Source organism: Pelophylax lessonae, assembly GCF_965119305.1.
Source record: "Pelophylax lessonae genome assembly, chromosome: 8".
In the NCBI taxonomy this organism is placed as follows: domain Eukaryota; kingdom Metazoa; phylum Chordata; class Amphibia; order Anura; family Ranidae; genus Pelophylax; species Pelophylax lessonae.
In genome coordinates this window covers 89,877,380-89,949,468 of record NC_138775.1, presented here as the reverse complement: position 1 = coordinate 89,949,468, position 72,089 = coordinate 89,877,380, and the positions used below count along the sequence as shown (strand labels likewise).

The 72,089-nt window shown below is 47.6% G+C and overlaps 1 protein-coding gene across 1 annotated transcript; it reads left to right on the top strand.

Moving 5' to 3' along the window:
* The first annotated feature begins 29,731 nt into the window (after nt 1–29,731).
* Nucleotides 29,732–64,285, top strand: MPST (mercaptopyruvate sulfurtransferase). The gene is made up of 3 exons (XM_082265491.1): nt 29,732–29,911; nt 59,601–60,211; nt 63,771–64,285. The coding sequence occupies exons 2-3, from the start codon at nt 59,611–59,613 to the stop codon at nt 64,067–64,069; spliced, it is 900 nt and encodes a 299-aa protein (XP_082121617.1). The 5' UTR covers nt 29,732–29,911; nt 59,601–59,610; the 3' UTR covers nt 64,070–64,285.
* Nucleotides 64,286–72,089: the final 7,804 nt, after the last annotated feature.

Here is a 72,089-nt window from a genome sequence, read left to right as displayed (position 1 = left end):
AAGCCCCAGCATCAGGCATGGAGGAGTCAGCTGAGTTATTTGAACACTGTGTCAGCCACTTGCTCCTTGACAATGCCCAGCCATTAATTGATTCAGATGTTGGTTCTGAGGTTGAGGAAGGTAGGAACATGAGCCTACAGAGAGTGGTGAACACTGGTACACAAATTGGCAGTCATGTTCCCCCAGCCGCAGCATATTGCCAAGTTGTCTCCAGTGGTAATGAGGATGGATGATGATGATGATGAGGTCACTGATGCAACTTGGGTGCCGAAAAGAGCAGAGGAGGAAAGTGAGTGTGAGGCACAACCCCAACAAGGCAGCCATCATGGAAGAGTAGAGAGCAGCCACCATATTGCATTACATTGTAGAGCTGTTATCTCCCGACACCCTTCCCACAGCTCAGCTGTCTAGGCATTTTTTAGCACATGTGCAGCCGATAGCACTGTTGCAATTTTCAAACTCAAGCAAATCAAGCGTGGCAAAAACACCATCTCTTTGGGTACCACATGCTTGACAAGGCATTTAACCTCCCAACACTCAGCCCATTGGCAAGAGCACCTGAAAGCCATACAAAAGGGACGCAATTCTGTTTCTCTTCCTTACCTCATTCTACCCCTGCTATACCTCATGACCTCTCAGCAGCCTCCACTGACAGGGATGATGGTAAAGCGCAGGGTGTCCCAGGTCCTTGCAGCACATCTGCCAGTAGCATACCACCAGCTGTGGACTATAGCCAGCAAATTTCTCTGCCCCATCTGCTGCAGCGGAAAAAAAAAAATACAGTCACTGCCGCCCACATGCCCATTGTTTAGATGCAAGCTTTTCAAAGCTGCTGGCTTTACAACTTCTGCCTTTCCGTCTGGTAGATTCTGCCCCCTCTGTGAATTTGCAGAATGTGCTGTACCACAATGCCAGGTTCCCAGTCGCTATTTCTTTTCACGTAAGGCCATTCTAGCTCTATACCATAATGTGGAAGGCAATGTTGTGGCATCGTTGGGCAAGGCAGTCAGCCACAAAGTCAACGTTACTGCTGACATATGGTCCAGCAAGCATGGTCAGGGGCGCTAGATGTTGTTCACAGCACACTGGGTAACTTGCAATTCTGAAGGATGCAGAATAGGGCTCAGTGCTGCAGCTTGTTGTGCAGCCACATCTCCATTAAGCTAGTGGTGATGATGTGAGATTTGTCAGCTCTACCCCCTCCTCCTCCATGCCCTCCTCTGCTGAATTGCCCTACAAACCACAAGTACCCCTTAAGCGTTCAAGGGGCTATTCAATGACTCAGGCTAAAAGGTGCCATGCAGTGCTTCAGTTGGTGTGTCTAGGGGATAGGAACCACACCGTAGCAGAGATTCTTGCAGTTCTGCAGGGGCAGGCCAAGGGGTGGTTCACGCCACGCCAGCTGGAGCCAGGAATGAGGGTGTACGATAATGGCACAAACCTCCTGTCTGCCCTTAGACAGGGACATTTTACACATGTGCCATGCTTGGCACATGTCCTCAATTTGGTTGTGCAGCATTTCCTAAATAAGTACCCAGGGTTGGAAGATCTGCTAAAGCAGGCCAGAAGAGTCTGTAGCCATTTAAGGCAGACATACATAGCCAGTGCTTGGTTGGCTGAAATTCTGTGGGAATTGCACCTGCTCATAAACCGCCTGATTTGTGACATGCCCACCAGGTGGAACTCGACTTTGGCAATGCTGCAGCAGCTGCACATGCAGCAGAGGGCATTCAATGAGCACCTGTGTGAGTATGGCACAACAACAGCCGCAGGCTGGCTTGGCTTTTTTCCCCACGCCAATGGCTACTGATAAAGAATGCCTGCACTGTACGGTCACCATTCGAGGAGGCCACAAGGATGATGAGCCGTGACAATGCATGCATCAGTGACACAATCCCTGTTGTGTTCCTGCTGGAGCAGACTCTGTGTGGCATTATAGACAGGGCACTCGAGGCAGAGCAACGGGAGGAAGAGGAGGACTTCCTTTCCTCTCAAGGCCCGCTTTATGCAGACACCATTCTTTCTATGCCACAAAACTCACAAGAGGAGAGGGAGGAGGAGGAGGATTCTGGCTGTTTTGGAGGCATTGAAGCAGAGGAAGATATACGTCAACCCTCAACAGATGGTTTTCCATCCCCAGAACCCTTGGAACCCCGAGGAGTCTGCTTCTCATGCCTCCGCAAACTTGCGGTGCATGGGCTCCCTCATACTTCAAAGCCAGCGAAAGGACCCAAGAATACATAGCATCTAGGAGAAGGATCACTATTGGTTGGCAACCCTCCTTGACCACTGTTACAAGGGTAAAGTCTCAGAACTCATCCCATCCCAACAGAGGGTGCAGAAGATAAAATCTCTAGAGGACCCTTTAAAGAGAAGTTTAATGCTTTTCTTGACTCTGGTGGGTTACAGTGTTGTGGAAAATGTAGTTTTAAGGCTTCTGTTGGTCAAGAGGGGAGCGGAGGAGAAGGGGGCCGCCTAAGTGATGCATTTCACAATTTTTTTTTTAGTTCTCATTGCCCAGGGCTCTCAGCTTCCACATCCCAAGGGCATGTGTCTGCATCATATGGTGGACGATTATCTAGGGGCGAAAACAGAAATGGAGAGCTTTCCAGTTGACAATCTACTGGGTTACTGGGTCATGAGAATAGACTACTGCAGGGCTCAAAATTTAAAGTCCTGAGCTACTAGCCAGGCCTTAAGGGTTACTCGCCACCAGTTGCCCCACCCAACTCCTACCCTGCCCCGCCCCTAATTCCACCTCTAAACACGCCCCTCATAATTTATCTCATCAAATTACACTGTTAAATGTTTTTGCATTAATGCAGAAGTTACAAAAATAAATATGAATAACAATGTTTTCAGTGCCCATCAGTGCAGCCTCATCAGTGCCCATCAAGGGTCTGGAGGGTGGGGGGCTGAAGATCACTGAGAGAGGGGATGAAGAGCACTGGGGGGGGCTGGAGGGGGGGGCTGAAGAGCAATGGGGGGGCTGGAGGGGGGGCGGAAGAGCACTAAGGGGCTGTAGGGGGGGCTGAAGAGCACTGCGGGGGGCAGGAGGGGGGCTGAAGAGCACTGAGGGGCTGGAGGGGGGGCTGAAGAGTACTGAGGGGCTAGAGGGGGGGCTGAAGAGCACTGGGGGGGGGCTGGAGGGGGGGCTGAAGAGCACTAGGGGGGCTGGAGGGGGGGCTGAAGAGCACTGGGAGGGCTGAAGAGGGGGGGGCTGAAAAGCACTAAGGGGCTGGAGAGGGGGGCTGTACAGCACTAGGAGGGCCAGCAACAAAAAGGAAGTTGGATAGGAGGGGGATGGGGCAGCTGCATATAGAGGAATTGATCTTTCCATATTCCTCCTACAAGCACTGAATGCCTGCAGAGAGGAGAATCAGGCATCCAGCGGCTGCAGGAGGAATATGGAAAGATCAATTCCTCTATATGCAGCCGCCCCTCCGCTCCTCGGATAATGTCAGAGCACGGATCATCCAACTCTAACAGCTTTAATTGTAATTGCCGGGCGCTCAGTGCCACACACAGTCCTGCCTCCTAGCCCGCCTTCTTTGATAAACGTCACACGTCCTGGTTGGCCAGGTGTTCTGTCCATCAAAGAAGCCGGGCTAGGAGGCGGGACTGTGTGTGTCAGCGAGCGCCCGGCAATTACAATTAAAGCTGTTACAGTTGGATGATCCGCGCTCTGACATTATCCAGTCCGTCAGGTGGCCGGCTTTCCTCTCCTCTCGCTCCCGGAGCTCGCCCTACATAATTTTCCACTCGCAAAATGCGAGTGGAAAATTTGAGGGCTGGACTACTGGCCAGAACTTGCCCTGTTTGCAACTGATCTGCTGGGCTATCCTGTATCCAGTGTGCTTTCTGAAAGGGCATTCAGTGCTGCTGGATGTTTTGTTACTGATAATATAACGTGTCTGTCCACAGAATTCATGGACCATCTGACAGTTATCAAAATGAATCAGTCCTGGATTACCAGCAGATATGAAGCCCCTGATGTCAATGTCCCTGATTAAGTGTTTTTGTGATGTGGGATCTCTAGTGTTGTGGGTGTTGATTTCATCTGAAAGAGTTTTATTGGTGTAGGTTTCATGGGCACAATTAACACCCAAAGACCAATTTTTCTGCACCTGTTTGACAGGTGCATATCTTTTCAATTTTTGAAAGCAAGGCCAATTCTTCCTTTCATCAAGAGTACCTCTATAAGGGTTGCGGTGTGAAGGCGCCACAGACACCCAAAGACCAATTTTTCCACTCCTGTTTGACTGGTGCATATCATTTAAATTTTTAACAGCAAGGCCAATTCTTGCTTTTTATCAAGAGTACCTCTATAATGTTAACCACTTTACCGCTGCTCACGTTGAGCCTACTGCGGCAAAGTGGCTGTTGTAGGTCTGACGACGTAGTACTACGTCGGCAGACCCTCCCCCTTCTAGGCGGCGCGGGAGGCGCGCTCCCGCTGTATTCAGTCACAGCGGGAGTCGGGCCAGGGGAGGAGCAGCGGCGATCGCCGCTGCTCTTCCCCGATCGTCGGGGAATCGAGTGTGGAGATCCGCCCGCCTGTGTAAACACAAGCGGGCGGATCTCCGAAGTGACAGACAGGGTCAGATTGCAGGGTTCAGCATAGCTGAACCCTGGATCTGTCCTTGTGTCACACAGTCACCTCCCCCCACACACGTCAGTAAGCACCAGGCATACATTAACCCCTCCCTCTCCAATAAAATTAACCCCTTCACTGCCAGTGTCATTTTTACAGTAACAGTGCATATTTATAGCACTGATTACTGCAGTAATGTCACTGGTACCCCCAAAAGTGTCAAAAATGTCAGTCAGGGGTCCGATCTGTCCGCCGCAATGTCGCAGTCCCGCAAAAAAAATCGCAGATCGCCGCCATTACTCGTTAAAAAAAAACCACCAAAAATGACATAAATCTTTCCCTTAGTTAGTAAACGCAATAACTTTTGCGCAAACCAATCAAAATACGCTTATTGTGATTTTTTTTACCAAACATAGGTAACAGAAAACAAATTAGCCAAAAATTTAAAAAAATTTTGATTTTTAAATTTTTTTGGGGGGGAATTTCATATAAAAAAATGTGAAAAATATTGTTATTTTTGCAAAATTTACACTCTCTTTTGGTTTATAGCGCAAAAAGTAAAAATCGCACAGGTGATCAAATACCACCAAAAGAAAGCTCTGTTTGTGGGAAAAAAAGTACGTCAATTTCATTTGGGTACGGCGTCGCACGACCGCGCAATTGTCAGTTAAAGTTGCACAGTGCCGAATCGCAAAAAGTGGCCCAGACGTAAGACAGCAAAATCCTCCGGTGGTAAAGTGGTTAAGGTGTGAAGGCACCTTCGACACACAAATTTTTCTGCACCTGTTACTTCTATCCAAAGTATCCAAAGACACCAGTATTTATCCCATAAAATCTCTAATCTTGTTTCCAGTGGACTACATTGTGGCTGGCCTCATCATACAGATTGGCTCCCCAAACCGTTGTTTACAAAATAAAGAAAGCTTGCAGGGAAAATTAAATTTTTTTTGGCTTTATGAATGCAATTATTTCTGCAGCAGCTTCTATACAGTACAGATATGGCACTTTACAGGTAAACTAAGAGGAACCCCCAGGCACTATATTGAAAGGAATTTTTCATTTTATTGTAACTTCTCATTTTGATGCTTTCACTTTAAGCATCAGTAAATCACTGCTCATTTAAAAATTACATTTTTTTACAATTTTATTTTCATTGATACATGTCCCTCAGGGCAGTACCCGGTCCCTAATAACCATTGTATGCCCAATAACTTGCATATAAGCCTTCAAAATGGGCACTTTTGATTTTTCCAGTTCGTGTCCCATAGACTACAATGGGGTTCATTATTCGGTTCCGAACTTTTGCGATGTTCAAAAGTTCTGGTGTGAACCGAACAGGGGGTCATTCGGTCCATCCCCTCAGGCTAGTAATCAAGTGGTTAATGTAAACATTTCCTGAGAAAAATGGGGTTCTTTTACTAAAACTGGAGTGTGCAAAATCTGGTGCAGCTCTGCAAAGAAACCAATCAGCTTCCAGGTTTTATTGTAAAAACTTAATTGAACAAGCTAACGTTAGAAGCTGATTGGTCACCATGCACAAGTTTTGCACTCTTAAGCCTCGTACACACGCACCGATTGTTGGCCGACCGAGCGGCCGTCTTTTGTCCAGTGTTGTTGTGTTGGTTGAAATGTGCTCAAGACTGCACACTAATTTTCTTGGCCAACAACAACCAACTTCAGAAGTGATGTCATGTGCTGGTTTACTTTCTGTGTGTTTTTTCTTCTCTGAGCATGCCCAGTCTTGCTCATCTGATGTTTGTCTGCCGAAATCTGTACTGACTGACGAAAAATCGGCAGTTGTGGTGACGGCCAACAAAAATTTTATAGCATGCACACCAGATTTTGTTTGGCCGAAAAAGTCACAGTCGGTTGTCGGAAGCATCATACTAACAAGCTGACAATCGGCCGATCGGACGTTGGCCGAAAATTCACGGTCAACAATCGGTGCGTGTGTACGAGGCTTTAGTTTTAGTGAATCAACCTAATATGTTGGCTGTCATTGTTGATCTCCTTTTGAAATGCTAATTGCCTTATTGTCATGTCACAGGGACAATTTTATAGCCAGTCAATTGGCATTTACAGAAGGAAAAGTCAGCAATGGCAGGCTATGTAATTATCTCAGCAGAGCTGACAACCAGCACTGTTTTAAATAGAATTTTGTGAAGTGTGAGGAATATTATATCAGTTTACCCATATATGAAAATATGTACTATGCAACCTCTAATATTCATGTATTTTATAACAGAAAGTACTGTACATTGTTTATAATATAGAAGTAGTAAATTCCATAAGAAGTCAAAATCTTTATAGATATGTCCAAACAGTTCAAGTTCCGATCTTTTGTTCTCTTGTCCTATTCTAACGGGTTTACAAATTGTACAACAGGGCAAGTACATTGTCTGTATTTGGCCACAAAGCTTGTCCTTCAGCAAACTGCTGCAAAAAGATAGTTGCATCATCTCAGTATCACCAAAGAGCTGTGTGCCATCACCTTCCCTCTGCAACAAAAGAATACCAACAGCTCTGTGAGGACCCAGGAAAATGTCACCTTTGCAGTTCTCCTATAGAGCTACAACAACAGCTCCCATCTAGAGCTACTAAGGCCTCGTGCACACTGGACGTTCTGCTAACTCTCCTAGACTCCTTTCCTCCTGGCAGCAGCTTTTTGGCTGAAAAAATGCTGGACGTTTGTAAACTCCATGTAACGTGTTTAGGCATGCCAAGCGTCTGGGCGTTATTTCATTTCATTATCCAGAACAATAATTTATTTTGGCTATTGAAAAGAATTAATGTTCAAGCGCTAAATGCACCTAGCGGTTAGATGTGTTTAGGCATGTCAAGCATTTTCTTCCTGCCAAAAGTATGCTTCTCCTGGATGCATTGGCTGTTTTTTTTTCTTCATTTTGCCTCAAACTAATTACAGTCTAACACAGAGCGGATAGCTGCGGTTATGGATGGATGAAGCCTGGACGCAGTTAGGCTGAGCAACCACAACTACAGTATTCACATGCTCGGGTCATTCCAGCTACAAGAATCCATTGATCCTTGCTGCTGGAATCCACAGGCTGCATGTAACCAGCCACAAGAAAGAGGCCTTATGAATACTAATAACAATGTGAAAACAGAAACCACATTATTCCCTTGCATCTAAGTGGTTGACAAAACAAAACATATAGTTTCTAATCTTCCGGTCTCGTAAATTATCTTTACTGTTCTTACAGTCATTTTCCTTCTATTTTCATCTAAAACCATGTGTGAGTTTTTTGCATGAACTACGTTAATCCTAATGAAATGTAAAGATGTGAAGAAATGGTCTATTATGACATGGTATCATTCCACCATGCCTTTCCGGTTGCACTGAGTCACTGCTGGGCATTGTCCTCAAACTTGTGTGCTTACACATGTGTAGCAGGTTTTCCAGGCATTGGGCCTGATGTGGGTCTGCCATTGTTACCGGTGATACCTTCAGCCCATTTAATCTGAATACCCAAGTGTGAGAGTGGAGACAATGACCATTCCGGCATCTTTGGCTTGTTTTGTTTATTTGATCATGGGGATGGGAGAAGGGAATGAGTGGGATACTCATCTGGCTCAACTAGGTACAACTGGGACACTTTGGAGAAAAAATGCCTGTTAGCGCTGTCTTGACGCCATCTGGATGCCGACCAACGTTTGCTGGCGCTTGAAAAATACTGACTTGCTGAACTGTGCTTGAACTTGACTCTTGACACTCTGGTTAGCTCAAAAGTCCTGTAAACAGCTCCCTCCAGCCCTTCACTGACTGAGGTAGCTTTCTGTAACTGCTTGTGCTGCTGCAACTCTTAACACTGTACACTGCACGCTGCATGCTGTACACTTTAACTCTTCAGGGCCCCACCGCTGGCGCCCCCTTTTACACTTCAGGGTCCTCTCACTAGGCACCCTCTCTGCTCTTCAGGGTCCTCTCACTATAGGCACCCCCTCTGCACTTCAGGGTCAACACTGGCACCCCCTTTACTGCTAGCTAGCTCCTGGATCCCTTGGACCTTCACCGGAGCGGTCCCCTCTCAACTAGGCAGACCCCCAGGGGCAGTTACAGAACTCACGAACTGGGAATGCTTTCCTGAAACTTGACCCCCTCTACTCCGCTAGTCCTCAGCACACCAGATCCTCTCTGCAGCTCAGCTCAGCTCTCTCTGTCCCATCAGGCAAGCCGCCCAGGAAACCCAATCCTTCTGACAGAAGGAGAGACAGCCATACTCTCCCTCCTGGGACTCTGCTTCCCGCCAAAGATGTTTCGTCATGCATTCCCCTCAAACTTATACCCACTGCCAGAATGCTGTGCGGCAGAATGTGCCTTTCTGGGGTAGATACAGGCCTGAGTGTACCATTGGCTGGGTTTCCTCCACTGCCCAATGAGAACCCTCTCTTGGAGCACAGTGGGGAGACTCCTCAGTTTCAACAGCTACACCTGGGAGACATAACAGCCCAGCTGAAAAATCATAGCCCTGCTGTTAGGCAGCCAAGGCCCACTATACTTTACCTAGCACCTACTTTGTAGGGTGCTACACATTGTATCCACCATGCCTTTGCGGTGCACTGGGGGGTGCTTGCACATGGTATCATCCCACCATGACTTTCCAGTGCACTGAGTTGCTTGCTGGGCATTGTCCTCCAACTTCTGTGCTAACACATGGTATCCACCACGCCTTTCCGGTACACTGAGTTTCTGGGCATTGTCCTCCTGTAGGGGGTCAGCCCCTTGAATGACTAACTCCATTACACTGTAGTTCTATTGAGAAATTCCCACAGACTGTCAAGCATCTTCCAGCCACAAGAGGTCACTGTTGTTGCTTTAGGTGAAGGGAGGAAGCAGGAAGTTCCAGGAAGTGTGTGGTGTTCGGGTCTCTATGGCTGTGCTGAGCTGAGGAAAGGTACTGCATGCTGTGGCCTTGAGAGGGATATAGACTGTATAATCCTGGGACAGAACAACAGGATCTTGCCAGAGGAGACAGAACTGAACTGTGATACAACGGACAGTAGCTGAGAACCAGAGAAGGAGAAGAGAGAACATCCCAGAGCACCTCAAGCAAATTACAGAGCAAGGGGCCAGACTGCAGTGACCTCCAAGTGACAGAACAAGATAAACTACTTGCAAAGAAACCCAGACCAGTGCATAAGAGACTGCAGCTACAGACAGCAAGGGACAGATCCAGAGACCTAACTGCATCCACCATCACAGAGACTGAGATAAAGCAGCTGTACCTACAGAACTGTGAGTTGCACCGGTGCTAACCTGTGGTAGGGCATAGAGCAGGTTTCTGTAGACAGAGCGTTGAAGCAACGTGTCCCGGTTAGCGGGAATCAGATAGGATCATATAACAGAGTAGCCTGTATCTCTGTGTGTGCGTTGGCGGGAGCGCCATTTTAAGTATCACGTTGCAGTTAACTTTGCTGTAAACCTATGTAATCTGTTTTTACTGTTAACATCATTCTCCGGCCATTATACTCTGTTGGTTAATAAAGCCGGTATCTGCTTCAGCCTCTCTGTCTGCTGTACCGTACTTGAATTCTGCATTGCGGTCCCCTACTCCTCTGACCGCTACAAGTGGCGCTGCGAGCAGGGTACGGTTACAGAGATGGAGGCGGCTGAAGGAAATGTGCATGATGCTAATGTGAGTACCTCAGGCAATGGTGGAACCCCTGCAAGGGCCCTCCCTATGGGCATGCTGTTTAACTTGCTGCCAAAATTTGATGGCAAGAACATGTCACTGTCAGACTGGGTGACAAGATTACAGAGCGCTGCAAGAATTTACAATGTCAGCCCAGAGTTACAGGTAGAAATCGCTTTGGCTGCCCTGGAGGGTGAGGCCCGAAAGAATGTGTTTCTACAATCAGAAGCCACACGCAGCACCTTGCAAGAGATTGTGCGATTTCTGGAAGAAATATACGGTGAAACAGCTAGTGCGGGCCACCTCCGGGCGAAATTCTTCTACCGGGTTCAGCAAGAAAATGAAGGGGTCTCACAATATGCGTTGGCTCTACAAGAAGTATTGGCTGAGGTACAGAAAAAGGAGGCAGACGGAGTATCTGGCATGGGATCTGCCGACCAAATATTGCGGGAACAGTTTATTCTGGGACTCTTCAGCTCTCCCCTGAGACAGGTTCTGCGGGAGCGAGTCAGGGTGGACCCTACTCTGAACTTTCGGCAAATATTGGCGGAGGCTGTGGCACGCAGTAAAGAAGAAAGTTATGCCTCCGGAGTGATACGGACCCAGACCGCCACACCCTTTGGGGTTGTGGGGAAGGAAGAGGTCCTAGTTAAAGTGGTACAAGACCTGCAAAGCTCCCTGAGTGCTATGCACGAAAAATTGACACAAATGGAAAGGCGAATGGAGTCGAGCTATTCCCCTGGGGCTGCCTATCCGGCCCAACAACCGCCCTATCAGATTGCCCCACTGGTTCCTACACCACAGCATCCTTACCCGAGTTCACCATCACACCATGTTCCTCAATATCTTCCAACAAGGCCAGCCAGGGCGCCTCCCGCGCGCAGGCGGAGAGACTATCGTCCAGGGACACAGTGCTGGCGGTGCGGAGAAGGAGGACACTTTGCCAGAGAGTGTCAGAGTGATCTATCTAGACGCTCAGAGCCGGCGTTAAACTACCGGCCCCCGCAGTAGTGGGGCGTACTGCGGGGAAGGTGGAGAGTCAAGACACCCAGCACAGCTCTGAACACCTGGTCGCAGGGTGCCCCGTCATACAAGCTGAATTTGAAGGAATTCCAGTCAACTGCTTAGTAGATACCGGATCACAGGTGATGACCATGCCTGAGTCATACTTCAATCGTTACTTCCAAGCACTGGCTAAGCCAGAACGAGAGACATTGATCCGAGTTACAGCTGCGAACCATCAGCAAATTCCGGTCACGGGAGTCGTGTGGATGAACGTACGGCTGTGTGGACAGGAAGTGGGAAGAAAAGGCATTCTGCTGGTCCCCGAGACGTTCAAGGAGGATGTACCGGTGATAATGGGCATGAATATTCTACGAGAATTGGATCAGATCATGTTCACTAAACGGGGACCTGGCTATTGGAAGCAAGCCACCCCACACAAACCCACGCAAAAAGCTTTCCAACGGTTGATCCGGTTCTGTGGGACACAGAAGAGTGTCCCAGTACACCAGTCCGTGGGAACTATCCGAGTGCCGGGAAAGGCGACCCTCAGTCTTCCTCCTGGTCGGGAGACTATATTGACACTGCCTGTGGGAACCTTCCGCAACCTTGAAGGTATGGAGGTGATCATCGAACCAGGGGGTCTAGGAGAACTAGGTCAGGATGCCCTAGTGGCCCGGACACTGGCAGTGGTCCAGAATGGACGAGTATCCATAAGAGCTGTGAATGTGGGACATCTGGAAGTCGCTTTGGCACCTGGAGTAGAACTGGCCCGTGTGTACTTACATCGGGGAGAAGTGCTAAGTCGGGAAGAAGTGATTCTAGCTCCAACAGGCAATGCTGCATGGACACTGGCAGTTACTGCCAGACCCGAAGAGGCTCCGACCCCAGAATGGAATGGGAGAACCATTGTGGACCAAATGGAGATAGATGTGAAGGATCTCGGTCCAGACCGTTTGCGGGCGGTTGAAGCCATGCTGTGGGAGAATCAGGCTGCGTTTGCCCGCCATGCCGATGACTTTGGCTGCACAGATGCTATCACACATGAGATACCGACCGGGGACGCTGCCCCAATCCGGGAGAGATATCGACAGATCCCGCCCAAGTTGTACCAGGAAGTGAAGACATTGTTGAAACAGATGATAGATTCAGGAGTGGTACGAGGTAGTCAAAGTCCTTGGGCAGCCCCAGTGGTGCTTGTCAAGAAGAAGGACGGCACTATTCGATTTTGTGTGGATTATCGGCGGTTGAATGCATGCACCACACGAAACTCATACCCTCTGCCACGCATCGAGGAGTCCCTAACAGCCCTAGGGCGGGCTAAATACTTCTCCACCCTGGATCTAGCAAGCGGGTACTGGCAAGTACCGGTGGCCGAGAAGGACCGGGCCAAGACTGCATTCATACTCCCCATGGGACTATTCGAATTTAACAGAATGCCATTCGGGCTATCCAATGCCCCGAGCACCTTCCAGCGGCTGATGGAGAAGTGTCTGGGAGACCTGAATTTTGAAGCAACCTTGATATACTTGGATGATATCATTGTATACTCCGCTACTTTTCAAGAACACCTAGACCGACTAGGACAGGTACTCAAGCGGTTGCGATCCCATGGCCTGAAGATAAAGCCAAAGAAGTGTCATCTCTTCAAGAGGAAGATAGAGTACCTAGGCCATACGGTGTCCCAAAATGGGGTGCTGCCATCTCAAGACAAAATGGCTGCGATACAACAATGGCCAGCGCCCAGAACACTGCGGGAGTTGAAGGCTTTCCTCGGTCTGACCGGATATTACCGGCGATTCATCAAAGACTACGCAAAGATAGCGGGCCCTCTGAATGAGCTGCAGAGAGGAACAGCTGGGAGGCCCAAGGGTCAAAGTGTCCCCTGGGGACAGAAGCAGGAAGAGGCATTCCAGGCCCTGAAAGAAACCCTGACATCGGCCCCCATCTTGGCTTATGCTGACTTTGACAAACCATTCCTCTTATCGACTGATGGCAGCCTCTATGGACTTGGGGCGGTACTGTCACAGGTACAAGAAGGACGTGAAAGAGTTATCGCTTATGCCAGTCGGTCGTTGCGGGATACAGAGCGAAACCCTCATAACTATAGTTCCTTCCGGCTGGAGCTCCTTGCCCTGGTGTGGGCCATGACAGAAAAATTTGCGGGCTACCTGACAGGGGCTAAGATCTTTGTACAGACCGATAACAACCCCCTGGCCCATCTGGATACTGCCAAGCTGGGAGCCCTGGAGCAGCGTTGGGCATCTCGCCTTGCCAAGTATGACTTCTCGATCCGCTACCGCTCTGCTACAGAGAACACTAATGCCGATGGTCTGTCGAGGGTTACTTTTGAGACTCCAGTAGGGGATCTGGATGAACAAAAAGAAGAGGATGAAACTCCAGACTTCCGCAGGTTCACACCTCCAGCAGTTGCAGCACAGACAAGTGGGGAGGCCCGAGTGCTACCCAAGGCATTAGGAAGGACCAATGAAGAATGGGGCCGAATACAGGATGAAGATGTCGGACTGCGGCAGATGAAAGGTTGGGTGTCCCAGCAAAGAAAACCTGACAGAGATGAAAGGACTGAGCTTGATGCCGAGATGAAGTCCATTCTACACCAATGGGATAGACTGGAAATTCATGGAGCTGTTTTGTACCGCAAATGGCAGCAGCCTGCTGATATAGAGGCAAGGTGGCAGGTAGTAATACCCAGAAGCATGGCACGAGAAGTAGCCAAGGAGGCTCATGAATTTGGAGCTCACTTCGGGCCAGTTAAAACCTTCCAGTGGCTGCAACGCTATGTATATTGTCCACGACTGGAGGCCACGGTTGAGGAAGTCTGCCGGCAGTGTCGAATGTGTGAACTCACCAAAAGCACCGAACAGAGGGCACCCATGCAGCCCATACAGACCAAAGAACCGCTGGAAGTGTTGATGATAGATTATCTTCTCGTGGGACAATCCGCCAGAGGTCCACAATACTGCCTGGTCATGATTGACCACTTCTCTAAATTTGCAGTGGTCACCCCAACTCGAGACCAGACGGCTGAGTCTGCAGCTCGGGCCATCTGTCAAGATTTCATCCGAGTCTACGGGTGTCCGAAGCGGATCCATTCAGATCAAGGAGCGTGCTTTCAAGGGAAAGTGATGGAGGAGCTACATCGACTGTATGGCATTGAAAAATCCAGGACAACTCCATATCATCCCCAAGGGAATGGGGCCTGTGAGCGCTTCAACTGGACCCTGCTTCAGATGTTGAGGACATTAGAGGAAGACAAAAGGATGCACTGGCCAGACTACCTCCATGAATTAGTCTGGGCTTACAATAATCGGGTTCACAACACAACCGGGTATACTCCGTACATGCTATTGTTCGGCAGAGCTGGCCGGGAAATTGTTGAACTGAATTTAGAACAACCACAGGACTTAATAGAACGATCGACCACCTCATGGGTGAAAGAACACCGTCAGCGGCTCCAGACCATCCGCCGGTTAGCAGGCCAGCGTTTGCAAGAGAGAACTCATACTGACCGTCCTCCCCTCCAGGAGGTTCCGCTGCAACCTGGAGACCGGGTATTGGTGCGGGAGAAACGTCCCAAAGGCAAGTTGAGTGAGCGTTGGGAGGTACAACCTTACAAAGTGATCAGGAGAGTGTACCCCAATGGCCCGGTCTACGAAGTACGGGTGGAAAATGAGGAGTTTGCCTCAAGGATCCTACATAGGAATATGTTACGGCCATGTCGGTCTGAAGATCCCAAACCTGCTGAAGAGACAACACTTTCTGTCCCATCCTCAGAACTCATTATCTCCAATGAAAACAATGATGAAGACTGGTGGATTGTTCCTGACACTACGGAAGGTCCCCAGGCCACAGGGGATGAAGCTTATGCTACAGAACCACCACTGGCTCGCAATGAGGAGGAACCCAGGTTGGCAGCTCCCAATGAGGAAAGTCAGTCCCTCACAGATAGTCAAGACCTCCGGAGATCCAAAAGGTCTACTGCAGGGGTTCCACCAAACAGGTACAATGCTGATCAGTTCGTTTGGTCCACCTGTATGTGTTGTGGACAATGTTGTGCTGCTGTTAGAGATTGTAATAATCACTTTCTTCCCCATGGACTATATAGGATGGCCGAGGACGACCATCGTTAAGTGGGGAGGCATGTAGGGGGTCAGCCCCTTGAATGACTAACTCCATTACACTGTAGTTCTATTGAGAAATTCCCACAGACTGTCAAGCATCTTCCAGCCACAAGAGGTCACTGTTGTTGCTTTAGGTGAAGGGAGGAAGCAGGAAGTTCCAGGAAGTGTGTGGTGTTTGGGTCTCTATGGCTGTGCTGAGCTGAGGAAAGGTACTGCATGCTGTGGCCTTGAGAGGGATATAGACTGTATAATCCTGGGACAGAACAACAGGATCTTGCCAGAGGAGACAGAACTGAACTGTGATACAACGGACAGTAGCTGAGAACCAGAGAAGGAGAAGAGAGAACATCCCAGAGCACCTCAAGCAAATTACAGAGCAAGGGGCCAGACTGCAGTGACCTGCAAGTGACAGAACAAGATAAACTACTTGCAAAGAAACCCAGACCAGTGCATAAGAGACTGCAGCTACAGACAGCAAGGGACAGATCCAGAGACCTGACTGCATCCACCATCACAGAGACTGAGATAAAGCAGCTGTACCTACAGAACTGTGAGTTGCACCGGTGCTAACCTGTGGTAGGGCATAGAGCAGGTTTCTGTAGACAGAGCGTTGCAGCAACGTGTCCCGGTTAGCGGGAATCAGATAGGATCATATAACAGAGTAGCCTGTATCTCTGTGTGTGCGTTGGCGGGAGCGCCATTTTAAGTATCACGTTGCAGTTAACTTTGCTGTAAACCTATGTAATCTGTTTTTACTGTTAACATCATTCTCCGGCCATTATACTCTGTTGGTTAATAAAGCCGGTATCTGCTTCAGCCTCTCTGTCTGCTGTACCGTACTTGAATTCTGCATTGCGGTCCCCTACTCCTCTGACCGCTACACTCCAACTTCTGTACATTTGAGGGGTTTTGAACTACAGCTGCCGGTAGTAAACCTAAGTGATCTTGGCAGTGTGACCCTATTATGAGATCCATCAGACAAGTGCAGTCTTTCCACTCTGGGCCAGAAAGGCCCTGTAGCCACCACTGCCAATAACATACAGTATTACACTATAAATAGAGAGACAGAGAAACATAGTTTCAATTACACTTATAAAGTCCTATTAGCAGAACTAAAATTGCTACTACCACTTAGGTCATGGTCTAGGGGTGATTGGGGTTATCAGCCATTCTACATAATATATTGCTCTTTTTTTGAATTTTGATTACCTTCCTTGCTGCAACCAAAATTAACAACAGAAAAATCAACAGAAGGGATGGAACATGCAGTCAGCAGGATGTGTCCCCTTTGCTGATGCCTCCTTTGTTAGTTGAAATTCTCCTCCATCCCTGAAGACCCCACCCTCACACCTGCCGCTGTAATTTTTTTGGTGCAGCAGGGGTTAATAGAATTAAGGGGCTGTCAGAGGCATTCATCAAGGGAGACCGACTATGCCTGCCCAGCTGCTCCATTCATGGAAGCTGTACTAAATCTTCTATGAATGAAACAGCATCTATGAATGGAGGAGCTGAACTATCAATCATCTGTCTGTCCTCCATTTATAGTTCCCATTTTATTCATACAAGCTGATTTTAACCCTTATATCTAAATCCCCGCATTTAGTAATGGCCTACTAAATCATCTTTTTTACAGGATCAACTCTCCAGCCCCCAACAAAATCAGATTTTCAGCTGTCACTAGTGTCAGTGGGATTAGAAAAGTGTGTGTTAGTAGGAGTACAAAATGGTTCCAATTGTTGGTGTCAGTGGGAACAATATAGGTGCCAAAAGTTGATATCAAGGATATTCAAATCTACAACTATCATTTCAATGAAAGCTGTATATTTTAGATGAAATGAAAAACTTTTAAAAGTTTGATGAGTTGAAAGTACACCTGGACATATTGCACGGCGGTCATACACTCTCAAGTCTCTTCTTTCAATTTTTTTTTCTAATGTTAACTTTAATGCACACAAAGCTTACCCTTTTATTTTGTAAAATATAAACGATGCATCAAGTAAATAGTTTTCATAGTCAAGCTTTAAACAAAAATGTAAAAATGACAAAATACTCCTGTGCTGCCTGTGTACTAATGCTCCCATTTATGAGCTTATAGGGAGATTGCATACCGATGTATTAGCTAGTTAGTGGCTGGCCCAGGCTGAGGAGGGAAAGAGTTAAAAGAGATGTATTGGTATATATATATATTTTTTATTCATACTTACCTAGGTAGATGCAGTATCAGTCGAATGCTGCATCTGTCCTCCGGTGCCTGAACACTGAGAGCTGAGCGATTGAACACCGCCGATCACTCGGTTTTCATGGCTCCTTGAGCAGAGAGCTGCTGGCTGTCAGTCACCGACTCCCTGCTCAGCCCTCTCCTCACTAACTGTCAGTCACTGGTTCTCTGCTCTACCCCCTCCTCGCTGACTGTCAGTCACTGGTTCTCTGCTCTGCCCCGCCCCCTTCTTGCTCGCTGGAGCGCTGGGTTGTGGAGGGGGCAAGAGTGGCCTGTTCAGGCTCTCAGCGGCTCACTGAGAGACTGAGCCGGGTGCCGGTCCATGCATGTGGGGGGGAACCCGACTCTATGGTTGTGATGACGCCTGAACCTGGACCGATCCTGTGACGTCAGCAGACAGCGGACTTCAGCCCACTTTCTGCTAAAAACAGGTCACAGGAGTGAAAAATGAACTGCACTCCTGTGATCCACAGGAAAGGTACAGCCAGATGAGCTTTGGCTGTACTTCTCTTTTTAGGCCCCATGCACACAGGGCGTTTTTGCAGCTGCTGTTAGGAGCGTCAGACATTTTTTGTTGCAGCTTAAAAACGCCCCTCCATGTTATTCTATGGCCTCAATCACACACAGGGCTTTTAGGAGCTCCAAGTGGCATAGGCGTTTTTGAGCTGCAAAAAAAAAACTCCAGTGCGTTCTGGAGCTGCAGTGTCAAGCTGTAAAAACGTCTGATGCTGCTAATGACTGATTAACGCTACTTAACGTTGCTTATGCAGCATTAAGCCACGTTATACATTTTTTTGAAAATCAATGGTTCCCTATGGGAGCCCATTGACTTGAATGGAAGTCGCATCACAAGTCGGATCAATATAATCCGACTTGTGGTGCGACTTGTGCTCTGAGAATCTTGAGCGGAAACTCCACACCAAAATGTGAAAAATAAAATGGAGTGGGGGTCCCCCCCAGGTTCCAAACCAGGCCCTTTGGGTCTGGTATGTATTTTGGGGGGACCCCACGTCGTTTTTTTTTCAGCGTGGGGCTCCCCTCAAAATCCATCATCCTGATCCGACTTGCGATGCGCCTTCCATTTAAATCAATAGGCTCCCATATGGAACCATTGATTTTGAATGGAGGCAGAAAAACAGCTGCCAAAAGCAACGTGGCCAAACGTGCAATAATGCCAATGGAAAAAGCTACTAAAAGCACATTTTACAGCTGCTTTTTCCTGGCGTTAGAAGTGGCTCTGCAGTTTGTTTTTTTCTGACGCCTTGTGTGCATGGGGCCTAAGTGTGTGTGCTCATTTCCCAGGCTTTCTTGGATCCAGCTTACTTACCAGTAATATATAAATATGAGAGAAGGCTAGTTTTGTGGCCTGTTATTTCTTACTTTTGCCCGCTCAAAGCCATATATGCTGTGAAGAAGGACTGCTGTGCCTTGCAGTCTAGTCTGTCAGAGACACAGGTGTTCCGAATGTAGCACTGTCTCCATAGGGCTTGCTGTATGATGACTTGTTGGGCCTCCTCTGATTACCCGCAGACAGTCACTTAGGGTAGATTTCACACATTCATCTTTACTCCCAATGGCTCGTCACCCAATAAACAGTCCTGGGGTATTGGTTTTTGGTGTTTATTTTGGAACTTGGATGGGAGAAGGGAATAGTGGGATACTCCAACTATAACTATTCACAATTGATAAGGACAACTCTCACTTGGCCTCACCAGGTTGCTTGTGGAAGCAGCTGCACTGCTTAATCCATACTGCAACATGTATGGAAAGGGTTAAGTCTCCTTGCTCTTTTCTCTCCAACAATAGACTTAGTGAGTATACATTATCTTCGGGACACTCACTAACATCCCCTTTACTGACACCCCTCTACTGACTCTTCTAGCTGCAGGGGTGGCCCCTCTCTGGTCAGGCCCCTTGACACAGATCTGTACTCACTATACTGCAGAATCAGATCCTCCAGTGTCTCCCCTTTCAGTCAGCTTCATTGGATCTCTGGGTTCAGGCACTTTTCCTCTGCCAAATCACCAGGGCTGTATCAAACACCTGTGCACTCACTTGTCAGGTTTCCTCCCACTGTCCAATATGCCTCCCTATTGGACCAGTGTAAAACACTCTGCACCTGAGCACAATGAGCAAACCTCACTAACAGATCCTGCTCTCTGGTAGGCAGAGAACAATATAGATTTACCTGCAGTCCTTCTGGTAAGCAAACAGGATTTAAAACTATGCTTCTCTCTAGCACCTACCTAGGAGGGTGCTACACGAAGAATATCCAAGCATGGAAAATGCCAAGATGGACTTTTACCTTGTAAAGATATGCCTGAGCAGTCATTCAGTCATACTTAGGGTTAGGATATGCACTCTGTTCAAAATTAAACTGTATTGTTAAAACACCATTTTTTTTTTTTTTTTTTAAAAAGATTTTTATTGAAGTCCAGCATAAACACACAGTCCACAACAGTACAACACAATGAAACATTACAACCATCACTCAGCATTCTCCAAGGGGCACATGGCAATACAGTCAGGAACAGTAGAAAAACAAAAGATTATCCCCTGGATTTATAAACTTCAATATCCCTTGGACCGAGCGAGTAGCCGGACCCCATTTTTATTTGAAACACACTACCTAATAAAAAACTTTCCCTTGCCCCCCAAACAGAACCAACACCCCAGTCGCCTCACTGATCCCCCCGAGGAAGAACCGGCGGGCGACCAAACGAGCAGAACTCCGCCCATCTCCCCCCCCCCTTCAGGTGACCCCCCCAGAGAACCTCTCTACAATAACATTCCCAACCTAGCCGGGCCCGCAGTCGTCTGAGAAACCCATGCCTGAAAAGTGTCCAGGGCCCCCAACCCCCCCCAAGTACAGGTCACTGTCCTCAAAGTCGGTCAGAAGGCGTAGCCACCAAAGTAGCATCGGAGTCCACCCAGCGGTACCAAACTTTCCTAAATTTCTTAGGGGACCCCCTAGCCTCATAAGTCATCTTATATAGCACAAGGTCCGCATTCACCACCCTCTTCCACATGTCTAGGGACAACACCTCAGTATAGATCCACCTCCTGGCGATTAACTTCCGCGCACAAAAGAAAAGGATGCGGATAAATAACTTAGTGGCCATATCCAGTCCCTCCACCTCTATTACCCCCAGAAGGCACACCAGGGGCGAGCAAATATTCGGGAGTCCAAAGTTCTCCTCCATAAACTTCGTAATTTGAGACCACAAGGGTCTCACCTTAGGACAATCCCACACCATGTGCAAAAGGGACCCCCTACCCCCTGAACATTTATGGCACACCGCAGAATCCCTCTTGCGCATGGAAAACAGGCGGGCCGGAGTGTAATATGTCTGATGAAGATATCGCAATTGGATCATCTTATCAGTAGACGAGATAACCGTACCAAGGTACGTCTCCAAAACCTCCTCCCAGCGTTCCTCCGTCAATTCCGGTACAAAAGCTAGCCATCTAACTCTGGCCCTATCTACCACCCCAGGACCCCCAGGACCCAGCGCCCCATAGAATCTAGAGATCCGTTTCAAAGGCTCCGGATCCAGCAGCGCAGTCTCAAGAGAGGGGTTAGCCAAGACCACCTCCCCCCCCCCGAACTGCGCCCGCACCGCATGCTGGAGTTGCAGATATCTGAAGCGCCACGTCCCGGGAATCCCAAAGCTGTCCCTCAACTGCATGAATGACACCATCTTACCCTGATAAAACAATTGATGCAAATATTTAAGGCCAAACCTGGCCCACTGTCCCCCATCTTGCAGGCTAGCTAGCTCCCGCAACGATGGGTTGAACCACAACGGAGCATTCGGAGATGACTCCAACGGAGCATCCCCCAGCTTCCGAGCACAAATCCGAAAAATCCTCCCAGGCAACCCCATCACCGACCCCAAATTCCGCCCAGGAGCCCCCCCCCTGTACAAAACATTGATCAGCGATTCAAATGAGGAGGCAAGTGCCGCCTCCACCTCTACCGTCGCGTTAGGCACCTGCGGAGAAAACCGCCAATGCAGAAAGACCAATTGTGCTGCAAAGTAATAGGACCGCAAGTCCGGCACCGCCAATCCCCCCCTCGCTACCGGGCACTTGAGCACTGACAAAGCCACCCTAGAGGGTCTACTACCCCACAGCAGGGTGGTAAGGATTGCGTCGATCCTCCTGAAAACCTTCCTCGGAACATAGACCGGAGAATTCGACAGGATGTATAAGAATTTGGGCAAAAAAATCATCTTAAAAAGATTTACTCTGCCCAGCAGCGAGAGGGGGAGGGACCGCCACCGTTCCACCCTTTCCCTAAAGGCCTTCACAATAGGAGCAAGATTGGCCTCCAAAAACCCAGATATCGGCAGCTGAAACACGATTCCCAGATATTTAAAGGAACTGGACAGGGGGATCGGGCACCCAGCCGGAGCCACAACCCCCTCGTCCAGTGGAAAGAGAGATGACTTGGCCCAATTGATACAGAACCCAGAGTACTCCCCAAACTCCCGAATCACACTGATGGCATAGGTCAAGGAAGGTCCCGGATCCTGCAAGTATAACAGCATATCGTCCGCATATAATGAGACACGTTCCTCCATAGAGCCCACCCTCAACCCTCTGAAAACCACACTCTCCCGCAATCTCATCGCCAGAGGTTCCATAGCCAGGGCGAAGAGCAGGGGTGACAAAGGACAACCCTGTCTGGTCCCCCTATGCATCCGGAAGGGCTCAGAGATCTGTCCATTAACCCTAACCCTCATCAGAGGCTCTGTATACAGCAATTGAACCCAGGAGCGAAAAACCGGGCCGAAGCCGTACGCCTCCAGCGCCCGGAATAGATACGGCCACTCCACCGAGTCGAAGGCCTTCTGAGTGTCCAAAGAGGCCACCACCCGTTCCCCGCACACGTCATGTTGAGCCTGAAGATTGACAAAAAGACGCCGCACATTCATCTGCGCACACCGCCCCGGCATAAAGCCCGTCTGATCCGCCCTAATCAATTTCAGGATAACCGTCTGCAGCCTCATAGCTAGAACTTTGGCCAAAATTTTGGTGTCAACATTAATCAACGAGATTGGTCTGTACGCCGCACAATCTCTCGGGTCCTTCCCCGGTTTCGGGATAAGCACCACCAATGCCTCTCTCATAGAAAGAGGCAGAACCCCCCCTTTCCGCGCAGAATCGTACAAGTGCAGCAAACGGGGCGACAACTCCTCCCTAAAGGTGTGATACCATTCCGACGGCATCCCATCCAGACCAGGGGACTTCCGGGGGGAGAAGGACGCAATGGCCCTTCCCACCTCCCCAACGGTAAGTCCCTTATCCAGGAAACTGACCTCCTCAGCCGACAACTGCGGGAACTCCACACCCTGCAGATAGTCATCGAGCTCCGCCCGGTCCCGGGCCAGACCCGATTTATATAGGTCCTCATAGTAGCGAGTAAATTCTCGAAGTATCCCAGCAGTGTCCCTAACTTCCCTACCCTGTTCGCCCAGCACACAGCCAACATGCACCGGCGCATGCTCCGAGCGAGCCAGAAAGGCCAACATCCGCCCGTTCTTGTCCCCAAACTCAAACACCCTCCGCCGCTGGGCCAACATAGTTTTGGTCGTCTGGTCAGTCAGGAACATCTGTAGGTCTCTGGTCGCCTGTCTCCAACTAAGCAATCCCTCCGGGTCCGGAGCACCCACATAGTCCAACTCAGTCCTAGAAACCACCAGCTCCTTTTCCGCCCTAGTAGAGGCCAGTTGTCTCCTAAAGCTTTTCAATTCGGTCATGAAAACCCCCCTCAAGGTAGCTTTAAAGGCCTCCCATTGAAGCTGAGGTTCCCCATACTCCCCGTTCTCCACCCAGTAGTTGGCTATGGCCCGTGAACAAGCAATCTTAATATATTCCTCCTGTAACCAACTGGCCTCCATCCTCCACTGACGTACCCCCTCCCTAAACCCCACCCGAAGAGTGAGAGCCAGGGGAGAGTGATCCGAGTGGACTCTCGGCAAATATTCCACCGAGTCCACCAGACCCAATCCCGCCTCTTCGGCGAGGACGGTGTCCACCCGAGACAGTGACTTATATGTCTCCGAGTAGCACGAAAACTCCCGGGCCAACGGGTGAGTGTGTCTCCAAACATCCCGAAAACCAGAAGAGGCCAACCACCTCGCCAAAGGAGCCGGAGAACCGGCCTTACCCCTCAGCCTGTCAAGCTCCGGGTCAGAGACAGCATTAAAATCCCCCATAATGTACACTTGTCCCTCCGCCACCTCCATGGTTGCCTTGAAAATCACATCCATCAGGGCCAAGGAGAATGGAGGAGGCACATAAACATTTACAACTGTCAGTATTTGTAGGCACACCTTGATGACCAGGATCACATACCTCCCAAACACATCAGTTTTAACCATTTGTATCGTGATAGGCATTGCTTTCGTTACCAAAATAGAGACCCCTCTCGCATAAGAGGAGTACGTTGAATGATACATGCTAGCAATATGCGCCCTCTTCAAGGAGAGGATCCTGGAGCCCTGTAGATGAGTTTCCTGCAACAGAATCAGATGCGGCTTATGCGCCTTAAGATAATCAAAAATCAATGAACGTTTAAATTTCGAGTTCAAGCCCCGGACATTCCAGGACACCACTTTCAGACGCTCAGCCATCCTGTACATTTCCAGACAGCAGAACACTCCTCCCACCACATCCTCCAGGGCCCTCCCACTCAGCCCCAACTCCAGGATCCTCTCCTCCATCAAGCAGCAGACATTCCCATATCACCAGAGCACAGTAAATACAGGTCCCCCCACATAGCAGAGTCCCATCCGAGTTCCCCCAGTCACCTGAAATGGAAAAAACAAGAGCCCCATCCCACTCCCACCCCACCCCCCTCCCTGCACCCAGCCCCAAACCCGCCAAGTGCTTCATTCCCAAAACACAAAACTAGAAAAAAACACCAGAGTCTCTACCTCAGAAGTGCAATACCACCCCTCCCCCCTCCCCAAGATCACTCGGACCAGCCCCCCCACAACATCAGGTCCACAGTCCTTAGGTTCACCAAAAAAAAACCCCAAAACCCCCCCCCCCCAACACAGTTCAGCAGCGAGCCAAGTGTTCAAAAAAAAAAAAAAAAAAAAGGTCCTTGAGGCCAGAGAAGAAAAAAGGGAGCAGAAAAAAACAGAAGGAAAAAAAAAGAGAAAAAAAACCCGGAGAAAAAAGAGTCCCTCCAACCACCTGTAAAAAAAAACTCCATTCACAGTCACACAAACTCCAGCCGAGCAGAATCATGGTACAGCAGTAGGCAGGTCCAGCCACACTCAGGATCACCCAGGGGACCCACGCCGGGCTCCAGGGCCCCTCGCATCAAGCCACGCAGACGCCTCCGTCGGATTATTGAAGAAGTGGGCCTTGCCCCCATCCACCACCCGCAGCTTGGCCGGGTACAGCATACTGTACCCCAAATTAAGTTCTCGGAGACGCCGTTTCACAGGTTGATAGCTGGCTCTCTGCTTCTGCGTTGTTGCCGAAAAGTCAGGATAAATTGAAACACGATATCCATTAAACTCCAATGCAGGGCCTGTACGGGCCACCCGCAGAATGTTCTCCCTGTCCCTGAAATGCACCAACTTTGCGATCATAGGGCGAGGTATGGCCCCCCTTGGTGGTGCCTTGGAGGGAATCCTATGGGCCCGTTCAATAGCAAACAGCCTAGTGAAGGTGGCAGCATCCATGTTGGCTTTCAGCCAGCCCTCTAGAAAGTCCTCCGGGTGCCCGGCCTCCGAACCCTCGGGAAACCCCACAAACCTGAGGTTATTGCGGCGCATGCGATCCTCCATATCCGCCAACTTCAGCGTATGTTCAGCCACTATCTGCTTAGACACCTGCACCGTTGTCTCCATAGGGCGGACCACAGCCTCCACATCCTGAATCCTCCTCTCCGCTGCACGGGTCCTGTCCTTCACTTTAGCCAGATCATGCTTCAAAAAAGAGAACTCCATCTTAAGCCCATCGATTTGGTCAGTCAATGAAGAGCGACAGAATTGTATGGCCTCCATAATTTGGGACAGGGACGGTTCCCCAGAGGCTGAGGGGTGAGAGCCAGCACTGTCTGCACAGACCGGCTTCACCAGCCGATCCAACGATCGCCCCCTCTGTCTATGCCCCTTCCCAGGAGGCCTAGGAGCGGGCTCAGGGGCCTCAGGATCAGCCCAGATATCCCCCACAACGTCCGCACCAGCCCGCACCCTCGGCACCTCCTCCGCCAGGCGACCGGCGCCATCTTGGGATCCCCAGGCAAAGCGCGCCAGTCTGTCCCCGGGCGGCACCGGAGCCGCTTTACCGTATTTGACCATCTCCCACACTGTCCTTCCAGGTCCAGGGGTTCCCCCGAGCAGGCAACAGAAGAAAAAAAACGGAGTTTGCGGGCAGGATGAGTACAGGATCACAGGCAGTCGGCGGAGCTCTCACTCAGAACGTCCTCACATGCCGGCCGCTGGCTCCGCCCCGTTAAAACACCATTTAATAAAGCTGCATCAACTGTTCTGAGCCTGGTCGGAAGTTATCCATGAATATATATAAAGTGTACTAAAGTGCCGCGCTGCTCAGAAAACACTTTGTATGAAAATGATCTTTTATCTACATTCCACTAACCGGAAATACAACAATATATTTAGAAACCTCACAAAGTAATATACATTGATTTCATATAGTATATTAGTCAACCCTGTTTAAACCAGTTACAATTCATGGGTCAACTTATCAATAGAACATATCTCACAGAAACAATACATGAAAAGGCCCTTGTGTTCCCATACATCTCTGTCAAAATTGTGTTTTGTGGGAAAGCCGCTTCGTCTGTGTTCAGCTGTCTTATGTGTTAATGTAAGCAATTGTCAGTTGTGTTCAGGTGTTGTCTGTTGTCGATATGCAAAATATCCAACTGCCAAGTGTCCAGGGTGTGTGAATGAGGTGTGTTAGTCTGACTCGTTAATATGTAATTGCAAGTGACCACATTCCATTAGAAAGTGGGCATGAGCTGAAATGTTTTATGAAATATAATATTTCAGTAAGGCAGGCCTCGACAAAATCCGGGCGCCAGGTCGCATTTGCGACTAGAATTAGCGACCTGGCGCCTGGGGTGCCCTGCAGAAGGTGTTCTGTCATTTTTGAACAGACTTCCGCGCACGGAGTGCACGGACTTCCGGGCCGTCCGAAAATTGAGGCCCCGGCTTTTCGGCCTACTTGAGATGAGAGGCTTCCAATGGGGAACTGGCGCCCTCTTGTGGTGGCCGGGAGTAATGACTCTTGTAATTACTGTTTCCACTGCCTGTTTAGAATGCATTACCATCTCCCTGTCCAGTTTGACAGGGAGTGTGGTTATTTATTATTAATTTATTTTTTAAATGTAAAAATTAAATAATATTTTTTTCTTTTTTTTTTTTTTTTTTTTAATTATTAAAAAAAATAAAAATATATATTTTTTTCCAATTATTAAAAAAATAATATATATATATATATATATATATATATATATATATATAATTTTTTTTTTTTCCTCATCGCCATGCCACAGCCGAAGGCCCCTTTCACACGGGCTGTCTGATCAGGTCCGCCTGTCAGTTTTTCAGGCAGACCTGATCGGACCCTTCATTTTCCTCTATGGAGCAGTAATCTGCCGCCATCTGATCATGTCCGCCAAAAGCAGACGGATGGTGGTTCTATTTTCTATCCATCCCGTGGATCGGATCGGATGGAAAGAGACAGACAGTCTGTTTTCATCCAATTGCGCTAGAGGAGAGTGGGGTTCTAGTCGTATTTATGTGTAAATTTAGTATCCGTTTTATTAAATAAAGCTTGGTTGTTAGTTTAAAAAAAAAAAAAAACTGGCTCCTAACTTTTTTAGCTGGCTCCTAGATTTCAGGAAAATTTGTCAAGCCCTGCAGTAAGGCACGTTGATACACTCTTTCACAAATCCTATTGAATTTTTTTTTATCTCTATAGTGCATCAGTAATTAGAGCACTGACTTAAGTATGTGCGTGATTTTACTTTAACCACTTAAGCTCCGGAAGATTTTACCCCCTTCCTGACCAGGGCCTATTTTGCGATTCGGCACTGCGTGACTTTAACGGACAATTGCGCGGTCGTACGACTCTGTACCTAAACGAATTTGACGTCCTTTTTTTCCCACAAATAGAGCTTTCTTTTGGTGGTATTTGATCACCTGTGCGATTTTTACTTTTTGCGCTATAAACAAAAAAACAGCGTCAGTTTTGCAAAAATAACAATATTTTTCACATTTTTTATAGGAAATTCCCCCCCCCAAAAAAAAGTAAAAATCTAATTTTTTTTACATTTTGGGCCAATTTTTTTTTTTTACCATATGTTTGGCAAAAAAAAATCGCAAAAAGCGTTTACTAACAAAGGGAAAGATTTTTGTCATTTTTGTTGTTTTTTTTTAACGCATAATGGCGGCGATCTGTGATTTTTTTGTGGTACTGCGACAGATCGGACCCTTGACTGACATTTTTGACACTTTTGGGGTTACCAGTGACATTTCTACAGTAATCAGTGCTATACATATGCACTGTTACTGTAAAATTACACTAGCAGTGAAGGGGTTAACTTTTTTTTGAGAGGGAGGGGTTATGTGTATCCCTGGGGGCGTGATTCTAACTGTGATTGGCTGTGGCTTGAGGTGTAAGAACAGTGATCAACGGTCCTACATAGTAGAACCGTATGATCACTGTTTCTACACAGGGGAGAATGACAAGCGGCTTGTTTACATCAGCCGCCTGCCTTTCTCTCTCTCCGCCCAACGATTGCGAGTGACCGGCCTGCATTGGGTCCGCCGGTCACACGCGCGGGGGGGTCCGTGACCACGCGGAAGCACACCTCCAGTGGCGCGCGCTCGCTCCCTAGACCCTCACAGGCTAGCGACGTAGTACTACGTCGCTCTGCCTGTGAGGGGCTGACTGCCGACGTAAATAGTCGTGCGGCAGTCGGCAAGTGGTTAACCGTTTAACGACCGCCCGCCGCAGTTACACAGGTAATCACTGGTCCCCCCAAAAGTGTCAAAAACGTCAGTCAGGGGTCCAATCTGTCTGTCACAATGTCGAAATCCTGCAAAAAAAGTGAAAAATATTGTTTTTTTTTTTGTTCAAAATTGACACTTTTTTTTGTTTATAGCACAAAAAGTAAAAATTGCACAGGTGACCAAATACTACCAAAAGAAAGCTCTATTTCTGTGAAATAAGGACGTAAATTTTTATTTGGGTACAGCATCGCACAACAGCGTAATTGTCCTTTAAATTCATGCAGTGCCGGATCGCAAAATAGGGCCTGGCCATTAAGGGGTCCAGAAGTGGTTAATTTGCATACAGCCGATAACGTCATCCGCACATGTGCTCTGAAGGAATGGCTTCCCGTGCCGTTCCTTCAGACTCCTGTGCCGTGAATCACGGCTCTGGCCAATCAGATGGCCGGAGGACGCGAACCCATAAGGAAGACGGGTTAACATGTTGGCCTTGTAAGTGTTGTGCGGGCGGCGCTACAGGGGCTTAGTTTTAAGGTATTTTATAATAAGCTAGTATGCAATAAATACTAGCTCATTATGCCTTTGCCTTTCAGGTTTTTATTTTTTAATTTTAAAATTTTGGGAGTTGTACAACCTCTTTGACGTGTACGCTCATTTTCACCCTTGTACGTGTGTATAAATGAGGTCTTTATAGAACATAACATGTTTTTACTTCTTCCAGCCTCTGCCAGGAAGATTCTGCATAGCACAGTAAATGAGTAGCTCAGTGTAGTACAAGAGGCCATAAATAAAGTGCTGATAATATGAGTATACACAGCTCCCTCTGCACTCTACATAGGAGCAATGCAGGGGGCGGGGCATTCCCTCACAGGCCTGCTATTACCCACAAGGCCCTTCTCCATTCACATATCCAGGGCAGATTTCACCCTATAGGAGTACTGGCTTTTGGGCTTTTGTAACACTTGTCTACTTCCTCTATCGTCATCCGGACCATACCACTGCAGAGTGTAGGGGGTGATCACCGTGTTCTCTCCCAGCTCCTTTAGTGAAGTCCGGATTCCCCCCTATTGTGTGCAGTCAGACGCTCCTCTCGGCCTCCCATTGGCCATGCTGGGGTCACACCCCTCACCTTCCAGAACGGTTCTTGTGGCCTGACAGCTGTGGACGTGCAGAGGATCAGATCCGGCTAGGTGTGATTATCAGAGCCCGAGGGAGACTGGGAGGACCAGGGCATGTGAAGGACATCGGCGGGGACAGGTGACAACACACGCAGCAGACACCTCCAACACTGAGCGGTGAGTAGACCTACAGAGACCCACCTAGTGCATAGCACTGACCCGTGTGTAGGATGAGCGCCCCCTGGAGGACTACAAATACCAGCGCGACCTGACAGCAGAGCTGGTTTTTTTTAGGGAAGCATGGAGAGATCACATGTATACAGAGGGCACATGTATAGATCAGGAGGAAGGAAGGATTATTTATACATATTTTTGTGGTCACCTCTGCAGAGTTCAGCTGGTAAAGCAGTAGCAGGAAACAAAGATTGATCATTTTGCAGCTTACCAATCATTAGATGTGGTGGCTGCATTCCTTTTCTTCCCTTTATTTTCACCTGATGATCCAGCCAGTAACACCTTCCTTATGGTGGCCACACACACTTCAATTGTATTACCGGATCCCAAGCATTCCAAAAGTCCTATCTTCAGATGATCGGTCAGGATGGAATTGTATTGATTTTTTTTTTTTTTTTGCAGCGATCATTGCTGAACTACTTTGTTTCTGACTACGATTGTATTTTGATTGATCAGATGATTGCATGGTGGAAACCAAGATGTGATCAATAATTTTACAATTTCAACTTGCAATCATCTTCACTATCATTTGAGATCCATTTCCTCATATGTGGCAGATCCGTTAGAAATAATTGATTAGTAATCAACCCATTTATCAGCAGAGAACAAGTGGCAAAGAAAGCAATCATTTATTAAAGAACGTATGACCAGGGTGTCTCCACTCTGGATGAAGGAGCAATGGAACCACCTTCTGATGAGGTCCTTTCTGCTCAGCAGGGGATCGATCTGCTGATTCCTGCTGAGCAGGCGGATCTTCGCTCTGTGTGCAGAGACAGAACTGTCAGATCCCCACTGTCCTGTATGGGGAGATCGGGTGAGAACGGACCGCCTGTCCGTTCTCAGACGATCCGCTGGACGGACGGAAAATAGGGTTTCCATCTGTCCGGATTTCACGGATCGGAATCGGATAGCAGCAGGTGTCAGCAGACATGTCTCCGCTGACATCCGCTGCCCCATAGGGATTCATGGAGGATCCGATCAGGTCCGCCTGAAAAACTGACAGGCGGATCTGATTGGATCGTTAGTGTGAAAGGACCCTTAGGGCTCTTTCACACGGGCGTTCCTTTTTTTTTTGCCCGATCAGGTCCTTTTTTTTTTTTTTTGTAACGGACACGGATGACACTTGTGTCATTCGGTCCGTATGTCCGTTTTTCATCCCATCCGTTTGCGGATGAAAAACTGACATAATGCATGTCTATGTAAATACGGATGTCTGCGGATGACACCACTGACATCCGTTTTTGCTTCAGTTCCGTTTTTTGAAAGGAAGAAAAAATAGGGTTCTCCTCCGTTCAAAAAAACAGAACTGAACTGACAAAAAGGGCTCTTTCACACGGGCGTTCCGTATGTCTGTTTTTCATCCCATCCGTTTGCGGATGAAAAACTGACATAATGTATCTCTATGTAAATACGGATGTCATCGGATGATCATCCTCTGACATCCGTTTTTTGTCAGTTCAGTTCAGTTCAGTTTTTTTGAACGGAGGAGAACCCTATTTTTTCTTCCTTTCAAAAAACGGAACTGAAGCAAAAAACGGATGTCAGTGGTGTCATCCGCAGACATCCGTATTTACATAGACATGCATTATGTCAGTTTTTCATCCGCAAACGGATGGGATGAAAAACGGACATACGGACCGGATGACACAAGTGTCATCCGTGTCCGTTACAAAAAAAAAAAAGGACCTGATCGGGCAAAAAAAAAGGAACGCCCGTGTGAAAGAGCCCTTAGGCTTTTTTCCCTCTGTTTTCACCTGGTAATCTGGCCAGTAACACACCTTCTGTGTTAGTGAGGCACAACTCTGGTGGAATGAGAATAGGAGGCACAGCAGACATCCCCACCGGGAGAAGACTGATTATAGCTAGTGGCTATAGCTGCTGCTTGCGATATTCAGAAGCAAATCTGGCAGGCTGGTTGGTTGTTCGATCAATTGGATTGGTTTGATCAATCAACTTGGTACATTCAGCCTGCCCAATAACAGTTTGAATCTTGGCTGGTTCCTGCTGAACCGCCCGAGATTCGAACTGTGTAGGGCCGGCCTATTAAATTGAAGCTGAACTCCAGCTCACACTTTGAGTGGCAGCAAATGTTTGTTTTTTTTTTTTTCCTTTTTGGCATAAGGGTTTTGCATGATAAACGCTGGTCATTTTACTCACCCCTGCCAGTGTTAAGTGGTTTGTCTCATCCATGTAAACTGATACATTCTGCTGGAGAGCTTGGGGAAAAACTATAGACTTGCTGGCTGAATCACCAGATGAAAATATAAGAAAGAACAACCTAAAAAGAAATTGAATGCAGCAATTACATCGTAAGTTGCAATAAAATGTTTGCTTTTGGGTTTAAATAGTTTAGCTATTGGGACTTGCTACATAGGTCTAAAGAGTGAACTGTAACTGCAGCCATCTGCTTGTGCGGGTTTTCTTTAGCCCACGCCCAGTTTGAAAGTGATGCGGTGGCTGTATAGCAACTGATCGTTTTCACAGAGTGAAATTATAATGAAATCTATTTAAAAAAAAAAAAAGTGAAAAGTTGACGTAACGCCTGTTGCCCCGCATACATGTGCAAACACACACCCAGGGTGTGCACACATATGTAAACCGCGGTCGAACAATTGTGACATATTACTGCAAACGTCAGAGTGAGAGCAATAATTCTAACACAAGCGCCCCTGGTTAACTCTAAACCGATGAGCTGTAAAAGTGTCACCTATATAGATTTTTGGGTACCGTCGTTTTTTGTGCACACAATTTTTTTTTTTTTTAAGACTTGCCATGTTTTGTATCTATTTACTCGACACGACTTAATCTTTTATATTTTGCCAAAAAATGGGTATCATATTGTGTGTTTTTGCACTAAAATGTATTTTATTATATTTTTTTTCCTGAAAATTAGCATTTTAATAAACAGTTGCAGAAATATCATGTGATATGAAAATGTGCTACTATCTTCTTTTTATTCTACAGGGACTCTGCTTTCATAAAATATATAATGTTCAGGGGGTTTAAGTCATAATGAAAAACGAAGATTTTGTGTGTGCAAAAAACTTGCCCCAGAGCCAAATTGGTTAATACTGCTTTAAGCTGGCCATGCATGGATGGAAATTCAGCAGGAACTGGCCAAATTTCTGTCTTGGTGTAGCCCGCTCAGTTCAACAGAAGCCTGACAGGTTCTGAACGGTCCTGTTCCACAACCAGCATTTAACCACTTCTGGACCGCCCACTGCAGTTTTAGGTCGGTACTTTGACGTTAAATACCGGGGTTATGGTATTTTCTTACAGGGCGGGTGGTCCTCTTTCACATAAAGTGGTCCCAGAGGCGGATTCACCACGGGAGCGGGGGACAGTAAGTGGACTATTTTCAGCCACACTGCACAGCTGAAGCCTGATCACTGGCCTCTTCAATATGAATAGACCGTGACTGGCTGGGAACTCTGCAACGGATTGATCCGCTGAGAAATAGTGCATTTACTGTTCCGCTCTCAGGGACGTACCAGCGGGGGGCACGTGCACTGGGGGGTGTCAGGCAGATGTCCGCCGGGCCGCCCACGTCTCCGCACTGGGGGGGGGGGGGAGGGGGTGTCAGGCCGGTGTCCATCAGGCCGCCTGCATCTCCGTGTGAAGAAGGCATAGCAGGAAGGTCAGTGAGAGTGCCTGAGGAGTCTCGTGTGCTGGCTAGGAGGGGGATGGGATGGGATGGGACAGCTGCATAGAGATGAATTGAACTTTCATATTCCTCATGTCGCTGAATGTTATATGGAAAGTTCAATTCATCTCTATGCAGCTGCAGATGCCCCATCCCCCTCCTATACAACTTCCTTTGCTGGCCCCCTCAGTGCTCTTTTAGCCCCCCCCCCCCTATGCTCTTTACCCCCCCCCCCCTGCTCTTAGCCCCCTCCGTGCTTAGTCTGGCTCCCCCAGTGCTCTCCACCCCCCCTGTGCTCCCTGGCTCCCCCCCTCAGTGATTTCCTGTTCCCCCCCAGACGGTGCTCTCCAGTTCCCCCCTCCCCCTGTGCTCTCCATCCCCCTGGTTTTCCCTGCCTGCCCCCCCCCCCCAGTGCTCTCCACTCCCCTGCACCTCCCAACCCCCCTGCAATGCTTTCCAAACCCCCCCCCTTAATTCTCTCTATCCCCCCCATGCCCTTCAGCTCCTCCAATGCTCTCCGCCCCCCCCCCCCCCCCCAGTGCTCTTCTATCTTCTATCATGTCCGCAGTCTCTGACCTTCTCTTCTAACATGTCCGCAGTCCCTGACTAACTCTTGTATCATGTCCTCAGTCTCTGACCATCTCCTGTACCATGTCCGCAGCCTCTGACCATCTCCTGTACCATGTCCGCAGCCTCTGACCATCTCCTGTACCATGTCCGCAGCCTCTGACCATCTCCTGTACCATGTCTGCAGCCTCTGACCATCTCCTGTACCATGTCTGCAGCCTCTGACCATCTCCTGTACCATGTCTGCAGCCTCTGACCATCTCCTGTACCATGTCTGCAGCCTCTGACCATCTCCTGTACCATGTCTGCAGCCTTTGACCATCTCCTGTACCATGTCTGCAGCCTTTGACCACCTCCTGTATCATGTCTGCAGCCTCTGACCACCTCCTGTATCATGTCCGCAGCCTCTGAAAATCTCCTGTACCATGTCCGCAGCCTCTGACCACCTCCTGTACCATGTCCGCAGCCTCTGACCACCTCCTGTACCATGTCCGCAGCCTCTGACCACCTCCTGTACCATGTCCGCAGCCTCTGACCACCTCCTGTACCATGTCTGCAGTCTCTGAGGGGGTTCTCGAGAGGAGTCAAAAGTGGGAGTGCTGTTGGGATGGGGATCACAGGAGAAGTCAGACTTGTGTGGACTGGGGAGAGGAGACTGCAGGATAAAACCAGAGCATGGTGCACCTAAGAGGAGGTCAGTGACAGTGCTGCCCGGCCAGTCTGAGGGGGGGGGGGGTCACTGAAGTAAGGGGGTACTGTTATAAAGGTTCCTTCTTATATCTGGACCCCCCCCCCCCTTCCTTAGTGCATTCACTCTGTGGAAAGTGGTCTCTGGTCACCAGAGTCCCCCCTACATCAGAGTTCTCAGCTTTTTCACCCGTGCGCCTGAAGTGACACCCGCTCCCAGCTGCGGCAGTGGTGCCTCCATCTCATCCACTGTAAAACCAGGGACCATTTTGAGTCGCGCTGTATCCAGAAACGAAACCCTAACTGCAGAGGTACTGTACACTACAAAGATCGTCATTTATTTTAGTAAAAATATGCTGGGTGTGACATGGATTTTCTTCTTATTTAACATGTATACATAGACATTTCATGAAACTTTAGGTCATGAATATTTACTTGAAGTCATGGAATTTTATTGGTAAAAATGTGTATGAACCCTATATATATATATATATATATATATATATATATATATATATATATATATATATGTAGTAATTTAGCAAAAAATACTGATTTTTAACTTGTAAACAACAAGTGTCAGAGATAGGCCTGGTCCTTAAGTCCCGGTTCACATTAGTGCGATGCGGGAACACTGCGAATCTACTGCATGTTCCCGCATCTGCAGCACAGGCAGTTCACACTGCCATATGCGATACGCTGGGGGTGTCAATTCAAAGTTAACGACACCCCCAGATCATATCGCATTGCGATCTAACAGTTTGCACAGCAATTGGATCGCACTGGTGTGAACCACTATGCGATCCGATTCTGCTGCGGACCAAATAAAGGGTCCTGTGCGTGTTCACTGCGATTGCGGTGCAAATTCAGCCATACAAACTGTATGGCTGAACTCGCACCGCATAGATATCGCATGTGATTTTAGGAGCAGTGCGCTCCGAATCATATGCGATGTCTGTAATCGCAATAGTGTGAACCGGCACTAAGTGGTTAATCAGCACATTCTAACTAGAGGGGAGGGGGGATCAGAATATGACACAGCGGGGAGGATTTCTCTTACGTCCTCTTGACAGTCGCCACCCACTCATTCATTTTGCATGTCTGGGTATTGGCCTTCTCCACAGGAGTAAGCTAGGCAGAAGATTTTGTTAGAAATAATCACAAAACCTTTGTATAGACACATCTACAGGGGGCTGTCCTTCTGGTCAATACCCCCAGCTTAGGCGCACTCTAATTGCTGACTCCGCCTCTCTGGCTGCGCTGGAGATGGTGGATCAAATAGGTCAGGCAGTACTGTACCTGTGTGACGCGGCCTTGGATGAGGCCCCTTTAGTTGCACGACTGTCGGCGGTCGCAGTTGCAATCCACAGTTTCACAAGAGATCTCTTCAAGCGGAGATTCTGGTCCAGTGGGACAGACATCCTCAGTCCTTGGAAAGGAGGATTTCTTTGAGCCCCCAAGTGAGATTGAATCTCCTGTGGTGGCTCCAGTCTCTGGCTCTGACGGAAGGCAAGTCCTTCCGACCGTTGCTGTGGACAGTGGCCACCAAAGACGCCAGCCTGTCGGGTTGGGGTGGAGTTCTGGGCAAATTGTGTGCCCAGGGCACTTGGTCGGGGGGGTATTCCTCCCTGCCAATAAATGTCTTGGAACTACGGGCAATCAGGCTCTGTTTGCTCCATTGGTCGGATCGACTTCAGGGCTGCCCAGTGTATGTATAGACGGACAACGCAACTGCGGTGGCTCACATCAATCACCAAGGGGGCACCAGGAGTGCCCAGGCGGCCAAGGAAGTGGACGAGATTCTGTTGTCGGCAGAGATGCGGGTCCCGGCGATTTCGGCAGTTCAAATTCCAGGTGTGGAAAACTGGCAGGCGGACTATCGGAGTCGCCAGACCCTGGACCAGGGGGAATGGTACCTCCACCCGGAGGTGTTTTTTAGATGCTGTGTGCGAGGTGGGGATCCCCGGATGTGGATCTGTTTGCGTCTCGTCTCAACAACAAGGTGGAAAGGTTCGTGGCACGAACGCGCGACCCTGTGGCGGACGCGTTGGTGGTGCCTTGGCATAGGTATCAACTGATTTATGCCTTTCCCCCGATTCAGTTGTTGTCCAGATTCCTCCACAGGTTGGTCTCGGAACCGAGGTTGGTGATTCTGGGGCCGCGTCGGTCTTGGTACGCGGACATTTTGCAAATGGTTGTCAAACCTCCCTGGCGGCTTCTGCTAATCTTCTGTCTCAAGGGCCGATTTTTCCATCCTGCTTTACAGTCGCTGGCTTTGACGGCGTGGCTGTTGAAAGCCAAGTCTTGAGAGACGGGTCTCGTCGGTGGTTATTCCTACCTTGCTCAAGGCCAGGAAAGCCTCATCTGGTAAGATTTATTATCGTACCTGGAAGGCTTTTTTCGCCTGGTGGGAGTTGCAGGGGTTCCATCCCTGCTCCTTTTCAGTGGCGAGGGTGTTGGCTTTCCTGCAAACCGGTGTGGACCAGTGTCTTGCGCTGACCACGATTAAGGGCCAGTTGTCTGCGCTGGCCATTCTGTTTCAGCGCCCCTTGGCATTGAATTCCTTGATCCGCACCTTTTTATTTAAGGGGTGCGTCATCTGGCTCCCCCTAGGAGGGCACCCTTGCCCCCTTGGGACCTGAACTTGGTTCTGCCTGTTTTGCAATGTCCTCCCTTTGAGAACATCCGGGAGATTCCTCTGCCTGTGTTGTCACGGAAAGTTGCCTCACATCTGCTCGCAGGGTATTGGAGTTGGCGGCCCTGTCCTGCCGCTCCCCCTACCTGGTTGTCCACAGGGATAAAGTGGTCTTGCAACCTCATCAGTCTTTTCTTCCGAAGGTGGTTTCAGACTTCCACCTCAATGAGGACATTGTCTTGCCTTCGCTGTGTGCGAAGCCTAAGCATCCTAAAGAGTTTGTCTTGCATTCCTTGGATGTGGTCCGGGCGATCAGGGTCTACCTGTCGTCTACTGAATCCTTCAGGAAGTCGGATTGTCTTTGTCCTTCCCAAGGGACCATGGAAGGGTACTACTGCGTCTGCGGCAACCATTTCTAAATGGATCAGACAGACGATTGTGCAGGCCTATTCAATTAGGGATCAGGTTCCACCATTCCCTGTCACGGCGCACTCTCTACCATAGCGATTAGTGCGTCTTGGGCCTTCCATCATCAGGCGTCGGTGACTCAGGTGTGCAAAGCGGCGACCTGGTCGTCCGTGCATACCTTTACTAAGTTTTACAAGCTTGATGTATTGGCATCAGCAGATGCCTCCTTTGGCCGCAAAGTTTTGAGTGCGGCAGTGCCTTAGGGGAGACAGGGTAGTTTTTTTTTTTTTCCTGTCTCCTCCTGTTGGGGTTTCCTTCTTGTTTGTTTTTCCTGGGTTCGCTCCTGTTGAGCTTTTTTTTGCCCAGTTTTCTGGTTCAGAAAAGATTCTTTTCTCTGACCTGGGTGCTGCATTGCCTCTTTTGACGGTTGCGTTTTTCCCACGCCTCACATCTACACTGCTTTGGGATGTCCCAGACATGCAGAATGAATAAGTGGGTGGCGACTGTCAGAGGACGTAAGAGAAAATAGAATTTTTTGTAAGAACTTACCGTAAAATTCTTTTCTCTGAGTTCTCTGACAGTCACCGCCCCCACCCCTCTTTTGGGAATCATGGATCTCTGTACTGCTTGCTACCAAACTGATTTGGGAATGAGGCTAGCTGGGGGTATTGACCAGAAGGACAGTCCCCTGTAGGTGTGTCTATACAAAGGTTTTGTGATTATTTCTAACAAAATCTTCTGCCTAGCTCACTCCTGAGGAGAAGGCCAATACCCAGACGTGCAGACTGAATGAGTGGGCGGCGACTGTCAGAGGACTCAGAGAAAAGAAATTTACGGTAAGTTCTTACAAAAAATAGTAAGTAATCTATTTTTCCCATCCACTTCGAATGTGTGTTGTGGATGGGATATGTGTTCAGTTTTGTTTTTTGTTGAGCAGAGAACTGAGCCATGCTGTAGACTAGAAGATTTACATATACTTCAATGCTAAGATTACCTTTTAATTAAAGTGACTGTAAAGTCTTGTTGCGTGTTTTTTTTTTTTTTTTTTCTCTATTAAAATAAACCTGTCATACTTGCCTCCTCTGTGCAGTGGTTTTGCACAGGGCTGCCCGCATCCTCCACTTCTCGGGTCCCTGGCGGGAGTTCCTAGCTCCTCCTTCCTGTTGAGTACCTGCTGTGGGGGCACCCGAGCTGAGCTGATGCTTAGCCCCGTCTCTCTCTCGCTCGCGCTCTCTCTCTCTCTCTTCTCCCCTAACTGAGTTTGATTTGGCCACTGGCTCCTGCTGCTGTGTCTCAGCCAATCAGGAGAGAGAGAGAAAGTCCCAGAAAGCACTCGTGGAGATCTCTGGAGCAAGATGGGGCTCGGTAAGTATTAGTGTGGGGGGGTGAGGGGCGCTACTGCACACATTAGGCATAGAATGCATTAAGATAGGAAAAAAAACAAAAGAAGGGAAGGAGAGAAAGGCGCCAAGCAACTAATAATAGTAATAATCAGCGCAAACCCTAAAAATCAGAAAACTTATACAATGGTGCACACAAGGCTGCAAACAATCAGTGCTGAACACAAAACACCAGTGATAAATCTATAAACCAAATTGCTGCGCCAAGTGAAAAAACATATATAAATAAATGTGCTTATATATCTTAAATCAGAAAGCAACTCAATGCTAATAAATCAACTCAAATGACAGTGAAAATCAGTGATAATTTCAGTCCCAATCGTGAAAATTTATAAGTGATCAATAAATCCAATAAAGCAATCGGTCTTCATCTGTGATCAAAAAATATAGTGCTGCATGCTTCACTCCAGTGCTCCCAGTGATTGGTGCAAGATAAGCAGCTCACCTTGGGACTAGACTCATAAGTCATACACGCTTTGGGATGAAATAGTTGTATGGATAACAGCCTGGTATCCCTTCTTTCACTGCTTCCAGGTACCGCTCCACATAGGCCAGGAACCCGGTGCAAAAAAAGGAAGAGAAGATCTAATGCTCTCTGTTTTGTAAAAGCTTTTATTCCTTCTACCAAATTAAATCACACTTAGGCTCCATGTACACGGGACGTTGTTAAAAGTCCCTTTTGAATGCTGGAATTTTTAGGACGTTTGAAACGTCCGTTCGGTCTCGTTTGTACCTGCGTTTAGCGGGCGTTTGCGTTTAGAAGCGTTCCTAGAGGTCAAAAAAATTATTCCCCTTTAAAATGGAAAAACGCGGGTCATCGCGTTCGGACGCGTTTGTGCATTTGAAACGCAGGGAAACACACGTTCGAACGCAAATAATTGCGTTCTAAAAAAAGTCCCTGAACGCAACTGCCTGCAAATGACTGTAAACGACCCTGTGTACATGGACAGATAAGATAAAATGTAGATGGGTTCAGGGGCTTCTGAAAAAAACACCCAACTGCTCCTAAACGGCCATTTCCAGCGTCCCGTGTACATGGACCCTTACATTGACAAGCGCTTGAGCAGTGCGGGCTTCTAACGTCAAAACAGCTCCCTGTGTACCTCCAAGGATCGACGTACTCCGAGCAGGCTCCTCCCCCTGTACGCGTGATGCGTACCCTGCATCCATGAAAAACCCTGCAGGTCTCCCCTGTGCTCCGCTTAATGTAATGGAATGCACTGCGTTACATTGTTTCTGGGCCTTGATGGCCAGGGAAGCTGTCAACGGGGACCCGTATTTGACGCCACACATCACTTCCGGGTCAACAGCTTGAAGGGGAGGAGAGCGGACATGTCTGCTCTCCCCCGCCCTCTCTACCCAGAGGCACCCACTATGCCGGTTCCGGGCCTGCAGATGGGCAATTGGAGCTGAGATGCATAGCAGGAGGGATGAAGGGAGCATACGGGGCGGCAGCCCAGGTGTCAGGTTGAAACTTCTGGTCGCAATGGTGACCTGGGGTTTGCCGAGCCCTGGACTAATCCTGGGGTATGCTCATGCAGGGTCAGTGGGACTCGAGATGTAGCGTGATGTTAGTCCTGCATTCCAATGGTGGTCGTACAAGCTTCTGCTTTATAATATATGATTGATCATTTGCAGATTCATTTATTTAGATTGAATCACGTATCTAAAAACGTGAAAAACTACTCCCTCAATTTTGTCCTAATTTAGATTGGATTCGATCACACAAGACGATTGCCCAAGGCAGAAAATATATTGATCGTCGATTAGTTATTCTAAGATCCTTTGTTCGTAAATGTGATTGTATTTCGATTAATTAAATTACAGATTCCAATTATCGATCAAAATCCACTTTGTGTGTGTCCTCTCAGTCAAATGGGCTGTCTTCCATAGATTATACCTATCAGGGGAGATTAATAGGAAAATAAATTGATCATTTATTGAAGTTTGTATGACTGGTCTTATCAACTTTTGATGGTTCCTTCACATGGGTAGCTGAGCCGTGGTTTTACCAGCCACCCACCCGAAATGTAATGTTCCAGCCTCACAGGGCTGTGTGCATGCTGCAGTCATGCTTGCTTCACATCTGCTGCATTTTTACTTTGGACTGCCGAGTTTAATGAGTGGCATCGCCTGTCAAACTCGCCCATTGAGGTAAATGGGGCTGCACAACAATTGCACTTGACTGTTTTGACACATTCCCACACTGTACAGCTGCTGCTGCACCACCCTCTGCAAAAGTGATTCACAGAAGATCACTTTTCAGATGGAGGTAAGTGCTAGCACCTTCCTGAAAGAGACCCAAGTTCCTGGTGAGTCTCATTCCACAGGTGGTGAGGCACTTTCAGAGGAATCAAAAAAATGGAGATATCCTATCTTCAACTCAGTCACCTGATGCTGGTAGGGTAAATGGCCCTAAAAGGTGTATGTATGAATTGGGGAGTTGAGGACCTAAAGCCCCGTACACACGCTACGAATTTCCGCCGACCGCTCATCCGTCTTTTGTGGCAATGCTAGTCTGATGTGGAAAGTGAAGAGGTTATTTTCATACGAATTTTCCCGTACGACAGAATTCTACTTCAGAAGTGATGTCATGTGTTGGATTGCTTTGCATGTGTTCTCTCTCTCTGAGCACGCCTAGTCTTGCTCTTAAGATTTTTTTCCGTCTAAATCTGTACTAATGAGACGAAAATCGGACGTTGTATTAGGGACAACAAAAATGTTATAGCCTGCACATCAGGATTTTGTCAGCCGAAAAAGTCGGAGTCGGCTGTCGAAAGCACCATACTAACAAGCCCGAAAATCGGCAGGTCGGACGAAATTTACCTTCAGATTTTCTTATCGTGTGTACGGGCCTTTAGATTGGAAGCTCCTTGAGGGCAGGGACTGATGTGAATGTACAATATGTGTAAAGCACTGCATAAATTGATGGCACTATATGTGTAGCTGTACTAACATTAAACACATTTTGGAGCTTTATTGTGTGTTTTTGGCTCCATAGATTTCAGAGGAAGCACCTGGCAAGCTTTATAATTTATCAATGGAAATTGTTGACTCTCCCTGGAGTTCCATACAGATGTATCTGTTGTACCCAATGCATTGTTCCATCGCTGGCTATGCGCCAATTACCTTTTGCTGACCCCTTTTTTTTCAATGTCTGTTGAGTATTTGGCAAATTTGCGCATTCCGTTTGGAAAGCTCTGTTTATTTGACATAGCTGAGATGTCGCAGTACACAGACTCCGGTAAGGCCCACAGACCTCTATTCTTTGCTCGTCTAGGGTGAACCCTGAGCTCTGTTGGCAATGAAATGACTTTATTGCTTGGAACATCCCTGAGTGTACTCGCTGCCTGAATGTGCAAGTTTTTGCACTTTGTACACAAAATGGACAATAATTGTCATGAAACGGCACATAATGATAAATGTAGGTATACAGGTACATCTCATAGGATTGGAATAGCATTAAAAAGTTAATTTTATTTCAGTAATTAAATTCAAAAATTGAAACTCATATATTATATAGAGGTGTTACAGAGTGATTATATTTCAAGCAGTTCTTTATTTTAGTTTTATTATGGCTTACAGCTAGTGAAAACCCAAAATTCAATATCTCCGAAATTTTGAATATTACAGAAGACCAATAAAAAAAAAGTATGTACAGTATAGTATGCACATTAATATTTGGTGATGTACATCAATAATGCTGATTTCATTTTCCAGCAGGACTTGGCACCTGCCCACGCTGCCAAAAGTACCAATACCTGGTTTAATGATCATGGTATCTCTGTGCTTGATTAGCCTGCAAACTCGCCTGACCTAAAACCTATAGAGAATCTGTGGGGTATTGTCAAGAGAAAGATGAGAGACGTGATATTTGTACTCACGGTTGTACCATTTCCAGATGGATAGGACAGACCGTGATTCAGGCCTATTCAATTAGGGGTCAGGTTCCTCCTTTTTCCCTGTTTAAGGCACACTCTACTCGGGCGCTTAGTGCCTCCTGGGCCCTCCGTCATCAGCCTTCAGTGATGCAGGTTTGCAAGATGGCCATCTGGTCGTCTCTACGCACTTTTACAAAAAGTGGATGAAGTTGGCATCTGCAGATGCTTCTTTTGGCTGCAAGTTTTTGCAGGCTGCTTTTTAGAGGATTTGTCCTCTTTGAGGGTGTATTTTTTTTTTTTTTTTTTCAGGTGAGCTCCAGTTGTTTTGGTTGAGCTCCATTACTCTGATGTTCATTGACGGACACAGCACCCACCCCTCTGTGAAGTTGGCTTCCTTCTGACACTGCTTGTAACAAAACAGAGTGCCTATAGCTGAGAGTGGGTGTATACCCCCTGGGACTGCGCTTAGGTGTAGTCAAGCTTTTTCCTGCCTAGTGTCTTACTCCTGTAGGGGGCAGTATAACCCAATGGTAAATAAGAATCAGGAGCGGTGTCTGTCAATGAAAATCAGAGAAATTTACGGTAGGCACAAAATTCGTCAAAATTAAAAGAAACGCTTGAAATATATCACTCTGTGTGTAACGCATCTATATAAAATAGTTTCACTTTTGAATTGAATTACTGAAATTAACTTTTTTATGAGATGCACCTGTATAATATTGGATGTAGCTGTGAGCATTTCAGAACATGCAATACAATGGTTCTAAAAGCCCCTTTCTCTTTCGTTCATTGTCGGACACCGCTTCATATCTTCATTAGACAGATGGGTTATGCTGCTCTTCCTAGGAGTAGGACACTAGGCGGAAAAGAATAAACAAAAGTTAACAAAGCGTAAATACGCCTATGGGGCAGTCCCAGGTGGTGTACTACCACTTCCTGCTCTAGGATCTGCATTTTTTTTTTCTGCCTAGCCAGGAGTAAGGACCTAGCTCCTTGCTGGGATCTCTGGTCCTGCACTTTTTTCCTTTTTTTTTTTTTTTAAACAATCTTTTTCTTCTTTTTTTTTTTTTTTTTTTTTTTTTTTTTACTTATTCTTCTACAATCAAGCTGTTCCTGTGAGAATTACAATCAACTGCCGGACTGGGTGATGCACTGGATTTCCTAGATCCTTACGGTCGTCGCAGTCTGGCCAGCGAGTGCACGCAGGCCTCAGCTCCACGCTAGGTCGGCCATGACAGGGTCCCACTGGAGGGACTAGCAAGGATGCACACAACCTGATCGCAGCTGGAGTCACTATGTCCCCCCCCCCCCCCCCCCACTGGGCCACATGATGGGGAGGTGATCTGCTCGGAGTGAACCCCGCCTGGCTCCTAAGGTATGGTGAGTAGTGCTCTCCCTCGGGAATCCAGGGTGACGGCGGGGTCCTCCTGGGGTTGGTAGGTCTCCTGGGTCCTTCCCCCTTCTCCCCTCTCTGGTGGTTCCCTCTTTATGGGCTACCCCAGGATAGTGGTTGGTGTGTGTACAGTGTTGGCCTCTGTCACCTCAATGAGGTGCAGGACTGATCTGGTGGGGTGAACTTTCAGCTGCATCCGGTCCGCTCCATTCAGTGAGCGGCTAGAGGCCTATTTGAGGTGCAGGGACAGCTTCCCGGCTGGCTGCTGCCACCATTTTCCAATAGAGAGCATGTGGGGCCATTCGGCTGCTGTGTTTCTGGAGGTCGGCGGCCACGTGTGAGGTGCCTTCATAGGCAGCAGCGACGGCCATTTTTTTGTAGCCGAGCGGCGTGAGGGCAGGGGCCTCTAGTGTCGGCACGGCAGCTTCCTGGGATCGGCGTGTTGCAGATTGGCGCTCCCTTTCTCTCCTCTGTTTGGCTGAAACGTGGTGTTGGTTAGTCCTGGGCGGTATCTCCCAGCCTGTTCCCTTCTCATGCAGTGGTGCTGGGACTTATGCCTCGTACACACGCAACGATTGTTGGCCGTTAGTATGATGCTTCCGACAAACAACTGCGACTTTTCGGCCGAACAAAATCTGGTGTGCATACTATAAAATTTTTGTTGGCCGTCATCAGAACGGCCGATTTGTTCGTCAGTCAGTACAGATTTCGGCAGACAAAAATCAGATGAGCAAGACTGGGCATGCTCAGAGAAGAAAAAACACACAAAGTAAAATCAGCACATGACATCACTTCTGAAGTTGGTTGTTGGCCGAAAAAATTTGTGTGCAGTCTAGAGCACATTTCAAACAACACTGGACAAAAGACGGCCAATTGGTCGGCCAACAATCGTTGCGTGTGTACGAGGCATTAGTCCGAGTGTCAGTACTGCGGGGGTTGTTGGTGATTTCACAACCTATGGTATATGGTAGTGTGTGTGTGTGTGTGTGTGATATTCCCTGTATTGGTGCGAAGAGTACACGGAGCCTGCAGAACACATCTCACCACCGGACCCACTCTCAGAGGGGGGTGGGATCCTAGGGGTCCCACTTGGCTATGGCGGCTATGACGGCGATCCTACGGTCATTTAGTGTCTAAAGTGGACCTAGTTTAGCAGAAAAGCGCCCTCCACATTCATCTGCCTCCTCATACTTTGAGGCTGAGATGGCCGCTGTGGACGCAAGTCACCCCACCGGGTCTGCGTCCACACACCTCGAGTTCTCAGATGAGTATGATTCCTCTTCCACCCCCGCGCATGAGAAAGCGCTGGTAGGGGCACCGATTGTGTCAGTGCGAGAAACTTTAAAGATGGAGGACGTAGCATATGCTGCGTCGGCTATTCCGGTGCAATTTGGCACCTGCAGACCACCCAAGGCGAATAAAGTGTTTCCTTGCCCCGCCTATTTTTGACGAGATTGTCACTAGTCAGTGGGGGTCTCTGAAACGCATGGCAGGGATACCAAAGCCTTTTGCTAGGAGGTATCCTTATGAGGAGTCTCTTTTGAAGAAACTGACAGTACCACCGGTGGTGGTCTCCCAGGGTTTTAGGCTGAATAAGGTCCTGTTTACTACCAGTAGAGGACGCTCTGTCCTTTAATGCTGAATCCTTAGTCCGCATCTTTTCACCGTGGCGTATTCAGTCCTAAGACCAGTGTTTGCCATAACCTTCGTCTGGCAGACCCTGACGGAGTGGGCGAAACTTTTACACCAGGATTTGATGGAGGGTCCGCACCCTCATGAAATGGCGGAGTTGGTGGATCAGTTGATACAGGGGTTGCAATGCATTTGTGATGCCTCCTTGGATGCAGCTCTGTTGGCATGCAGATCAGCGGTGACTTTACGCCGCATGATCTGGTTGAAATGTTGGTCTGTGGACCAAGCCACCAAAAAGGTTCTGACGGATCTTCCTTTTGTAAGGGACCGTCTGTTTGGAGCCTCTATGGAAGAGATCATTAAAGGGCTCATGGCAGGCAAGAGCACCTTGCTTCCGCAGGTTTCTAAGAGCAGAGAGCCTCGCTGCAAACGTGGCCCCATTTTTTTTTTTTCGGCTCATGAACAGCCTTTTCGTCCCGCGGGGTCGAAGGACAAAGGGTCTAAATCTTCTAGCTCCTTCACTGGGGGTTCCAAGAGACCCTGGGGTAGTAAGTCCAAGTCCGTTATAGGGGTGGGGGCGTCTTTGTTTCTTTCTGGTCCCATGGACCTCGTTTATCCTGGACAAGTGGGTACTCGAGTGGATTCGGTCCAGTTACAAGATCGAATTTTGTGCCTTGTCCCCGGCAAGTTCTTGCCCCTCCCCAATCTGCCCCTGTCCGCCGATCGGTTTCACGGCCTTCTCGGAGCAGTACAGGATTTGTTACCACAAGGGCTAATAGTCCCAGTTCCACAATCGGAAAGGTTTCAGGGGTTTTTATTCAAACCTCATCACGGTACTCAGGAAGGAGGGAAAGGTTCATCCCAATCCTGGATCTCAAGGCCTTGAACCACTTTGTGCGGGTTTAAAATTCAGAATGGAATCAATTCACACAGTTGTGGCTTCTCATAATCAAGGGGACTTTCTAGCCTCCATCGACATGGACTCTTTTATCTTTTTATATCCCGATCTACATCGGGCATTGGCATTTTTTTCGCTTTGCCATAGGCGAGGAGCACTATCAATTTTTGGTGTTGCCCTTTGGTCTTGCCTCTGCTCCTCGGGTTTTCACAAAGGTGTTGAATCCAGTTAGCCTTACTCAGACAGCAGGGGATTTAGGTACTGGGGTACCTGGATGATCTCCTTCTGAGAGCGTAATCGTCATCTGCAGGAGGATCTGGACATCATGGTGAGAACTCTGCGGAGTTTGCTGGAATTTTCAGAAGTCAACTTTGACTCTGTCCACCAGATTGGACTTCCTGGGGCTGACTCTGCATTCAGCCTCAGCACATGTGTTTCTTTCCCGGAAACAAAGATCAAGAAATTGCAGCATGCGATTCAGCTCCTATTGTCCAACCGTCAGTCATCTCTCAGAACTTGCATGCAGGTGCTGGGCCTGAGGGTTTCCACTTTCAAAGCTGTTCCATTCGCCCAGTTTCATACCATGCTTTTGCAAAAGGAAATTCTAACCAAATGGCACAAGGATCCACAGTCTTCGGACAATTTGTCAGGGTACGAGAGGGTTGCTACTTTGGTGGCCCTGCTTCCTAGTGCTACGAGAAGGAAAATCCTTTCTTCCCCTGTCCTGGACAGTGGTTACCATGGGTGCCAGCCTGTCCGGGTGGGGAGGGGTCCTAGGCTTGACATCACCCCAAGGGCTCTGGTCCAGGGAGGAGTCCAGGCTGCCAATCCACATCCTGGAATTTCATGTGATTAGTCTTTGCCTGTCCCAGTGGACGGATCGTCTGCAGGGGTGTCCGGTGAGCATTCCATCAGACAACTCCACGGATGTGGCATATATTAATCACCAAGGGGGCACAAGAAGTACTCTGGCTTAGTTTCTCCAAGGAAGTGCAGATCAGCGTTTGGCTCTGGGCACCATTAAGGGCCAAGATTTCAGCTTTGGCAATTTTTCTTCCAAAGACCATTGGCTGCGAATTCCTTGGTTCACACTTTCGTGTAGGGGGTTCGCCACCTGGCCCGGTGCGATTCCCTGGTGCCTCTGTGGGACCTTAACCTGGTACTGTCAGTCCTTCAAAGACCGCCCTTTTGAAAATATACTTGGAAGTTCCTTTACTTACCTTGTCACGGAAGTGGCTTTAATAATGGCTATTACTTCTGTGCGCAGGGTCTCGGAGCTGGCTGCGTTGGCCTGTCAGTCGCCTTATCTGGTGGTTATAGGGACAAAGTGGTGCTCTGCCCATGTCAATCGTTTCTTCTGAAGGTAGTTTTGGGGTTTCACATGAATGAGGACATTGTGTTGCCTTCGTTGTGTCCTAAGCCAAAGCATCCAAAGGAGGTCGCTTTGCAATCTTTGGATGTGATCCGGGCCGTCATGGTGTATTTTATGGCGACTGAGTCTATTCAGAAATCGGATTCCTTGTTTATCCTTACGGATGGCCCTCGTAAGGGGCAGGCTGCATCTGCTGCGACCATTTCCAGATGGATCAGGCAAACAATATGGTGCAGGCCTATTCAATTAAGGGTCAGGTTTCTCCTTTCCCTGTTAGGGTGCATTCCACAAGGGCGCTTAGTGCCTCTTGGGCTTTCCGTCATCAGGCGTCAGTGGTCCAGGTTTGCAAAGTGGGCACCTGGGCGTCTGTACACACGTTCACCAAGTTCTACAAGGTGAATGTGTTTGCATCTGCAGATGCTGCTTTTGGCCGTAAAAGTTTTGCAGGCTGCCGTAGCAGAGATTTTTTTGCCTCTTGAGGGTGTTTTTTTTTTTTTTTTTTTTTTTTTTTTTTTTTTTTTCTGGTAGATGAGCTCCTGGTTGGCTTAGTTTAGCTTTCCTTTTGGGAATATGTTTATTGCTGTGTTTTATAAATAGAAGATAAATTTCCGCGCTAGATGTGACAGAAAACCAAATGATTGAGAACAATAGTGAGCAGCTGGCACAGAATCAACTAACAGTGATTCAAAAAATACAATAAAAACCAAAAAGTGCAGCGCTGAAATCCGTATACAATTATATAGCTGAAAAGCTCATATAAAGAAAACAAAAAAGGAGAGGGGATAGTGTCCAAATGAATAGTCCCAATATTAAGTGCAGAGATGTGAATCCACGTGCAAAATAACTTTCTTCCAGTGACACCAGGGAAAAGTGTAGGAAGGGGACACCCTTGTGCTCAGGTATAACAAGCAGCTTACCGAAATTCCGTGGCTGCTCAATTTAATGAGACAGCCTCTCCCAGCTAGTAATAAACCAGTAGGTCAACCGATATCAAGCTCAGGTGCTTCCAAAGACTCCAAAAGCCGAAAGCCGTTTCCGGTGTGTTGTTAAACCGATCACATTAGTATGTGGCACACTTGGAACTTCTCATATACTCCATTGAACGTAAAGCCATATTTAGAAAGAAACAGAGGCCCATAGCGTAATCCCGTAAACCAATAGGTACATTTATTAAAAAAACTACTTACAATTTAAAAGACAAAAACAGGCATGTAGTATGTGCCGGTCATGGATCTAACCGCGGCGTCCCGCAAGTCTCCAGATCAGCATATGGATAAACAGCCGGCTTCGTTGGGGGGCGTGTGGACGTTTACGTCTGGGATCGCCAACGTTTCGTCATAAGACTTCTTCTGTTGCTGTGTTTTCCCACTCCTCATGCTGATACTGCTTTGGAACATCCAATCCGTCCTAATGAAGATATGAAGCTGGGTCCGTCAATGAAAGAAAACTGGATATTTGTCTTACCATAAAATCCTTTTCTCTGATGATCATTGACGGACACGGCACCCACCCCTCCGTGGAGTTGGGTTATGTATTCTTCTGACAAGGCTTGTTACAAAACTGACATCCTAGAGCAGGAAGTGGGAGTATACCCCCTGGGACTGCCCCATAGGCATAGTTAAGCTTTAACTTTTGCTAACCCTTTTCCGCCTAGTGTCCTACTACAGCATAACCCATCCGTCTAATGAAGATATGAAGCTGTGTCCATCAATGAACATCGGAGAAAAGGATTTTACGGTAAGACAAAAATCCATTTTTCTCTTACGTCCTCCGACAGTCGCCGCCTCTTCATATTCGTCACATATGGGGTATTAGACTTTGCTCCGAAGGAGTAGCTAGGCAACAGAATATGTTAACATTAAAGCTTTTAACATATCCCACCCTCAAGGGGTGGTCCCCTCAGTCAATACCCTCCTACTTCCTGCAACCATATCTCAGTTTTAATGTCTAGCTTGTCAGGAGTGGCTGGCTCTCTCTGTGCTGGGGCTTTGTGCCCCAGACTCTTTCTTCTTTTTTGATTTTTTTGTTTGAGTTTTCTCTCTACCTTTACTTAGCTGTTCTTTTTGTCAGCGTTAGTTAGTTCTTCGGATGAAGAGGATCATGCGGGCTGGGTCTCGGGCTGATCCCCCTGGTCGCAGGTCGTGGGTCAGTGGTTTCCCAGCCTGCCATCGAGCGTTCAGCCAGGTAACGCTCCTGGTACAGTGAACGACCCATCCCTGTTCGGTGCAGGGATGATTGGTGAGGTGGCTACCTCACTGGACGCTGTGCAGTTTCTTAACCCCCATTCTGTGCGTCTTGTATGCGACTCTCCCTGCCTCATGTGCAGCGGCTTGTTCGCCTGTGCGGGTCCCCCACGCCATTGTGAGGTAAGTGTATCTATGTGGGGACCTGTCTGTCTGGGGGGGGGGGGGTGTCAGTCTGGGACTGTGTAACCTGCCTCTATTCACACTGTTTGTCTCCCTATCTCTCGGCTGCATGCTGTGGGCTGCAAGGGGGGGGGGGGGGAGCTGTGTGACACCGTGTGTGTCAGCCTTGTCAGTGTGTGCAGCTGTGTGCTGTGAGGCATGTTTTGTGGCATGTTTGGGCACTATACAGCGATCGCTGCGGCGATCTCACATGTTGTTTTTATACATGGATGACATGTGTGTTTTTACTGTACTGTGGAGCGGCGGTTTCGGCGCCAAACGGCGCCATTTTGCCTACACTCGCTCCGGCCGCATGTTCTACATGCATGGCGGCCATTTTCTTGTAGCCTCCATAGGCTTTCATAGAGCGCCCTGGCAGCATCACTTCCTCTTCTCCAGGAACACCGATCGAGGCAGCAGCAGCGGCGAGGGTCTCCTCAGGTTATATCCTTCCTATCCATTGCCTGTGTCAGTTTTATTGTCCCTGTGGGGGTCTCATTGTGCTTGTGTGTGGCGCGGTGGGCTGCGCTCGCCGCGCTTGTTAAAGGGGCAGTTAACCCTTTATTATCCCGCATTTGTTATAGGGGCAATGGATTCTCAGGAGGGCAAATTTCCTACCGCCTTGGTGGAAAGCCAGGGGACCGCTGTTTCCCCCCCAGGGGGGGGATTTAGCCTCTATTGTGGCTGGCCTTGCTGCTCAGGTGCAGATGCTGGTGGCTGCTCAATCTACTAAAAGACCCAGAGTTGCTCTTTCCTCTGATTCTGAGGGTGAAGGTGATGGGGCTGTTATGGCGGGGGCCTCCTTATCGGGGTCCCGCTCCTCCCTGGATCTAGTGGGGTCTGAGGTGGAGGCTGAAGTTGAAGGGGTTGATAATTCTCCCCCTGGCTCGCCTGAAGAGCTTGCAATCATGGATGAATTGATTGCTTCCATAAAGCAAACGCTGCGTTTGCAGGATGAAGTGTGTCCCCCCGCTGCCTTGGCGGCTTATGGGACGCAGAGAAAACGCAGGACGCCGCAGGTTTTTACCCTGCAATGATGATTTTCAGCGCGCTGTTAAGGAACAATGGCGCAATCTGCGCAAACCTTTTGCTGTACCTAGTAGGTTCAAGCTGCGTTATCCTTTCTCGCCTTCCACTGATGAAAGGTGGTGTGTGCCTCCCCCAGTGGATCACGCGATTGCGGTTTTAAACAAATCCACTGCGATTCCTGCAGAGGATTCCCCTGTGTTCCGTGATGCCACGGATAGGAGATTGGAGTCTCTTGCCCGTCATACTTATTCTGTTACGGGTTCTATGCTTAAGGCTCTGTTTGCTTCTCTCATGGCGGCCCAGGCGATCGCAAGTTGGACGCAGATGCTTAGGCGCGTCCTAGTGGCCGATTTGGCCTCGCCGGCGACCCTGGACATGGTGGATCAAATCCACCAGGGTGTCATGTATCTGTGTGATGCGGACTTGGACCTAGTTCCGTTGGCTGCACGTGTGCACAGCGTGGCGGTTTTGTCCCGCCGCCTGGTTTGGTTGAAATGTTGGTCGGTGGACCAGTCTTCACGTAAGACCTTAGCCAATCTGCCTTATGATGGGTCTCGCCTTTTTGGGGAGTCCTTGGATGTGTTGATTAAGGGGATCACCGGGGGTAAGAGCACTCTCTTGCCCCATTTCCCCAAGGCTAAGGGGGCTTCTGGGAAGAAGCATGCTAATTTTCGGCCCCCTCAGGGGTCCTTTCGTGCCTTTCGGTCGCACTACAAGGGCAAACCGTTCTAAGGTCAAGGCTCTCAGAAGAAGCCCTGGTCTGGTAAACAGAAGTCCGGTCAATCCGGATACGCAGCCCATAACAGTGCGGCCTGAAGGGGCGCCCTCACCCAGTTTTGGGGTGGGGGGACGCTTGCTCGGTTTTCTTCAGCCCTGGCTGACCCGCGTGCGGGACAGATGGGTTCAGGAGATCGTTCGATCTGGTTACAAGATCGAGTTTCTCTCTCGGCCGGAGAGCAGATTTTTTCCCTCAAATCTTCAACTGTCTCCAGAGCGTTTACGGGACCTGCACCTGGCGGTGCGGGACCTGAGGGCTCAGGGAGTGGTAGTTCCGGTGCCTCATTGGGACAGATTTCGGGGGTTTTATTCCAATCTGTTCACCGTGCCCAGAAAGGAGGGCAAGGTTCGTCCAATTCTGGACTTGAAGGCTCTGAACCGCTCTGTGCGGGTTCGCAAGTTCCGCATGGAATCCCTGCGGTCGGTGGTGGCTGCCTTGGTTCCGGGGGAATTCATGGCCTCCATCGATTTGAAGGATGCGTATCTTCACATCCCCATTTTCGAGGGTCACCAGAGGTCACCGCCATTGCGGAGGATCACTACCAGTTCGTGGCGTTGCCTTTTGGTCTCGCCTCGGCTCCGCGGGTCTTCACCAAGGTGCTTGCACCGGTTCTGGCATTGTTGCAGGCCCAGGGCATTTCTGTCCTGGGGTATCTGGACGACATTCTGGTTCGGTCTGCGACCAGCCAGGGTCTGGAGAAGGACCTGTCTGTCACGATGCAAACTCTGCAGGAGTTTGGTTGGCTCGAGAAGTGGCCGACATTCTGTCTTGGGCCGAGACTCATGTCCCGGCGATAACGGCGGTTCACATTCCGGGGGTGGAGAACTGGCAGGCGGACTATCTGATTCGCCAGACCCTGGATCAGGGGGAATGGTCTCTCCACCCGGCTGTCTTCCAGACGTTGTGCGCGAAGTGGGGTCTTCCAGATGTGGACCTGTTCGCGTCTCGTCTCAACAACAAGGTGAGAAGGTTCGTAGCAAGGACGCGCGACCCTCGGGCAGACGCGTTGGACGCGTTAGTGGCCCCGTGGCATCAGTACAGGCTGATGTACGCGTTTCCACCGATTCAGTTGCTGTCCAGGTTCCTTCGCAGGTTACACTCGGAACGCAGCACGGTGATTCTTGTGGCACCGGACTGGCCTCGCCGGTCCTGGTACGCAGACCTCGTGAATCTGGCGGTCGACGCCCCGTGGCGTCTGCCTCTTCGAGACGATCTCCTGTCTCAAGGACCGATATTCCATCCTGCTTTACAGTCGCTGGCTTTGACGGCCTGGCTGTTGAGACCGAGGTCCTGAAGGAGAAGGGTCTCTCCCCGGAGGTCGTTCATACCTTGATCAACGCGAGGAAGTCTTCCTCGGGGAAGGTTTATTACCGTACTTGGAAGGCCTATTTTGCCTGATGTGAGTCCAGGGGGTTTTCACCCCGCACGTACTCGGTTTCCCGAGTGCTGTCCTTCCTTCAAACGGGTGTCGATCAGCGTTTAGCGCTGGCTACGATAAAGGGTCAGGTGTCTGCGCTGGCCGTTCTGTTTCAACGTCCCGTGGCTTCCAACTCCTTGGTTGGCACTTTTGTTCAGGGAGTGCGGCATCTGGTTCCTCCTAGGAGGGATCCTCTGCCCCCTTTGGACTTGAATCTCGTTCTATCTGTGTTACAACGTGCTCCTTTTGAACAGATCAGGGAGATCTCGTTGTCTATGTTGTCCAAAAAGGTCGCCTTTTTGGTTGCGATCACTTCGGCTCGCAGAGTGTCGGAGCTGGCGGCTTTGTCCTGCAAGTCTCCGTATCTGGTTGTTCATTTGGATAAGGTGGTCTTACGACCTAATCCTTCTTTTCTTCCGAAGCGAGTTTCGGAATTCCATCTTAATGAGGATATTGTTTTGCCTTCGCTGTGCGCGAAGCCTAAACATCCAAAGGAGGTGCGATTGCATTCTTTGGATGTTGTTCGGGCGATAAGGGTTTACCTTAAATCGACTGAGTCTGTTCGAAAGACGGACTCCTTGTTTGTTCTTCCAGAGGGTCCTCGGAAGGGCATGGCGGCGTCGGCCTCTACCATCGCCAAATGGATCAGGCAGACCATTGAACAGGCCTATGCTTTGCAGGGGAAAGTTCCCCCTGTGCCTGTGAAGGCGCATTCTACTAGATCTCTGAGTACGTCTTGGGCCTGTCGTCATGGGGCTTCTGTAGCCCAGGTGTGTAAGGCGGCGACCTGGTCGACCGTGCACACTTTCACAAAATTCTACAAAGTAGATGTTCAGGCATCGGCGGATGCTTCCTTTGGCCGCAAGGTTCTTAGTGCGGCGGTTCCCTAGGGTCCCTTGTGGGGACCACTGGCTGTTGGGATAAGTTTTTTTTATCCCTTGGTTATTTGTCTTTTCCTGGGTTGTTGCTCCTGTTGAGCACCTGTTTTTTCCTGTTGCCCAGCTGGGTTCCTTCCTTTGGTAAGGTTCCTTTCTTTGATGCGGAGACTGCGTTGCCTTTCGGCGCGGATGCGTTTCCCACCCCTCATGTTTGCACTGCTTTGGGACGTCCCCATATGTGACGAATATGAAGAGGCGGCGACTGTCGGAGGACGTAAGAGAAAACTGAATTTTTGTAAAACCTTACCTGTAAAATTCCTTTCTCTGAGTCCTCCGACAGTCGCCGCCCCCGCCCCTCTTTTGGGGTTTGGTTGTATACTCTACTGCTATTCCACTAAAACTGAGATATGGTTGCAGGAAGTAGGAGGGTATTGACTGAGGGGACCACCCCTTGAGGGTGGGATATGTTAAAAGCTTTAATGTTAACATATTCTGTTGCCTAGCTACTCCTTCGGAGCAAAGTCTAATACCCCATATGTGACGAATATGAAGAGGCGGCGACTGTCGGACGACTCAGAGAAAGGAATTTTACAGGTAAGATTTTACAAAAATTCCGTTTTTTTTTATTAAAATAAACAAGAGGGTATACCTACCTGTTCTATTGTACAAAGCAGGTCCTTCACCTCTTTTGGTGGTTTCCTGCCGGTGTTCTAAAATTTTGTCGGACCCATGAAAATTCCGGACCTCGTCACTTCCAGCTGGTGCGAGCCCCGGTGCGCATGCGCACAAGACATTTTCAAGGTCCGATGAAATTCTAAGACTTAGCGAACAGCTGATTGAGAGGAGGAGGGGCTGAGGTGGGACACACACCGCCGCGGGAAAATTGTTGTCACGGGCGAACCAAAGGTGCTGGAGACCCCAAAAAATTATCGTAGGTAGCCAAAAAGCTCCCCTACAGCTGATAAAAAATTTGGGGTCTCGGGGATGAAAGGCCGGTTCTTGAGGTCACTGCTCAGCGCCCTTTCATCCCAGAGACCCCAAATTTTTATCAGCTGTAGGGGAGCGTCTTGGCTACCTGCGATACAATTGGGGTCTCCAGCACATATGGTTCGCCCATGACAGCAATTTTCCCGCGGCGGTGTGTGTCCCACCTCAGCCCCTCCTCCTCTCAATCAGCTGTTCGCTAAGTCTTAGAATTTCATTGGACCTTGAAAATGTCTTGTGCGCATGCGCATCGGGCTCGCACCAGCCGGAAGTGACGAGGTCTGGAATTTTCATGGGTCCGACAAAATTGTAGAACACCAGCACTGTCCCCTTCCTCCTTTTTATGAGTGCTCCTATAGCAAGCCCTGTACTATGACATCACCTATGTGGGCATGCCCCTTAGCTGGGCTGGGTGTGGTTATTGACAAGCACAGTGTAAGCAGGAGCTACTGTCAGTGTATCCTGTGAATCCAGGAAGAGATTAGATCTGAAGACAGGCACAGCACTTGGGTGATAGAGGACTTGGGTAGGTGTTTGAGGGGGGGGAGGGTAGTTATTTGGGGTGTTTTTCACCCTCATGCAGAGAATGCATTAGGGTAAAAAAAAAAACACCTAGAAATCATAACCACTTTAAAATAAAAACATGGAAACAGACAGCACTGATGACCTCTGCCCCATACTGCAAGGGTAAAGCCTCACCTTATTTCCTTGTTCCAGTGCTTTTCTTTTCGGCCTGAAGCTCCAGGCTGTGGGAGGTGTTGTAAATAATAAATGATAATGAAGCTCTGTAATCTGACGTTACCAAATATAACTACATAACTCAAGTTACAGGTTAGCCGTTATGACACCCCAAGTACTACCTTTCACACTCATTTCTCCCTTTTATGTTCTTAATTAAAGCAAAATTTCCACTTACTTTAACTGTCTTTATAAATGATTGCTATTAAAGTTCTTTATATATATATATGAAGTCTATTTGTATTTCCATGTTGTACCGGCTTCTTTTCTCTGTAAAATCCGAAATAATTCTTGGGGGGGGAAAAAAAAATATATGAAGGGTAATCTAATGTATATATTGGTACTGTTGTAGAAACAGGTGTGTGTGTGTGTGTGTGTGTGTGTGTGTGTGTGTATAATGCATGTCCTTAAAACAATCGACGATGGTTCTTCTACAGAGTGTGGCATTTATTGGATCCTCAACAATGGGTGACAAATCCAGCAGAGTATGTGCAAAATAATACAGTAATCAGAAGCTTTCAGAGGCCAGTTGTTCTGTTATGTCCTTGCAAGCATATCCACCTATAATCCTACCCAGCGTACAGCGGGTAAAATAAGTATTGAATACATCACCATTTTTCTAGGTAAATCTATTTCTAAAGGTGCTATTGATGTGAGATTTCCACCACATGTCGGTAACAACTCATGCAATCCATACATACATATAAACCAAAACATATCCATTCAGAAATGGTTATGTGTAATAATAAAATGGAATGACACAGGGAAAATGTATTGAACACGCTAAGGCCTCTTGCACACCATACTCCTGTTTTGAGCATCTCGCAGCTTGAAAAAGCCCAGTACAGCTAAAATACAGCCCATTAATTGTAATTTAAGCCTCAATGCACGCAAATACACACGAATACACATGAATGTATGAAAATGCATACAAAAAAAACATCTGGAAAAAGTAGATGTTCAAACAGGAGTATTTATTTAATACTTCGTACAAAATCCCTTGTTGGTATTGACAGCTGCAAGACGTCTCCTGTATGGTGAAACTAGTCGCATGCATTGCTCAGGTGTGATTTTGGCCCATTCTTCCACACAAATCTTGAACGTTGCCTCTTCTATGAACGCTGATCTTTAGTTCTTGTAGATTTTCTATTGCATTCAAGTCAGGTGATTGGCTGGGCCATTCTAGCAGCTTTAACACCAGTATCAGTGTTAATTAACACTGGTTGCACTAATGCAGCACAAAGGGGTTAATTAACTGCCACTGGTCAGTCACTAATGCATCAGTGACCAGCAGTGACAATACATTAACCCCCTCATGCTGCATAATACAAATACCATTGGTAAGCTCGCCTCAGCTCGTCCCTCCCCCCCCCCCCTCCCTCAGAGTCCCTCTCGTCAGTACACCCTCCACCCCCCTGCCTCAGCGACCCTCCCCATGCCAAGGATGCAAAATCTCCTACTCACTCAGCTCCTCCGGTGTCCTTCATTCAAAAGACGCGCCTCTGGCCGGTGGCCCGCCTCCCTGTGATGTCACTACTACTACGATCTGTGCAATTGTGCATGAATGAACTGACACACCGGGCGGAAGGGCGGGCAAACCTGTGCTGCGCCCTCCTTCCTCACGGCGGCCATTAATTTCGGCATTTTTAACCCATTTTCGCCCGAAATGGGATAGGCCCATTTTCGGCCGAAAATTTCGGTGCATCCCTAACTACAGGTCAGTCTACATATACTATTCATTAAACAGGTGTCCAGCAAACAGTTGATTATAAAAGGGCGTTACTTAAAAAAGAAAACCCCTTCCCATTTCATGCTGTCAGCCATGGCACCGCATGGAAGAGAAATGTCACAAGACCTGAGTCTTACACAAGTAAGGTGAAGGTTTCAAAAAGATCAGCAAAGCTTTACTTATCAGTCAGAATACTGTAGCAAAAGTGGTAGAAAAATGTAACAAAGATGGAACTTCAACCGTTCTGCAGAGATGTCCAGGTCGTCCAAGAAAGTGAACTCCTTGACAGGAGTGTCTTCTGACGAGAAGGGTTGAAGAAAATCCCCATGCAAGTTCATTGCAGTTAGCTAAAGAAGTAGAAAGCCAAACTGAGGTGATTGTTTCCCGTGACACAATACAGCGTACACTGCAGAGGAATGGCATGCATTGGTGTCATCCATGAAGGAAGCCTCTCCTAAAGCCAATGCACAAAAAAACCCTCCTAGAATTTGCCAGGGCCCGTGCTGAAAAAGACGACTGGTACTGGAGTGACAAGACCAAGATAAATGAACTTGTAGTGCAGGAGGAGACCACTGCAAGGGTGGATTTTGCCTAGTTCCTGGAGTTGAGTGTGAATATGCACACAATAATCCATACCTGTACACGTTGCAGTCTTTATAGTAACGTGGAATAGCATATCCATTTGTTAATAAAGGCATGTCTCTGTGAAAATAAATTGTATATGGATTTTAAAGGATTAGTTCACCTTTATAGAAAAAACAATAATTGCACAAATTATTGAAGAAAAAAAATGTACATTTATTTTTTTCCTGCAGGAGCCTGGTAAGCATTGTGTTTGCAATCAGTAGATCAGGGGTGCAATGTCAGGTGTCTGCAGACAAGCCCTGCAGCTTGTAGCCTGTACCACCATGCAGGCTGTCAGTTTGAAAGCTGTGGGGGGTTGTGCATAAACTACAGGGGGCTCATCCACACCTCCACAGTTCATTTAGAATTACAAGGTTGCTTCCACAGTGGATGATGGTATTTGTAGTTCATTCATTCACAGGAAACTGAATGAATGACACGGCTGGGTGGGCTGTGCTCTCTTCAAAAAGTGTTGTTGTTTTTTTTATTTTATTTTTTTTACATGGCTTCTTATTTCTTTTATTTCTTATATAGGATCTTCATCATGGCCCACAAACTTCTGCCCCGAACTTTGGTTTCCTCTCGCTGGCTTTTGGACACTTTACGGGCTGGTTCAGCTCTCAGGTCAAATGTTCGGGTACTTGATGCATCATGGCATCTCCCCAAAACTGGACGTGACCCTTGGCGTGAGTACAAGGAGCGCCACATTCCTGGAGCCTACTTCTTCGACATAGATGTCTGCAGTGACCGCACCTCCCCATATGACCACATGCTACCCAGCGCAGACCAGTTTGCTGAATATGCTGGGAAACTTGGAATCTCCAACAGCAATCATGTTGTGGTGTACGATGCCAGTGATTTTGGCTCATTCAGCGCCCCCCGGCTGTGGTGGATGTTTAGGGTTTTTGGGCATCCAAATGTGTCCGTGTTGGATGGTGGTTTTAAAGGTTGGTTAAGAGAAGGACATCCAGTAAAGTCGGGGAAGGAACCTCGCCCAGAGCCAGTAGAGTTCCAAGCACAGCTGAATAATTCTCAAGTTATAGACCATGAGGAAATAGTGGAAAATGTTGAGAAGAGGACAATACAGATGGTGGATGCCAGAGTGGAGGGAAGGTTCAGAGGACTTGATCCTGAGCCCCGAGAAGGTAAGAGTGGATTAGTGCCCTTTGCTTCCAGATCATATTGATGGCTTCATCTTTATATTTGCAAAGGAAATGGCAGATGTATATTTGTTCAGATGTAGCTGCACTAAGGTTTAGGGGCCCATTTATATAAAAAGATCATTGGTTTGGTACTGCAACCTCCTCCCACTGTCGCAATGACCAGGACAAAGCTTACTTCTAGGCCAGGAAAGAAACAGAAGCTGTTCTTCATGATGCCCTAACCATTCTGATGGTTTGTATTATCCAGCTGTTGTCATGCAGCAAGCACCTCATTTACTTCTGACGAGTCAGCACTGAGACATTCATAATGCTGCATTTTGATGCAATTTTGGGCAGGAAGAGAACTGCATGTTCCTCAGTTAAATATTATGAACCGCTAGAGCAGGGATTCCCAAACTACAGCCCTGCAGTTGTCCAGGAATTACAATTCCCATCATGCCTAGTCATGTATGTAAATGTCAGAGTTTTACAATGCCTCCTCATGGGATGTGTAGTTCTGCAACAGCTGCAGGGCCGTAGTTTGGGAATCCCTGCGCTAGAGATTTCAGGGTATTTCAAAGGCTGCTCTTCACCTGCGTCTGTCTGTCATCATTAAAGTGATGGTATACCACTTTTTTCCACTTTTAACTACAGGTAAGCCTATAATAAGGCTTACCTGTAGATACAATTAATATCTCCTAAACCGGCACGGTTTAGGAGAGATTTGCACTGCATGCAGCCGCTCACGCGCTCTGAAGGTCCGGCGGACCTTCAGCTTTCCATGCTGGGAGCTTGCCAGAAAATGACTCCCGTGTGCATGCGCGAGAGTGACGTCATCGCAGCTCCGGCCAATCGCAGCACATCCATCCCTTTTCACATGTAAGGGCTCGGATGTGGGGATACCAGCATACAGCCGTAGCCTCTCATTGATTTGTACAGGTGGATGAGCACAAATATCTGTGCTCAGGACACAGAAACATAAGCTCCTAGTCATGGTGTATTGTCTGCATTTGTAGTGTACCGGCAAATAGTAGAAACAAGTGTAAGGCAAATTGTCCTGAAAAACACTGAAAAAAGTTGTTCACAAACTTTAGCATGTCCTTGATATCACCATAATGTAAAGTAGTTTAGCACTAGCACTGCAGTTTAACGTAAAGCCTTGTACACGCAATGAGAATATTGGATGAATGGTAATCCTAAATTTTTTTTATATTTTCTGGATGCTAGTTTCATATGGAAAATGAAGAAGAGATAACTATAGTTAAGAAAATTCTTGCATGCTCAAATACAACTTTTGAAGTGATGTATTATTTTGTTTCTGAGCATGTACGGTATTGGTGTGTGTGTGTGTGTGTGTGTGTGTGTGTGTGTGTATATATATATATATATATATATATGTATGTATGTATGTATGTATGTATATGTGTATATATATATATATATATATATATATAATTTGTGTGTATGTATGTGTGTGTGTGTGTGTGTGTGTATATATGTGTGTGTGTGTGTATATATGTGTGTGTGTATATATATATATATATATATATATATATATATATATATATATATATATATATATATATATATTTCTCTAAAAAAAAAAAAAAAAAAATACTGTGCTGATTAAATGAAAATATTATGTTCTGGTATCGTATGAGAAAATTCTTTTTTTTGGATAATTTTGCACGACCACTCCAAAAGCGGTATTTTTCATTCCATTTTCTGATTGTGTGTACTAGGCATTATGGTACAAGTGATACAAAGTGATGTGATACATGAAGGGGAGATTCTAAGTTTAAAGTGTTGCCTATGGCTTCAAGTAGTTCATTTTTGTAACCAGTTTAACAAGTCCTATATGTTGTTGACCAGTCACCTTTGTGGTCCCATCCTCAGGCCCTGTGTTATGATCACGTATACTCAGAGGCTTCACATACCTGATCTGTAACCTAGTACAGATTTGGGACAAAGAGCTAGAGATATAGATGATTACATTGGCAGGGAGCAGAGTACGTTTCCTTGTTGCATTTTAGTCATCAATCATGTTTTGCAAAGATGAAATCGCATTTACCAGTGGAAAACGCGTCACTTGAATCCCCCCAGAATCACATTTTCACATTTCTTTAATTCCTAACACCACTGCATTTAGCTGCAGGGAGTGATTTGGCTGCTCTGTGTCAGTTATAAGTCACACAAGTCCTAGCTTTCACAGAACTGGTGCTTGGTGATTGGCCCAGTAGTGTCACATGGAAATTTAGTTCTCATTTACTGTAGCAGTGTCAAACCTGCATTTATATTCTTTTCAAGGACATTTCTAAATGCAGATAATTTCTCAATGGTTATTAGTGCTGCTTGGAGATACCCTTTGAATGTGAATGCAGATGCAGCAGCTGTATGGCCACAGTGGCTGTATTTGGCAAGCATGCCGGGGCAGATGCACAGCCCTGAGCGTAGACAGCGTGCATTTTGATACCCCTGAACCTACCCCTGCACACCTGTCAAATTGGGACGGTGGGCTGTCTGTACAGCTGCTGCATCTGCCTTTACTTGCTAAGGCTGCCTGCAAACCGCTCTAGTTGTATAAACAAATTAATCATTTACCCGGGATGGGTCTCCGCTCCTGTGTGAATGAGGCTTTAAACTGCTTCTCTAACATTTTAATTTATTTTAATTGTGCTCTGTTTTCATTTCTGAGTGATAGCCAATCGCCCTCTCTCTTGTCATGGGGACAGGAAATGAGGAAAAATCTCAGAAAAAGAAAAAAAAGTCAACTCTTCCTACACAATCCATAATAATAATAAAAAAATATCTGGATTTAGACTTTAAAGCAATGCGTACATTTCTTTAAAATATTTCTAGCGGGTCATTTTTTATTACAGAAGAGACTCTATGTCTCTTCTGACATAAATGCTCATTCCTTGCCTGCTAGCATGTTTTTTTAATTGTACACTGAGCCACATATGTGTGGCTCATTCTATAATATCCTCACGCTGTGGGTGCTGCTCTCCTAGGTGCAAAAACACAGAAACTTGTTTTTTTTTTTTTTTTTTACTGCATCAAACATGCACCAATAATGCAGCACGTAGGACTTTTTAAAAACTCAACTGAATGGTTTGAAGTGTTCCGTTTTGATTTAGCCCCCGTTCACACTGGGGCGACCTGGTCGCCTGACAGGTCACCTTCCATAGAGAAGCTGCGGACCCGTTCTAATAGGAGCGACACAAGTCGCTCTGACTTGGAAAAAGGCTCCGGAGCTTCTTTGGGGCGACCCGGAGCGACCTGCATAGACTTCAATGTTATGAAGTCCTTGCCGGCCGCTCCGAGGTCGCGGTGCGAGTAGCGCGCCGCGACCTATGAGGTCGCCCGGCAAAGTAGCGTCGCCCCAGTGTGAACGGGGCCTTAATGGTCATGCGTTTTTTCTTCTGCTTTTGATAAGGCAAAAACAGAAGAAACACTGATCAGTGTGAAAAAGCGCTAAATGCAATGCACGGCTTAGGATAGACCAACCAATGATATAAAATTTGTGTATTTACCATCATTTCCCCTGTTTGCTTTGTTGAAGGAATTGAGCCTGGTCACATACACGGTGCGGTGAACCTCCCTTTCCCAAGCTTCCTCACAGAAGAAGGCAATGAGAAGTCTCCAGAAGAACTTAGACGGATCTTCCAAGAGAAAGGCATCGACCTGTCAAAACCACTGGTGGCAACGTGTGGCTCTGGAGTCACTGCTTGTCATGTGGCTCTTGCTGCTTTCCTTTGCGGTAAAGAAGATGTTGCCATATATGACGGTTCGTGGGTTGAGTGGTACATGCGTGCCAAGCCAGAGGATGTTGTATCAGAGGGCAGGGGGAAGACCTTGTAGATGTCTCGTTTTACATCCTTCTTCTAAAGACTTGTGAATTCGCTGGTCTTCACTAACTGCTGACTATATGTATAGCCCTTGTGCTATCATTGTTTGGTGTACTTGTTCACATTGAAAACCTTCTGCTATGTTACAACAACATTGCTACTATGTGCCTTAAATCTTTCTTATACAAAGTATATGCTTGCATTCATTAACATGATGACTTGAAGGGCTAAAAAAAAAATAAAGATGTATTTTATAGAACATCAGAGTCAGGAAAGTATGCAGGGGCTTTAGGAAGGTATCAGAAGTGATATTTGAAGATATTAGGACCTTGTAGGTTAGATATTTCCCTTTGAGCATCCGAGCTGCATAATCCACTCCTTTGACCACGTTGCTCATTTACAGAAGATGCAGTGGGGCTATACTGCCAGTTATTTTCAGTGCAGCGTCAACTCATGTGGCGCTTTTCCACTGCATGGAACCGAATGGTTCGGCTCGCTTTTGTGCTTTTCCGCTGCTGGTAACGCATGGTATGGTGTAGGAACGGTACGGCGGCGCTTTTCCACTGCATGGAACCGAACGGTACGGCTCTCAAAAACAGTACCACCTCGATTGTGGTTCCAACAGGTACCATACCCGGTACCATATCCCACAATCCTTTGCATGCAGTCACTACTAGCCACTGATTGGTCAGAGAATCCCACCCACCCCGTTGTTATCCCACCCACTTAACTTTAGTACTACTTTAGTGGAAAAGCAAACCGTACCGAACCGTTCCAACACAGTACCATGCGGTACCAGCAGTGGAAAAGTGCCAATAGATGAGGCTAAAATGGCTGACATCCTGTAGTGTGAGTTCACATCACAGCAGTGCTATGGTGTGTACTGAGCAGTACTTTATGTGCTAGGGTTTTTTTTTTTTTTTTTTTTTTAGTTTTATTTAGTGGAGCATCGCAGCTGGCTTGTGTCTCTTCCTCCAGCTCTATATCTGTGCCGAGGTACCGGCTTTCGGTTGGAGAGTTGAAGGTAAATGTCCAATGGACTGTGAGTGTGGTGATCAGTGCACTTGCGTTCCTTTGAGAACGAAGATACTGTGGTTGGAGATGGGACTTTTAGTTAATTTATTCACAGATCTCTCTGAATGAAAAACACAGCTGTGTAGGTGGCACCACACACACACTTTTAAAAGTGACAACTGCTGCAGGGGAGAAGAAACCCTGAACTCTGTCACATGAATATAGGGATCTGATTTACATCGCATGCGCAACGGTTCAGAGTCTGTTCTTGTGACTTCTCTCTGGTTACAATCACATTCAAGCTTGCAAGGTAGGTTTTATTCCAATTTGGCTTTTTTAATGCTGACATTAGATGATTACGGCCACACACACTTACACAGGTTGAACTGGATGGACTATTGTCTTTATTCACCCTCAACTACTATGTATTTTTCACTTCAAGCTTTCTTTTATGTGAAAGGCCTCAAAGAGCCTCCAAGTATCTAGTAAGCTGTGATCCCTTTTGTAGATATCAAGATTTAAAGTAGAATTATTCACACACATGTATGACCCCCCCCCCCCCCCCCATGCTGACTAACCTGTGTAAGCAGTATGTATATACTTTACTATTTTCAGGCCCCTTCGGTCTGGTCACATTATCTGGCTCCTCTGTGTCAGTCAGGGGAGAGGAGGGAGCATCAACAACAGATGGGCCATAGGACCCTTTGGGTGACGTCACCACTCCCAGACATAACCATCCATTGTCACGCAATCACTCCTGCAGCTGACACATGGGATCAGGTGGGCTAAAAATGGGTAAGTATATACATCTTTCTTGCACAGGTTAGGCAGCATAGGCGTGGGGGGGCATTTTATAGACTGGTTCGGTTTAGCCTGGAATTCCACTTTCATTTTTCAATTTTATGCTGGAGTGTACTATTCAAAGGAAATGGGTCATGACAGAAAGGCGTCATTCAGGGTGTGCTTCTGAAAATGCTAGGTGCCTGACTGTCACGCTGACTTCCATGCTTTGGAGTCGTGGACCTAGAAGAAGCATATGGATCAGTAAAATCAAAGAAACCTCAAAAGCCCTTTGCTGTGTATTCAGAAAGTATTCAAGGCAAAGGGTTATTGTAACAGCCAATCAACTAGCATTTTCAGGAAGAAGCCAGCAGAGACAGCTCTATTTTTGCAATCATCGCAGGATTACTTAAGCACAACTGTCCAGTCATCTTATAAACAGAAATGGCATTTGCTGGAGCCCCGTTTTTTAAAAAGACCCTGTCACCAGGCAAACATTTTCAGCAAGTACAGAAAATATCTGTTCATCTTGTCAATGCAATGTTTGTGAAACATTCTGCATATTGAAAAAAGCACAAAGCACCTTTTTCCTCCCCCCCCCCCCCCCTTTTTTTTTTTTTTTAAAGTAGTCCCATCAATCCACTGTTTAGTGGAAATGAACAAAGGTGGACATGTTTGAAGTCTAGCCTATGTGACAACCCGGCTGCCTCCATGGATACAATGGAGAAATCAGGGGGCAAAGACATTTGGTATTCACAGGAGATGCAGGGGAAAAAGAACTGACCTCTAAGGACTAGTAAGCTGCAACATATCACACACACACACATATCATCGGTTGAACTGGATGGACTGATGTCTTTTTTCAACCTCACAAACGATGTAACTATGTAACATTTTTGGTTTTGAATTTAGATATGCTTTAGGCCCCTTTCACACATACGGTCCATTTGTCAGTTTTTCATCCATCCGTTGATGGACATCAATGCATCTCTATGTAAAAACGGATGACAACGGATGATCATCCGTTTCCATCCACTTCCTTCAATGTCCAGATTGGATGAAAAATTGATGTAAACGGACAAATGGTCTGTTTTTCATTCATTTTTGCATTGGTAGTGGATGTAAAAAAAAAAAAATGGATGAAAAGCTGATACATTTTGACGTGACTGAACTGATGAACTAAATGGACCATGTGTGTGAAAGGGCCCTTAAACTGAAATGGCTGATAATATGGCCACACATGCATCTTTAGAAGTCCCTGTACAAGTATCTTTACGTTAATGTGTTATCTGCACTTTTGCAAAAAGTATGATTAAAAAAGTATATACTACTAGGGCCCTTTTCCTGCTGACAGGGCTGTTGATAACGGTTTGTGAAACTCCAATCTCTCTAGTGTGATGCATGTGAAGTTTAGATGAGTCATGTTATAAGATTGTCATTCATGGACGATTCTCATTGGGCTAATGTATTACGGGGATGGGGGCATTATATTTTACTGAGACAATCGGATATTTTTATAACTTAAAGTGAATACAGCAAGCAAAGATCACCACATTTTTTGCTTCAAGATTTATAAAAAAAAAATCAGTAGATATTGTAGTATTTAAATTTGAATGGATCTGTATTAAAATGGAAACTAAATAGCCAAATGTTGCAAAAAGATCACATTAATTCACAGTGTGGATGTTAAACTTAGCTGGGGATATGTTGTGTTTTTTTTTTTTTTTTTCTTCTTCAACTAAGCATTGCTTTTTAAAGTGATTTTGTGCCCAAAACATGGATACTAAAGTATTTACATATTATGGACAAGCTGTAAAGGCAATTTAAAAACAAGTTCTTATTCACCTCTGTATCTATAAGCTTTGTGAAGAAATGTAATTTTCAAAATTCTTAATGCAGGCTTTTCTGCTAAGAACAGAATCTTTGCAGACTGATCAGGCCTCTGATGTAACCAACCACAAGGTGTTTCTAAGATGTTAGAAACCGACCAAAAGAACTTTCTAGTGCTCTTTAGACTGAATTCACGCTGACCTGTAGGGAAAATAAATGTACATTTTCATCCATTTTATGTGTGTCCTGTTCACACTACAATGCTGCATAACATGAGTTGCGTTAAAATACATACATGTTGCATTTTGTTGCAGCAGAGGTCAACGCAGCGTTGTGGTGCGAACAAGATACACAAAAAAAAATGTGTCTATGCATTTACCTGCATTTTACAAGTGTGCTGAACCCTGTTAAGTAATGGATGAAAATGTACATCAATTTTCCCTGCATTTTACGGTCAGTGTGAATTCAGACCTAATCCGTTGTGGATATGCTACACCCCCCCCCCCCCCCCTGAAAACTATAGTGCATGTATAGTACATTCTGCCCTGCTGTCGCTCCCCCCCCAATCTTGCAAGCAATTCCCAGCTGTCAAAATGACAGCCAGGAGTTGCTGTGTAAGGTCTCATGCACACAACACAGGTGGTTTTGGCCATGAGTTTCTGGACGCCTGGAATTGACACCTGCCGACATTGGATCCTATCCCCTAAAAACAGACGGAGGGGGTATCCATTCCTCATCCTTCTGGCATATCCGATTGGATTACAGTCAGATGTTTACGGACAGGCGGTCTGTTGACATCTGACCGCCCATAGAAGAGAGTGGGCTGTGTCTGTGTCTATTGCATAAGCAGAGTGGACACAGACCTGTCATCCGTTTGTTCAGCGGACAGATTCCGCTCTAAGCTGGTGGGGTCTGCCCATGTGAAAGAATCCTGAAAGCATAGGAATAGAGCCTACACCACTCCCCCAGATATTTAGAAGCCCTGTTTAGGATAGTAAATACTAAAGTAACCTTGCTACTTTGTATCTCTCTGTTTTTTGTGTCATTTATTTGTAGATTGAATGAAAGTGTTTTTTGATCAGTTTATACCTGCTAGCACCACCTTCCCCTTCTCCCTTATCTATGACTCATTTCCTATTTTGAAAATTAAAGAATACAATGTGTTCTTTTTTGTTTACAATAACGCAAAGTTTTTAAAAAGCATCACGAATTTAAATAGGGGAAAAGTGTTTTTTCTCTTTTGTTCATTGACGGACACAGCTCCTTGGGATTCCTTACCATTGGGTTGTACTGCCCCCTACAGGAGTAGGACACGAGGCAGAAAAAAGAACTTTACTACGCCTATGTGCGTAGTAAAGGTCGGATCTGATGTGGATCAATAAGCATGTTTGACCCCCTATAACTAAGGGGTCCAGTGTTTGGTAAGCGGTACCTATACATTTCACTGGGTGATCGTGTGGAGGTGGAGGCTTTTTTGAGATTCACTCCTATCAAGTCTGTGTTTCCATTATTGGCTGTTTGCTTAACCCTTTTTTTTTTGGACACTAGAGACTGTTTTTTTGCACGAATGTTTGCACATTGGATTAATTTACTTTGTGTTTTATCAAGCTGTTGAGCGCCACATTTTTTCACTTTTTCAGCCTCATCAGTGTCCACCAGTGCAGCCTCATCAGTTTCCATCAATGCAGCCTCATCAGTCCCCATCAACGCAGCACCACCAGTGTCCATCAGTGCAACCTCATCAATGCAGCCTGATCATTGCCCATCAATGCAGCCTCACCAGTGCATTCAAGCTCAGCCTCATCAGTGCAGCTTGATCAGTGCCACCTATCAGTGTCCATCAGTGCCACCTACTAGTGCTGCATATCAATCCAGCTTACTCATTGCTCCTGATCAGTGCTTACCATTGCCGCCACATTCTCTGCCCTGCTGACCCTGTCCTATGTCCCATTGACCCCCATCCTCTGCCCTCATGTCCCAGGGTCTGATAAGGAAGCCGCAGCCATTCATTGTGAACAGTATACTGTGGCTGGGGTGGTATACATTTAGATGGGGGGTGCCGATTTAAATCTTGCCTAGGGTAGCACAAAAATAAAATACACCACTGGACACTGATGCATAGTGACTAGTGGCAGTCATTAACCCCTTTGTGCTGCATTAGTTGTACCAGTGTCAGTGTTTATTAACCATTTCATGCTGCACAATACAGAGGTTAATTAACACTGACACTTGTGCCACTGTCACTAATGCAGCACAAAGGGGTTAATTAACTGCCACTGCTCACTAATGCATCAATGGCAGTACATTAACCCCCTCCATGCTGCATTTTACAAACAGCATTGTAAATTAACCCCTCCCCTCAATGAGTTAAACACTTCAGCCAGTTCACACAAGGTGTATTATCAGCCTCTGAAACTCACTTGCACAAGGCTTCACTATCCTCGTGAGTATAGGGAGAGAACCTGAGGGAGAGGCAGGGATAGCAGTGCAATGGGGTGGAGAGATGTGAGGCTGCAGCTGTGCCATGAGGGGATCTAGGCTGCAGAGGGATTGCTGCTATGCTGAGAGAGGACCATGTGGACTTCAGATACTAGGGCAGGCTTGAGAGGGAAGACCTGAAATGTGGTGCGATCTCTCACCTTGCCTTTTAGGAACGGAATGTTGACCTAAGGTCATCTACATAGCTTCCTCGCAGTTCTCAGCAGAAGCAATCTCCTCCGTCCTTTCTTCACCCCTCCTGGCCTCTGGATGACATCACACTCGGCCGGGACTAGAAAGCATCTGTCGGGTGGAGATCACTCCGCCTGACAGGGAAGTGACTGGACTCACCAGTCAAAAAGGCCACTCACTCCGCACCGATTCCACCCTGCAGACAGGCATGACACCCGCCGGCCGCCGCTACATAGTATTACAGTATACTTGCAGAGCTGCAGCAGAGCAGTGAAGCTCCGACCGCAAGTATAACACAATGTAGCGGCGGCCGGCGGGTGTCCTGCCTGTCTGCAGGGGTGGAAGCGGTGCGGAGCGAGTGGCCTTTTTAGGAAGCATCAGAGCGGCCTGGAGGGCGATTGCCTCCTATCCTCCCGGCCCAGTCCGCCCCTGGTGTCAATAGTCTGCGTCAGTGTTGCCTTGGCCGACAGCTCCCACTTCAGCGGAGAGGAGGTTCTGTCTTGGGTATGTAACCCGCATGCATGCTGGACCGGTAAGTAGATGGCCCCTTCCCTCCTTTCTGGTTGGCCCTCCTTTCTGGATGGTAAGTGGGGCGTGGGTACTCCCTGGGGTGGTCGGTCCCTCTGGGGTTCACCTCCTCTTCTCCTCCAAACCATTGCCCACCATGGTGGAGTCGTGGCCTGGTTTATCCACATACCCTGGTCCCACTGGCCTGGGTATCCAGCGGGCGCACTGTCCCCCTCCACCCTCAAGGTTGTTTGTGCTGGGGGGGTTTCCTTTTGGGCTCACCGTTTCTGCCGGTTTGGCCTGGGGAACGGGGGGGGGGGCGGTCCACGCTGCTCACGGTCGGACCCGCCAGTAATTAAGGCCGCAGCTTTGCGGCCTACTAGCCGGACACTCTGTGGAGCAGCCCTATTGAGGGTGGGTGAAGCTGCTGCTCCCTGTGCAAACCTCCACCTTCCCCTCTTGACGGCCTGGCTGTTTCCAGTGCCCCCTTGATCGGTCCAGGTCCCCTCGGGTTCGCACACTCGCGGCTGGGTGCCCAAGAATTTAGGCTACAGCTTACGGCCCATTAGGCCATGGGGCCGAGCCAGGCCCCTCACGAGGGGGGGGGGGGAGTATCTTTCTTATACAGTCTGGGTAGGAAAGGGAACCTTGTCTCTTGGTCAGGCTTTCCCTGGATCACTGGACCGATCGTCTCCGGGGGACTACTGCTATGTTTCCAGTCGGGCAAAGCCACGGTGGTGACCTATGTAATTACCAGGGCGGAACAAAGGGTGTATTGGCAGCACTGGCAGTAGCCGACATCCTTTGTTGGACACTTCGTTCTGGCCCTCTCCACTGAACATATGCCAGGGGTGAATTAGCTGGCAGGCGGACTATCTTAGTTAGTGGGCATTGGTCCAAAGGGAGTGATCCCTTTACCTGGAGGTGTTTCATCAAATATGTCTTCAGTGGATGTGTTGGCGTCCTGGCTCAACAGAAAGCTACTGAGGTTTGTGGCAAGGTCACGGGATCCTCTGGCAGCTGCCACAGAGGCTCTGGTGGCCCCGTGGGGCCAGTATCAACTGATCTACACTTTTTTTTTTCCTCTCAAGCTTCTACCGCGCCTTTTACTCCGTATCGAGGCCGAAGGGATTCCGGACATTCTTGGCCCGTTGACCTGGTGTAATGGATCGCTGACATTATTTGGACAATGGGGGAGGATCTGCTGTTCCAAGGGCCGGTCTTTCATCCTG

Bases quoted from the DNA above. Each gene is read 5' to 3' on its own strand.
- MPST (XM_082265491.1), top strand. From the start codon at position 59,611: ATGGCCCACAAACTTCTGCCCCGAACTTTGGTTTCCTCTCGCTGGCTT. The intron at 60,212-63,770 runs GTAAGAGTGGAT...GCTTTGTTGAAG, and splicing joins TGATCCTGAGCCCCGAGAAG to GAATTGAGCCTGGTCACATA.